The sequence below is a fragment of the Gracilinanus agilis genome, chromosome 1 (genome assembly GCF_016433145.1).
Source record: "Gracilinanus agilis isolate LMUSP501 chromosome 1, AgileGrace, whole genome shotgun sequence".
NCBI classification, from domain to species: domain Eukaryota; kingdom Metazoa; phylum Chordata; class Mammalia; order Didelphimorphia; family Didelphidae; genus Gracilinanus; species Gracilinanus agilis.
In genome coordinates, this window is record NC_058130.1 from 492,595,724 (window position 1) to 492,667,812 (window position 72,089).

The 72,089-nt window shown below is 36.0% G+C and overlaps 1 protein-coding gene across 2 annotated transcripts; it reads right to left on the minus strand.

The window, feature by feature from the left end:
• Positions 1-959: 959 nt before the first annotated feature.
• On the minus strand, positions 960-26,916 carry GDAP1 (ganglioside induced differentiation associated protein 1). 2 transcript variants are annotated; one of them, XM_044657949.1, is made up of 6 exons: positions 26,803-26,916; positions 25,759-25,951; positions 6,232-6,405; positions 4,327-4,421; positions 3,129-3,243; positions 960-1,342 (listed from the first exon to the last, which is right to left on the minus strand). In XM_044657949.1, the coding sequence occupies exons 1-6, from the start codon at positions 26,914-26,916 to the stop codon at positions 960-962; spliced, it is 1,074 nt and encodes a 357-aa protein (XP_044513884.1). The 2 variants fall into 2 exon arrangements, with proteins under 2 accessions (XP_044513884.1, XP_044513885.1); XM_044657950.1 differs by lacking the exon at positions 6,232-6,405.
• Between the last annotated feature and the right edge of the window lie 45,173 nt (positions 26,917-72,089).

Below are 72,089 nucleotides of genomic sequence, written 5' to 3' on the forward strand. Positions count from 1 at the left end.
GTCATTGACGTTATTAAAGATTCAAATGTCTTTTTTAGAAAACCAATCAGGTTTAAACGCAATCGTGTAGAGGTAAATTCTAGGCTCCTCTCCAAACCACTACCTTCAGAAATTCTTTCATCATTCCTATCATAAACCCCAGAACTCTAGTGAGACATCTGGGTAAATGTGTTATTTAGCAAGGAGACAAGCAACTTAGGGCCCTGGAGGGGAAAAAGGTAGAGTAAACTGCTGGTCCCATCACACCAAATAGTGGCATTTGCATGTTTTTCTTCTCTTTTTAATTTTTTCTCTTATTTCTTCCTCTTCCTTTTCCCTTCTTGTCCTATTTCTGCCTCAGAGCTACCAGTGACACAAAGGGATACAGATACAGGTATTCCTTGGCACCCCTTGATGGTTCTCCAAGATGAGGAGGTGGATGCCCACTGGTCTGATGTACTGGAAAGGATTTCTAACTTATATGAATAATGTCCATTGATGTAATGTCATATTGCAAAGACCATTGAGATTAGATTCAGAAAGCACGTTGAGATACCCAGATAAAGAAATGCATGCAAGCACAGGTTACTATTGGCTGCTTACAATAATAAACTCCATAAATAATTCAGCAACATGTCTTTTTATTTATGCAGCAAGGAGGAATCACAATCTTGAGACAATAGTCTAGCTCTATAAAACATCTTTTATATAAATAATTCACCTTGCCCATTTTTTTAAATGATGGATTAATTCAACCTTGCAAACAAGTACTCAAAATTTTCCAAAGCACAAAAAAAAAAAAAAAAAAAAAATACCAACCCTGTTGCTTACCCTCACCACATAAGTTAGCCAGAGAGTAAAGGAAATTAAATCAGCACGCTTTCCCACTCACTTGGGATAATTCTTTACCAGCCCTAGGAGAGCGGGCAAGTGTAGATTGGAAAGGCTGTATCAGTTGCCATGGCCAACCCAGCACAAGCCTAGAAATAATTTTGCCTTGCTCTCAGTGCTAAAAACACATTGCCAAATCTCTTTCTGAAAAGCACAAAAGCAAAATATCCCATTCCTGCAAGCAGACCAACCACAAAGGTGGTGCCAAGAACTTTTGGGGCCCTTTTCTTGGCCACCCGGAATGCTGTTGGCAGCACTGCCGAGATTAATATATTGTTGACATGTCCTAAAACCTTGTTAAATGTTTTTCTCTTCAAGACACGCTCGTAATAGGTTTCCAAGTTTGGTCGCTTTCCGTTTCCCCAGTTTCTCCTTGCAAACCCCAGGAACTTCAGTCGATGCAATGTGACAGCAAGCGATACATCTGCCAGCGTGAAAGATTCACCACAGAGCCAAGGCTGGCAGCCCTCCTCTAATCAGAGAAAAAGACACGGAGAATTAGGGGCAAACACTATACAGGGAGAACCCAAAGGAGATGTACTGCCTGACTACATTATTCCCTCATCTTTAAGAGTGGCTGCAAAGCTATCAACATTTGGAAGTCCTTCATTATTCCTAATGAAACACATTTGGCCAAGTTATTTGATGCTTTAAAAAAAAAAGGCAAAGGCAGATTCATTCTAAGTTAAAGTGACTTTTGTGGGACAGCTATTAGCTGCCTAGGTCTCTGGGCGAAAGCTGAAGTCTGCTGGTTCATAAGGAACCCCTAGTGGCTTAGGGCCTCCAAGAAGCTCCAGACGTTCCCTGCTTATTCCAGTAAACAACAGGTGTGCTCTGGGAAAAAAGGTCAGGCTCATCATGAAACTTTATTCAATGGCATTGCTATCCATTTTTTCTTTTAAAGCCGGGACACACTGTCATCTAGTGCAGGCAGGGTTTCTGGTGACAGGACTATCATCTAGAGACCCTAACGTGTTGCAAAGGTGGGATAACACAGATGGCCACATGGGAACTATTTCATTCATAAAGCTCAGCCCACACATATTCACAACTAGTCCACAATTTGGATTTCTCTATATTATACATCTGAGATGCAGCTTAAAATGTGGTCACTAGGAGAGCAACCTAAGCAGCAGTAAGACATGGGTGCAGGTGTTGCCTCTAAGACCCAGCAGCTCTATGCACAGAGCAGATAGGTAGCACAATGGACAGAATACCAGAGCTAGAGTCAGGAAGACCTGGGTTCAAATCTGGGCTGACCCTTCCTCACTGTAGTACCCTGGGCAAATCACTTAATCCCAATTGCCTCACCCTCACCACTCTTCTACCCTGGAATCCATTCCTAGTTTCAATTCTTACAGTTATTACAGAAGGTTGACAGAGGAAGAGAGCTCTACAAGCTAGATCCTGAGGGTCAAATCTGGTTCACTCCCTGATTTTGTACTGCCTAAACTAAGGAAAAATTTTTTTTTGCATTCTAAATTTATATACATAAATTTCAAATACAATAAAATTTCATTTAAAACATAAAAATGTGTTTAGCTAGTCACTCATACAAAACAGGTGGCATGCTCAATTTGCCTACTGACTCCTACCCTAAGACTTAAAGTTACAAAAAAGGTGCTAATCTGCATTGGTAAAAGGGATTTCCTCACTGGAGGTCTCCCACATTGATGAAATCACAGACTTAGTTGCCTTCCTTTGCCCCTAGCATTCTTCCTAATCCATGTGGTTTTCTTTCTTTTTAAATCCTTACATTGGTTTTATCTTGGAATCAATACTGTGTATTGGTACTACAGCTAAGAAGTGTATGAGGGCAAATTTGAACCCAGGACCTTCTATCTCTGGGCCTGATTCTCAATCCACTGAACCACCTACCTGTTCCTGCCACATGGTTTTCTGACCTGTACTTTGGTGGGACAGGAGTTATGCCTAGTCAGGCAAAATAAAAAACGACATTCAGGCAAAGATGCAGATTAATCCCTCAGAGTGAAAGAAAGCATTGCTTCTAACATGAGATCTGAACACATTCTCAGCAGCCATCACTTTCACTAAAAAACCGTTCCATTCTCCTATTTCTCTCAAATACCATGCACAGGACCATTAAGCAGCTTATTTTGCTGAGCTCATTCAAGTTACCACTATCACAATTAAAATATGAATAGGAAACACTGAGAAATTTTTTTAATGAAATCTATCAAGGTGGCCACAATACCATTGGCAGGAGGGGGCAGAGAGACACCAAAATCAGCACTTACCTGGCGTCTCTTCATTTCTCCTTTGCAATTCAGTTTCAACTTGATCCAGAACCTTCTCAAGTTCATCAAGTATTTTCTTCAAATATTTTACATTGTCATGGTCCAGTAGCTTTGACTAAGTAAACAAACAAAAAAGCACAATGAGTATCATTGATTTCTGTGAGAGGCTCAGTACAAAGCCTATATCTTATAAATCTATATGTGTTATTCTAGAGGGTAGCAGGATGAAATAGAATAACCTAAATAAAGTAAAAAAAAACACTGCTTAGAGAAAACTTCAGCTCAAAAAAAGGCATTGCCTTTTCTCAGGTGCAGTTCCAAGTAGGATTAAATGACTACAGCTAGGAAAGGATGAGAACGAGCCAACTAAACATTATAACCAATCTAAAGAACAATCTACATAGGAAACAAAACCTTTTTTAGGTTTTAGTCCTACATGGACTTGGAGGGAGGGAGGGAAGGTTCACAGATTCAATTTAACAAACATTTATTGAATACTTACTATTTATAAGGTATTTTACTAGGTTCTGTGGAGATACAAAAATTAACAATGACAGTCCCTATCCTCAAAGTTCTTATAAACTAATAGGGGAAAGAGGGCATGTACACAAAATTAGGATGTTACAAAATAATAGGTAAGAAAGGCAAAAGAGAAATTTCCTCCCAAAAAAATGCTCAGAAAAAAAATGTAAAGGGTAGATCACTTTCACCCGAGGGAAAGTAATGATTCTTGGTGGGGAAATGAGGGAAGAGGAAATAGGCAGAAGATAAATTATTTTGGAAAGTGATGGTGATATTTTTGTTTTCCCAATAAAGTGATATCAAAAAGGAGAAAGGAAAGGAAAAAGGATAGGAGTTAAGGCAATGTAGAAGGGAGAATTGTTGATCAATTCATCTGATAAGACTCTAGTGATGGAACTTTGTTGATGGAAATTTTTCTGCAGAGCTGGACCTGCATACTTGGCCCTTTGCTGAGGGAGAGTACCTTGCTGGGAGGAAGCAGTGAGTTCCTCTGGTCCTTAATGACTAGAACTCCTTCCTAATGATTAGTGACAGATTTTTGAGAGGTAAGAGATCCTTGATAGAAGATTCCAAAGGAAGGAAAGAGAGAGGGAGGGAATGAAAAAACGTAGGAGAAATTGTGTTTTAGTACCATGTAACACTAAATGACAGCTGGGAATAACCCCGCTATACTCACCTTAAGACGCTTCTGCTTTGCTATGTATGCATCCTGAAGGTCTGGATTTTCTTGGGCAAGTTTCTTCAGTTCAGACTCAGTATTACCTATCTGGCCTGATGTTGGGAACATTTTCCAAAAACAGAACAAAAACAAAGTTTTCTTTCAAAACACAGAACATGGCACAAGTGTACCTATAAAGGTTAATGAATGGTGATGTTACAAAAAGGAGTAAATTAGTTAAATCCAGAAAAACTGATAGTTTGCTTTTGAATCAGTTTCCCATTCAATGTTTTTACAAATAAATCGCTTAGAAATAATAAAAATGTGAACAAGAGTAGTAAAGGTTTCTTTTAAAGACCTTAGAGTCCACTGACAGGAATGATGAATAAGAGGAAGCTTTGGGAAAAGGCATCAGTACAGAGCAAAACAATTCCAACAATATTTCCCCTTCTTCCTAGGCCTTGCATCCAGGAAATTATTCCACCCTTAGAAAGAAATTCTTTCCTGACTTCACACCCCAATGAGAGACTGAGAAATAAAGAACACTGAAAATTACTGTAAAAAAGATTAGAACATAACTACTCTTGGCAGTAAGCCATTAAATTGGTATTTAATAGAAGTAGTAGAGTAACTCTGGAGATTATCATCATCATCATTATCATAATTGCCTATCTATAAATATGTAAGGCAAATAATATCAAACCTCTGATTACTCATAGACTTAACTAGGATGGGGTAGGCAGAAAGAGTTATAGTGGATAATATCATTATAGTGAATAATGTCAAGGAAATCTACCAATACTCTGCTAACTACATGGCCAAGAAGTATTTCCTTTATTGACAGCATGGGAGACATTACAGACTGTTTTGTCTGAACATCAATAATCTCTTGAGAAGGCTAAAGACTGAGCCTGTCATTTCACTGGTATTGAGCACTCCCAGATGAGGATATTCCCTTTACAGATACAGTTTTATAATTTTAGAGAGCTGCATGGGGCACTAAGAGATTAAATACCTGCCTGAGATCTCACAGTAATAGGTGTCAGGCAGGATTTAATCTTCCTGGCTTTAAGACTATCTCTCTTGCCATTACACCCCACTGTTTCTCAAAGCACTAGAAAACTTTTTATAATCTTATCATGCCCAAGAAAAGCAACATTTATTTTTAATCTTGGAGATATAGAAACAAAGGATGAGATGGAGTCAAATAAGAAGAGATATAGTATAGGGGAAAACAGAATAAGAAGTTAGGAAAATTAATGAATCTAGAAAACTATTCATGAAATTAATGAATATATTCAAAGAAGAACCAGTGAGGCTTAGCATTCTCCTCCACAGTATTTTGGAAAAGATAAATATCAAAATATAATTGATTACTATCAAATATTGCACCAATTAAAATGGCCTTTAATTTTCCTACCTAGAGGCAACAAGATTTCCATTAATTCCTTTAGGTTAATATTACCTAATACAACCATAAGCCTTTGTTGCAATGTCAAAGTCTATTGAAACATGACAGAATAAATCAAGCATCCATTCCTCATAGGTCACTACAGGAAATCAGTAACAGGCTGCAGAGTGTGCCTAATATCCCATAGCTAATCAGTGGAAAAGCCAGGACAAGAACCCAGGTCATCATACTACCAATCCAAATTCTTTTCTACTACATTAACCTACCTTTCCACAAAAGACTCCAATTTTGTGATGTATACAACCTCAGTATTTAAAAAAAAAGGAGATTGGGCTAATTAAAAAATAAAAATTTGCTTAACATAAGGCACAAATTAATAAACTCAAAACATCTATTTTCTTTATTGATCTTTGGAATGTGAACAATTTTAAAAGTCCTACCCATGACCATAAGAAATGGTAAAAATAAGACAAATCAGAATCAAATTCTAAGGCCAAAAATACTTTACATACTGCGAATCCTTGTTGTTGCATAAGCAGGGATCATGGAGTCCACTGTTAATTCTGGGTGTAAGATGCAACCATGTGTATAGGCATCCATGGGCAAGGAGTCAAGGAGTTCTCGGTAGTGCTGGACTCGTGGGTAATACATGCTTTCTTTTTCAGGTATTAACCTAGGTGTTTTTTCTAAGATATTTATGCATAAAGAAAACAAAGTTAAAAATTAGGTAGCATGACCAAAAAAAACCATTAAATATTAATATCAGCATTACCTTAGTAGAATTTGAATAATAATGAATATGTAGTAGGATTTTTATAGTAGGATATAATTACAATTATAATTGTAAATAATGAGTTCTTAACCAAGCAATTAAAACTGTGAAGTGACATTATATACTAGAGCAGCATTGGTGAAGGTTTTCAAGTTTGCGTGCCCAAACTAAAACTTCGAGCTATGTGAGCCCCCCATATTACCCCAGAAAGTGGAGGGAGGAAGTGCTCCCTTTGGGTGGCTGGACAGAGAGGCAAAAATGTCCTTGGGCACTGGAAAGAGGGGGAACAGAGCAACTCCCCCTGTACCAGCTGGGCACAGGTGCCAATACTTCACCAATGCTGCACTAGAGCATTGATATGGATACAATAAATCAAAAGGTATTTTCCCTTCACATTTTTAAATGAAAATTACTTAATGTTGTATTTTCAGAGAGCAAGAAAAACCCACAGATGGTTACTACTTGTAGCTACTCTTTCCAGGAACTGTCCAAAAATTCAAATATGAAAAAAGGATTAATCATAAATTCTCTTTTGTCTGTGGAGTGCTCCTTTGAATCTATCTGATCCTCCACCATGCTAGTACTCTTTATAGTGGACATTTGACTAAAGGTAGCAACAGAAATTAAGGAGATTCAACAGAAATGCAAAAAGGGATTCCATTAAAGTTTCATTTCAGAGTTATACCAGAATAAGGATGGTAACAATAGGCTGAAAAGGTCTGACATCTTTGCCAACCATAAGTCAGACAGTACTGAGAACATTACCCATTGTAGGAGCTTCTATATAATTCTAAATCCTCTACAGTCCACTTTTCATATGATGAGTCACAATCCAGAGTTCCTTGGAAGTTCTCTTTTCATATTAAAAGAACATCTCAGGTGGATGTGTGAGTTTAAGTTAACCATGTGCTCCTTCGCCCACTTGCAAGGGAATGGCCACCAGAAACCAAATACAAACTGTGCATGTCGTAGAACTCCAAAAATGTCAAAGCAGCTTCTGTGCTCTACAGGGGTTCCCAGAGTTTTAGAAAGTTGAGGGCTACAATTGCTTGGTAGATTTTTTTTAGTCTTATGTGTTGTGTGCTAATTATTATTTGTTTAGAGAGCCTATCCTGAGTAAAACCTACTATGTGCAGTATCCAAGCATGTTTGTCCATTTCCATAGAGAGTCAACACCATTATGCCAAAATCATGTGACTAGAACTCTTCAAAGAACAGTCTATTAAGTTCAAAAACGAGCTGAAGTTTCCTAATATGAAGGGTTTCAAGAAATAGTTTCTGATTAGGTAAATCTACAAATCAGGTTCTCTGATAGTAAATTGCTGCTGCCTCATAGAAAGGGATAAAACTAAAGAGCAAAAGACACCCAAATTTCTGAGAACCAGGAAGAATACTCCTGACTTGTCAGGCTAATCAGTCACTTACCAGAGTGAGTATCAGACTCACTAGAACTCAGAGCTTCAGAACTTAATAAGACAAATGTCTGGTCGTAAACATTTATGCAGTAGCTAACTAAATCTACTTAAGGTCTGTATTTTTTCAGCTAGAGATAATGCCTCAACTACGCATTAATCATTCATTCATTTAATTTGAGTGCTTAAGACATTAGGCATCACTGAATCTTATTGTTTCATTTTATAAAGAAACAGAACCTCAGAGTGGTCAAATGGTTCTCCCTAAGGCGACATAGCTAGTTAGTGACAGACACAGGACTTTTTTGATTCCTAGGTCAATATTCTTCCAACCACACAACAATATCCCTCTTGACGTGTTTTTTCAAAGGGCATAAACTCCAGAGATCATCCAAGGAGAAGGAAAGAGGAACCAAGTGGCTTCATGATTAGCAATGAGTTCCTAAAGGATTCCCAAAAGAGTAGAGAAAGAGTAAAGGCATGGATCTCAGTAAGCAAACTAATCTGCTTAATTATACATTCCTTTATCGTTTAATGAATGGCAATGTTCTTCATTCCAGCTCAGGCTGCAGTTCAGAAAGTCTAGATTCTCTTTACCAAGGCTCTAACAGAGTACTTCTCCCCTTTTCAGTTTCCTTTTATTAATCTTCCTCAGTTAGAATGTAAATTCTCTGAGGGCTGGAACTATTATTCTTTTGACTGGTATTTGCATTCCCAAAGCTTAGCAAAGTGCCTAGTACACTGTGAATGCTTAATAAATGCTCAGTGACTTGTTGATTTCACCACTCCTTTATGGATGAGCTAATGTCAATAACATTCAAAACCTCAATAAACATGTATTAAGCACTTATAATATATTACTTACTTAGTTGAGATTTTGAAAGCCTAACACTGGTTCAGGAAGTATTAAAATCCAATATTAGACAATTTCCACAGAGCAGACAGCCAAAGTCTCACTGTGCCAGGTCAATAAGCAAAATTTTCAGGGGGACAGCAGGCTGTTTTTATTCTTCCTTTCTGCTTCCACACCTACAAAAATGTAGGCTTCTCCACAAACACTAGAAAAATGCTTAATTCCCCCTCTAATACAATCCAAAACTGGCTGCCAGCATAATTTTATCAAGAAGGAAACTTCCAATGCACAATTCTCTCCAAAGAGCCTTAATATAAGATGCAGTAAGACACATTTCTTCATTCTTGATATTACTCTATGGGAAAAGGGTCAAGTGAAGGGTGAAGGGTCAAAGCACTCAACTTCCCGATGATTCATCTGCAAAAATTTATGGCCACATTTCAATATTTGACCTTCAATTTCTCCAAAAGTCAACCAGTGCTTCCAATATCCCTGACCACTTATTCAGGACAAAAGTTTCTTCTAGCTTTAATAATCCAAAATAGCACCAAGTGAAGAAATCTCTGCTTAACTTGTCTCTCTGCCTCTAATTTCTCCCCATTCCAATACATTCTCCACACAGCTGCCAAAGTGGCTTTACTAAAGAACAGATCTAATTACATCATCTCCCACTCCTCAATAAACTCAAGTGGCACCCTACTAACTCTAGATAGTAGGATTAAATACAAACTACTCTGTTGGCATTTGAAGCTCTTCAAAACCTGGCCCTTTCCCACCTTCCCAATGTTTTACCCATGAACCCTATTATCCAGTCATACTGACTTAGCTGCCTCTCAGGCCTTGCTCGATTCACACATAATAACCTACATCCTATCTCTGTGAACTTTGTACTAACTATTCCCATTCCTAGTGGTTTTTCCTCACCTCCTTCTCTTAAGAATCTTGGGCTTTTGTCAAGATTTGGTTCAAGAACTATCTTCTATAAGAGGCTTTTCTTTGTTCCCCATACCCAAGCTAAATGCCTTCTAAAACAAGCCATTCCACTACTGTTGGGAAACTTCTCATGACAAACCTAAATTATTGTGTCTACTCCTATTCCGTGATAAGAAAAACAAATCTAGCCTCTTTTCCATCCATATTACAACCTTTCATATTTTATTAAATTTTATCTTCTTAAATTAAGCCCAAAGTTCTAGCCTATAGAGAACTTTTTAAATCCTGATACTGTCACTCTTTGCCTTATATGTCCCTCCCAACTTTTTATCACCTAGAGAGTCAATAAGTATCCTATTTATACCATTATCCAAATCATTGACAAAAAATAATGTGCAAACACACACATATTCCCAAGTTCTAAACACAGATCCCTGGATGATTCCACTGGAATCTTCCTACCCAAGTGACATCAAATCTCTATTACTCTTTGTGTGACCACTCAAACAATTCTAAATACATTTAATTAGGCTGCAGTATAAATATCTCATCTTTACCACAAGAATGCCATGAGAGACTTTAACAAACACTGTCAAAATCTAAGTAAAGTATATCTATAGAAGTCTCCTGATCTAGTAATTTAGTATCCCTGTTAAAAAAAAGTATCTAATCTTAATCTGTATAAATTCTTCATTCTATGTTTAAACAATCACTAACTCCTTTCATTCTATTTCATTACTGATATTTTAAAATATTGTAATCTAGAATTTTGCTTTGAATGGAAATTGAGTTCAGTGGCCTATAGTTTAAATATCATTCTCTGCTTTTTTTCCCTAAAAATCAGGACAACAGAAGCTTAACTGGTTAGTTTTACAAAACTTTTGTATTATTTTGCCTCTTTCTTTTATGTTCTGTTGAAAGGGCTGCCTCACTGAACAGGAAAGGCAGGGAAAGATACATTTAGAAATGGAAATCATGTAAAAATTATATATTGATTTTTTAAATTAGAAAATTCAAATGTTATCTCTTTCTTACATTATGATATTCTCCCATCCTATGTAATCTTTCAGAGACTGCTGACAACAGATCTACCATCAAACCTCTCAGTTCTTTCAGAACCCAAGTTGGTGATCTGGCTTAAGTAACTTGAATTCATCAAGGAAAATTATTTGTTCTCTTATTGTCTCTGTTTTTATCTTGGGTATCAATTGCCAGCTAGTAATTTTTGTTCTGCTTCTAGACCAAAGGCCATTTTTTTGGTCATGGAAAGTTGAAACAAACAGCTTTGCCCTCTCTATATCATCAGTTATCACTGTGGCATGCACTATGAACAGCAGTCCAACCTTTACTTTGATCTTCTTTTCTTCAAAATAGTTAATGTTAGTAAATGGAGGCACCTTCCAACTCACAGATGGGTCCTCCAAACAAAATTCCTCCAAGATCAAGGCTCCCTATGTGTCTACATACAAAACAGAGGACACAAATAGAACAAATCGTAATCAATCAATCACTAAGCACTAAACGTTTGTGTATCAAACATAATCACAGGCGCTTAGTGAAAGAGTATGATGAGAAAAATACCAATAAGCCTTTCTCTGTCCATTAATCTGAAACATACTTTTCCAGAAATATCCAAATTATAAGTTAGGAGAATAGAATTCACAAGGAATATTGTGGAAAAGGACATAAATAGATAATACAGTTATATGTACAAGTTATATTGTGGAGGGGCAATTTCTGCCTGGAACAAATGTTCCACTGATATCTTCTGGTGATGTTATCATGCTATTGGGTCTTTTCCCTATTGGTTTCATACAATGTGCAATTTTTCCAAGCATGTTGTCTTTGCCAGAAATAGGATCTTTGTTGATAGTCTGGGTGGACATTGTAAATCATTTCTGCCAAACATGTTCTCATGGTCGTGTATGGTCATTGCTTGCCAGTAACGAATTAATCTCATGGATGCTGCCAGGCATGGTTCCACTTGACATGTTCTTGTGAAGCTCCACTGCTTCCTGCTTCTGGTTTCAGCTGAAATTCTCAAATGAATTATTACTTCATCATAAGAAATTTTATCATAGCCTTTTAAGGCTTAAAAACAGATCTTTAGATATAGCGCTTCATAAAGGCAAAGTCCTAACATACATCAAACTATATGAAAATCTTTAGAGATTTTTCTCCCAAAAAGATAGTCTATCAATTCTCAGAGTTTTGATTTGAATGGTAGGTGAGCGAGAGGTCCTTTCCAGAAAGTAGTTTCTTGAACCAAAAGTTAAGCTCTTTGAAACACAGAAAACCTAGTTAGAAAACTAATTAGTGTCTTTAGGTTTAAATTCATTCTTTTGACTTTTACTTTATGTTCACCAAGGGTAGACTCTCTATCAAAAGCTTCATTGGCTTAGATTTAGAAATTCCTTGTTATTCCTTGTTTAATTTCTAATCACTAAATTTCATCTAATCAGCAGCAGTGTACAATGATGACAAACCTTTTAGAACCTTTTAGACACCACTTGTTGTGCCCCACTCCATCCCAGACTGGATGCTGTGCCCTTCCCCACACACCCAGAGATTATGTTGCCCCATCCCCCACTCCTACTACCTTACTCCAGACAGGGGTGAGAGAAAGGGAGGGAGTGACCCAGGTGCTCCACTCAGGGGAGGGAGTAAGCTATTGAGCTGCTAGGCAGAGGGGCAGGGAGGCACAGTGGAAAGGCAGAAGGAAGCAGTTCCATCAGAGTCCCTCTGCCTTCTAGTAACTAACTCTGGTGGGTGATGGCATAGTATGTGTGCCCATAGAGAGATCTGTGTGCTGTCTTTGGCATGCATGCCATAGGTTCACCATTATAGGTGTAGAAGTTTGCAAAAAACTGCCATGGATTCTATGGGTTTGAGTTTTAAGGTGGTAAAGGGAAACAGTTTTTTAGCTGTAAGATTCTTCTGGTATCCTATCAAAATTAATAGAAGAGGGAAAAGCTTTAGAACAAAACTAAGTCCAAGAAGCAATTGTCTGCGGGGTTTAAATCCTATACCCTACACCAGCATTGGCAAAGACATGGCACATGTGCAGAACCAGCACTCAGGGAGCTGCTCCATTTCCCCTCCTCCCAGTACCTGAGGAAATTTTTTGCATGCCCCACCTGTCTGTCCAGCAACCCAAAGCAAGCACTTTCTCCCTCAACTCTCTCCAGTAATCCAGGGGCTCACAGACAGCTTGAATTTGCCTTCTAGGCACTCGAACTCAGAAAAAGTTTCACCAATGAGGCATACTATTCTTTTTTTTAAAGTTTTATTAATGTATTTATTTTTTATTTCACCATTGTTTCTCCCAATATCCTTTCCCACTCTCTCAGAGAGCCATTGCATATGGAAAATATTATTTTTCAAAGACAAAAAAGAAAAGGGGGAAATAACTGAACAATACATTTAGAAAGTCTGAAAGTATGCATAATGTACAGCAGTCAGGGGCTTCCCACTTTTGCAAAAGGGTGGAATAGGATATCTTTTCATATCTCTTCTTTAGAATGATATTTGTTCTTTATAATTTTGTAGCATTCAATTTTTATTTTTAATAGATTTTTTTCTATTCATATCGTAGTCAATGTGTTATTGTTTTCTTGGTTCTGATTACTTCGCTTTGCACCAGTTCAGGTACAACTTCCTATACTTCTCTATATTTGTCATATTCATAATTTCTTACAATAGTTATAATCCATTACATTCATGTACCAAAATTCGTTTAGCCATTCCCCAGCTGATAAGCATCTGTTTCCAATACTTTGGCAACACAAAAGTGCTGCTATAAAAACTTTTGGTATATAGGTGAAGCCTCAGCATTGCTGTTATTTGCATTTCTCTTATTATTAGTGATTTAAAGCACTCTTTCATATATTCATTAATAATTTGTAATTCTTTTGAGAACTGTTTGTTCACATCATTTAACCCATCTTTTGAGAATTGAATATATATATATATATAGGTGTATGTACGTTTATGAACTATTATTTGCATAATGGATACCAAACCCTTATCAGATGAATTTGATACATTTTTCCCATTTCACAACTTCTGTTCTTATCCTACATGAATAATTTTGTCTGTGCAAAAGCTTTGGAGTTATCGGCTATATATTTCACCACTGCCCCATCTCTTATTTAGTTAAGAATACTTTTGATAATTTAAGACCAAGCAAGAGATAGAGAACATTACAAAATTTTAAATGAATGATTTTGATTATATTAAATTAAAAAGGTTTTGTACAAACAAAATCAATGCAACCAAAATTAGAAGGAAAGCAACAAACTGAGGGAAATCAAATTTGCAAAAAAATCAAGCCATTCTCCACTCCACAAATGGTAAAGGGACATAAACTAGCAGTTTTCAAATGAAGAAATCAAACTATCAATAATCACATGAAAAAGTACTCTAAATTCCTCTTGATTAGAGAAATGCAAATAAAAACAACTCAGGTACCACTTCACACCTAGCAGATTGGCAAAAAAGGAAAATAATAAATGTTAGAGGACTTGTGGCAAAATTGGTACACTAATGTATTGCAGCTGGGCGGCTCAGTGGATTGAGAGCCAGGCCTAGAGACTGGAGGTCCTAGGTTCAAGTCCGGCCTCGGACACTTCCAGCTGTGTGACCTTGGGCAAGTCACTTGACCCCTATCGCCCACCCTTACCACTCCTGGACTAAGGACGATCCCTAGCCCGGATGAAAAAGGAGGAGGGTTGGGCGTGGGGCTAGCAACCCCACCCTGTAAAAACTACATCTGCTAAAGAAACTGCATCCTAAAGTAGGGGCAGCTGGGCTAGCTCAGTGGATTGAGAGCCAGGCCTAGAGACGAAAGGTCCTAGGTTCAAATCCGGGCTCAGACACTTCCCAGCTGGGTGACCCTGAGTGACCCATTGCCTACTGGTTGTGGCCCTATGCTCCTAGAATGGAGTCCCAGGATAAAAAAAAAAAAAAAACCAAAAACGTATTGCTGGTGGAGTTGTGAATTGATCCAACCATTCTGGAAGGCAATTTGGAATGATACCCAAAGAGCTTTAAAAGATTGCCTGTTCTTTGATCCAGCCATACCACTTCTGGGTTTGTACCCCCAAAGAGATAATAAGAAAAAAATGCTTGTACAAAAACACTTATAGCCATGCTTTTTATACTAGCAAAAAAATGGAAAATGAGGGGGTGTCCATTGATTGGGAATTGGCTGAACAAATTGAGGTATATGATGGTGATGGAATGCTATTGTGCTAAAAGGAATAATGAACTGGAGGAATTCCATGTGAACTGGAACAACCTCCAGGAATTGATACAAAGCAAAAGGAGCAGAACCAGAAGAACATTTTCACAGAAAATGATACATTGTGACACAATCAAATGTAACTGACTTTTCACTAAAAGCAATACAATTCTGAGCAAGTTATGAGAAAGAACGCTATCCACATCCAGTGAAAGAACTGTGGGAACAGAAACACAGAAGAAAAACTTATGATTGATCATGTGGTTCACTGAGGATATGATTGGGGTTTTGGCATTAAAAGATCACTCTACTGCAAATATGAATAACATGGAAATTGGTTTTGAACAATGATGAATGTAAAACCCAGTGGAACTGCTTGTCATCTCCACAAGGTGGGAGGAAAGAGTGGGAGAAAGGAGGAGGAATCATGAATCATGGAATCATGGGAAAATATTCTAAATTAATTAGATAATTATTTTTAAAAGAATATCTTTCCTACCCCTAGCAGAGAGATATATGATCTGCTCCTATTCTAATTTTTATAGCGTGATATTGAATATTAAAGCTACATATCCACTTTTGCAGAATATGGTATATAGTGTGGCTTTAAGTCTAATTTTGACTAGACTGCCAATTTTATCAGCAGTTTTTTAAATCAAATGAAGAGTTCTTTATCATATAAGTTATGTTTACTACTTTATCAACATTGAGCTATGAGTTCCATTGTTTCTGCTTCTTTCTTGTCAAGTCTATTGATTTACCTCTCTTATTTTTTACCAATAACAGACGGTCTTGATGACTGCTTCTGATCTGAGGCATAGCTCTTTTCATCTTTTCCTTGATATTCTAAATATTCTGTTATTCCAAGGGAATTTCAATGTTTTATCAAATTCTGTAAGTATCCATTTGATAGCATAGTATTAAAAGTATAAATTAATTTTGTAGTATTGTCATTTTTTTCACTTTCATTATACTGACATGGCTAAACTGTGAGTACTAAATAATCCTCCAGATCCTTAAATTGTTCTTAATTTGAGTATTTCTTTTTTTGTGAGTTTTGGTAGATAGATCCCCAAATATTTTATGCACTTTGTAATTTAGAATGAGATTGCCTTTTCTGTTGTTACTTCTTAGATTTTTTATCTCAAAATGCTATTGATTTTTGAGGGTTTGTTTTATACCTATCACTGCTGAAGCTATTGTCTCAACTAGTATCTTTGCCAATTTCCTAGAATTTTCTAAGTGATATCATCTCAGATCATTATAGATTTATCTCCTTTTTACCTGTCTTTATTCCTTAAATTTCCTTCTCTTGCCTTGCTATTACTAGCACTTGCAAAACTATATAAAATGATAGTGGATAAAATAAGAACCTTGCTTTACACCCATATTTATTGGGAAAGGTACTAGAGTATCTGCATTGCATATAATGTTTGCTTTGATTTTCAATAAATATTTTTATAATATTAAAAATGTTTCTCCATGCCTACGTTTTGTAAGGATTTTAGCATAAATAAATATGGTGCTTTGTCAAGAGTTTTCCCTGAAATTTCTAAAAATAATCATGAGTTGGGTGCTTTTGTTTTTAATATGATTAATTATGTTTTCCTAATGCTGAACTATCCTTGGTTCTCTGAGTTAAATTCAATATAGTTATGATGAGGGATTGCTTGGATGAATGTCTGTAGACTAACACTATTTTATTTGACATTCTGAATTGATATTAAAAATGATATTTATCTATAATTCTCTTTTTGTGCTTCATCCTTGCCTGGTATAGGTATTCTTTGTCTAATAAATTGATTCTAGTGGGGTATGTTCTTTCTCGATTTTAAAAAATAATTTGTATAGGGAGCAACTAGGTGATTCAGTGGATCAAGAGTTAGGCCTGGGAATCCTGGGTTCAAATCTAGCCTTGGATACTTCCTAGCTGTGTGACTCTGGGCAAGTCACTTAACCTCTATTGCCTAACCCTTACTGTTTTTCTGCCTCGGAACCAATACATGGGATTGATTCTAAGACAGAAAGCAAAGGTTTAAGAAGAAAAAAAAAAGAAATGGATTTTACTTTATTTGCCATTTCAATAGTCTTTTTGGCTTCAAGTTTATTTCTCTTCCAATTTTAAATATTCTTTCATACTCATTTTTTGTTTATTTGCTGACTTTATTATTGTTCATGTATAGTCAGTTCATTAATCCTCTCTTTTTCTAATTTATTAATATATTTATATAGGGATGAGATTTTTCCCCTGAGGACTACTTTAGCTAGTTCAGAAATGTCAGTATGTTATTTCATCAGTATTATTTTATTTCATGTAATCATTAATTATTTCTATTATTTATTCTTTGACTCATTCATTATTTAGAATTTCATTGCTAAGACTTCATTTAGATCTGGTCCTTGAATTGATTACTATTTTTATTGCATTGTGACCTATAAAGGCTGTATTTATTTTGTCTTTTTACATTTGTTGTCAATCTCTCTTTGCTCTAATGCATCATTATTTTTTTAGAAGTTCCATATGGTTCTAAGAAATACATATGTATGTATTTAGCAATCTCATTTAAAATATGTATTTTAGCTGGAATCTAAACAATTGAACAATTGGTTCAGTTCAATTTTTTTCATTTTATTTATCTTTCTGTCTTAATCTGTACTTATTTCAAAGGTATCAATTTTGAGTTCCTTCTTCTAAACAATTTCTATGATATTGTTTTGTGGATTTTGCTCCTTGGCCCTCTTTTTCTTTCTTGCCTTATTCTTATAAATACTAGCTTTTTCAAATGACAGAAGTTATTACTCCAAAGTGTCCCTGATTATGTTCTTCATAATGACATTTGTTGTCTTTTGAATTTTCTGGTGTCGGTTGCCCCCAGGAATTCTGATTATTCTTCTCCTGAAGCAAGATGAGTGGTCTCTCTAAGTACCAAATCCCTGTAGGTTATACCCATTATAAAATCCTGTATTTCCTTATAAAATATATATCTACTCATAAGTTTCCTTTCTTTCCTTCTTTCTTAATGGTTTCATTTTTATTTTTTATAAGTAATTTTTTTAAACCCTTGTACTTCGGTGTATTGTCTCATAGGTGAAAGAGTGGTAAGGGTGAGCAATGGGGGTCAAGTGACTTGCCCAGGGTCACACAGCTGGGAAGTGGCTGAGGCCGGGTTTGAACCTAGGACCTCCTGTCTCTAGGCCTGACTCTCACTCCACTGAGCTACCAAGCTGCCCTTCATTTTTATTTTATTGTTCTTTTATTCTGTATTTCTTTACCTTTCTCACATTTCTGTTGTCTGGGTGTTTCAGAAGCAAATAATTACTTCAGGTCTGTTTTTCTTTACACAAATTTTTTAATTCTTCTTTTATACCAAATATCTATCTGTTCCAATAATGGTTAGATTCAGATTTGCAGGGCAAATCATTTTAGGTTGCACCTTGAGTTCCTTTGCTCTTTCAGAACACACTCCATTTCCTCCTGAGGTTTCTGGGGGATGCAGAATAGTCATATTATTTGATTTTCCTTTCCTTTATATTTGAAGTTCTCTCTCCTGGAAACTGGAAGAATTTGTTATTTATCAACAGAATTGCTAGATTTAACCACTATTTGTCTTGGAGTTTGCAACAGACGATGTTTCCTGGAGGCAATCTGGAGATACTTTAGATTACCACTGTTTTCTGTGTTCAGAAGATGTAGGCAATTTTTTGGTATTATTTCTTACATTATGATGTTCAGGTTTTTTGACATGTTTTGGGTGGGTTGCTGTCATCCTTATTTTGTCTCTCAGCATCAATATATTTTATTTGACTAGAGAGTACATTGTATTTTAATGTAATTGTTTTTCTTTCCCTCCATATAAAATTTCATTTCTATATTTGCATTCCAAATTATTCTCTCATTTGTTTCTTTGGTGAGATTTGTCACCATGGGTTCAAGTTTTTTTTCCTATTCTGTCAATTATTTCTGCTTTGTAGGACACAAATTCTGCATACACAATTCTTGTTTTTCTTAAGAGCATCCTGCTGTGATTCCATACTCTCTTCAAAATACAAAGGATCCTTGGCTTCATCGAGTATGATTCTTTCCTTTGTCTTCAATAGCATTTTATCAATGCCTGAATAATATTCTCTGATCTGGTAGCCATTTTCCCTTCTCTTAGTAATATCTTGTCTGTTGGTTTATCTGTTTATGTTCAAAGTCTTTAAGTGAGTATTCCTCTCAAATTCCTTCTGTGATCTTTGATGATTTCAGTCTTTTTTTTTCTTTATTTTCTCCTACTGTTCACTTTGTGACACCTTCCTCTTTGATGTCAGTTTCTCCTTCCATACTAGGGTTCATAAATCCTTCCATACTTACGGTTCATAAATCCACAATAATTCTCTGCCCAAGTAACTTCTGGGAAGACAAAAGTGTTCCCAGATAGATGCTTAGTTCTTTCCCTCCAGCCTGGTGGAGTTCCACATCCACACCTATATATATATATATATATATATATATATATATATATATATATACTTATTTGCCTCACTTCCTTCTATTCCTCAGTTCTATGGCCAAGCATTTTTATGGCACAGAACAATACTACTCTCTGCTGCTTTTATATTTCACTCTTATTGTGACCTGAACAAATTTCTACTATTTGAATCTCTGTAGCACTTGAGAAATATACAGAAGGGGTTACAGAGTTTGAGTTCTGATGCAAATATAAGTCAGCGTGTGTGGTCTGCTGCTAGAAAAGTGGTGGGCAATGCTGAACGGGGTGCTGAAAGAGTATGATAGAGATTTAGGAATTAGCCTTTTATGCTATTCCTTAAATTTTTACACTAAGTTCTTTGTATCCTAAACTGTGTAGATAACTGAAATTTATTTTTCTTTGGTGCATAATTTCAATTGTAGAAAAGATTAAGAGGATATGAGGATTGGAAAAAATATCTAGTCTTTCAGCTTGGTCATCTGGTTAGGCATTGAAACCAGAAGTTACCCTTCACTATTGCTATACTATTCTTAGAAGACTCTGTCATGCTTTCACATACCTCTTTCATACCATTGTTTCTATATTTTATACATTTCTTTTTCTTTATAATTCTATAGGGGCTAGTGATTTCTCTGTGCATTCACATCAGTATCATTAGACAATTGCCCTTAATTTTGTTTTTCTTGGGGTCTCCAGAAGTTCATTCTTGAGACCTTCTGATTCTTTCTGAACAAACTTCCCTCGTAAAATTTTAGTATATGAGATCCTATCTAACATTTCTCTGAATTCTTTGAAATTGCCTTTACTAAAACATAAATATCATGTTAGGATATTCATGACTTTCCTGTAATATATTCCAAATTCAAAAATAGATGTCATTTCTCCCAAAGGTTCAAATAATTTTCACATAACCAACTAAAACTTCAATGTAAAATGAAATCCAAAATCAAATGTTTCCTGTTTAATTGCTTCCCTTCCCCATTTGAAACATGAAATTATCATTACGACAAGTCCAGCTTTCATTAGCCTTTCAAAGGAAAGTAACTCTAGACTTCATTGAGATAAATGAAGTGTTTCATCTTATTATCTCATATCTCTGTTCAAGCTGGTCATCTGTTTTGTAAACTCTGTATGTAGTTTCTATTTTTATACATATATTCTAAAGTATAATACCATTATAATATTGCTTCTATTTCTGTTTCCATTGATTCCACCCAAATGTTCTCCATAATTCTTTCTAGCTCTTGTTTCTGAATTTCTTCATATAAGCATCTCTTCTTACTATATATAATACCATGCCACTGTAGCCAAACCTCCTTTTTTACCTATACTATATCTTCTGTGATATTTGCTTTCAGAACCATAATCTAATCATAGTTCTGATTCCACCATATCTGAGTAACATATGAGCTCAATTTGCCTTCTCAAATTAGGATATCTAGTTCAACTTGCTTGTTACACATACTTTATAAATTTGTATATAGGTATCTGAGACCATGTCTTTTTCATTATTGTCTTCTTTCTTGTATTTTATCTTCTTTAAAGTTCTGAATATATTATTACTGTTATTTCTACACCATAGCTCTTCTCTAAGGTATTTAACTTAGTGTATGCACATAGTGTTCTCTTCCTTATCTCTCTTTTCAATTTAAAACTCTTGATTAGATTTGTAAGATTCATAGAAAATATTTTCTTGCTAGTCCTTGTTAGATCCACGTTATCACTGGTCAGGAACCAGGCATTCTTATATTTAAGTCATGATACATAACTATAAATTCTATTCTCAGTCCTCTTCTTAAATAGCTGATTAGTTGCACAGTTAAGGTCTTTAGTTTTTTGCCCAATGTTTCAAAATCTTTCTAGATAATCTTGATTGATGATGAATGATTTCTAAATCAGTCTAGCTTTTTTCCAATCTTACTGTGCCTATGTGAATCACCAAAAGTGTGGAGTAATCATAATGAAGTTATTGAACTAAATAATGGTTACAAAGACAGCTTCAGAGGAATAACTCTTACCCATTAAAGAACTAGAGGTGCAAGGCAACCCCATTATCATAGTAATTAGGATATCGGGAAAGGAATAAATGAAGGGACTTAGAAACAATCAGTTATTGGAAGTAAGGTATAAAGTCAGAACAGAATCTTATGTATTCAAAGCTGATGATACTTAGCCAATAAACTGCAGACATAGGCTTCTTTATATCCATCCCATGTATAATTATTCCCAAAATTTGGTGTGAAGCTAAACCTCCAGGTAGAAGGTAAGTGGTCCCAGCTTCGAAATTTAGATGGATAAAAAGACAAGGATTGAAGCAAAGCATTGTAACATTTTAATTCAGAAGTATGATTATATCAACAATCTATAACATTACTATGAACTCATAAATAAATGAGAAAATATAGTTTCATTCTGAAGAAAGTAACTACCACAAAGGCCACAAACTTGACAGCAGTAGCTATATGGTACAATAGAGTGCTGGAACTGATTTTAAATTCAGCTTCAACACTTACTATCTATATGACCTTGGGCAAGTCTCTTAACCTCCCTCTGCTTCAGTTTCCTCATGTGCAAAATGGAGATAGTAACAGCACCTACATCACAGGGGTTATTATAAGGATCAAGTAAGATATTTGTAAAGTGCTTAGCAAAATGCCTGGCACGTAGCAGATACTATATAAATGATAATTATTATTCTCATTAGAGAAAGCCACCCTCAGTTTATCACCCAGACACCTGTATAAAATAAGGCAGAAAATTAAGTATTGGAAAGATACATTGAAAAGAGGAAGAAGTGATATGACAACAAAAGCTAGAAAAACTACAAAAAGAAAGCAGTAGAACTTTCTTATACAAATAAAAAACACTATACACATTATCATTACTCCTATTTTGTCTACTTTGTCCAAGTAAAAAGTTTAATCTCTATTTCATGTGATCTTTTAAGCACTCTGGTATCCATCATATCTTACCTTAATTTTCTCTTCCTCAAGCTAACTATCACCAGTTCATTCAGCTAATCCTCACATAGTATTAATTGGAGGCCCTTTCCCATCCATATTGCTCTCCTTTGTTCACTCTCTCTTTTATCAGTGTTCTCACTAAAATGTAGTACCTAGACAGGAACACAAAGCTAGAGGTAAGTCTGACCTATGCAATGGAACTATATTGCTTAACATTACATTAGTCTTCTTGGCTTTTATGTCACTCTGTTGAATCATTAAGTTTGTGATCCACGAAAATCCCTAGATCTTTTTTTTTTTTAATACAAATTGCTATCTAGCTATATGTTACCTCTTATACATGTGAAGTTTGTTTTTTAAAATCCATATGAATGACTTTAGTTCCTATTAAATTTCATCTCATTAGATCTGATCCAATAATTTAGTCCAATAATCCTTTTAAGATATTTTTGTAATAGTATTGCTCTGCTATACAAAATGTTAGTTTCATCTCTTACCTCTGTATCATTTGAAATTGTGACAAGCATATACTATACTTTTATTCAAGTAATTGATAAAAATTTAAAACAGTCCAGAACCAAAAACAGATACCTGGAACACTTCAACAGAGATTTAAATTATGTTAACCCATTAATGACTATTCTTTGGATCAATTCACTCAGTAAATCCTGAATCCATATAACTGTTGTCTAGGTAACATCTACCTCAAAAAATTCAAATTGATCAATATGATTAGCTTTATTCAGCAACAAGCACCATAGGGGTGAATATATTTTAGTGGAATTTTTCTGAATCAAAGAAAAATTAGGAAATTCTTTTCAGATCATATTATATCAGTAAGAATACTAGAAATCATTTCTAGTCCAGATTTCTGGCCTTTCTATTTTTAATGAATGATTAATTAACTCAAATATATTAGTTCACCACTGTTCTAAACTGAGTTTGACTCAAGTCAGTGCCCTAATAATTTAAGTTTAACATTGAAACAAAATAAGATACTAGAAAACCATTCAACAGTTACCAAAAAAAGATTTGCTTGGCCGTGGCAGGAGAATAGTCTACAAGGAAGGTATCAATAACATCTTTGATTAATTGAGAGAAGCTCCCTTGTCTGAGTTGACTATAGTTTTCAACCATCAAAGTATCAGAGAACTTCATAAATGTTCTTATTCTTCATTCATATGAATTCTTCATAAATGCCTTATGCTCAGGTGACATGGAAATTATTTTAATATTCTGAGATTTTAGTCCCCTATGTCAATCAAGTCTCAAGTATAGTTTTGATACCTTACAAGGAAAATTTATCTTACCTTGTATCATGTGTTTAGGATAGTGCCTCTATCATAATCCCATTCCCTTTTTCAAATCATTAGGGAAAAGGTTAATTTTAAAAGTAGCCTTCCATTAGAGCAATGGGAATTGATGGTATTAAAACAGTTAGAGTAAAGGTATAATGCTGGTCCATTTCTTATATACCTCTCTGACTTTATACACATTCAGCTCCCATAAAGGCACCTTCTTTCTACCATTTAAGATGTTTACCTGATCTAATGATATTTTTTATCATTTAGGTGCTTTTACTAATTTTTTACACGTCTCTGGCTTCCTTTTGACTACAGTGGCATATACTCTTGGAAACAGCTAAAGAACAATGATACATTTGGGAAACAGAATTAGAAAATTGTCTAAGATAGCAAAGTATGAAAATAATTAATGTTGAAGGTACCATTGCTAATGCAGGGGCATTAGTATACTATTGATAGAGATTCAACCATTCTGATAAGCAGTTTGGAATTATGATTTTTAGAAGTCAATAAGATGTTCATATCCTTTGATCATCAGAACGCATTGTTAGACATATACCCAAAGCAAATAAAACACAGAAATAAAGGTCTCTTATACACCAAAATAGTCATAAAAGTGGCTTCTGTGGTAGCAAAAAGAAAACAATTGAAAAACGTTGAAACAAATTGTGGTACTTGTATGTAATGAAATATTATTGCACCGTGAGAAATGACTTATAAATAAAGGATGTGGAAAAGCAGAGGAAGATAAAAGCTGATGCATTATAAAGCAAGAAGACCTAGGGGAAATATATACATAACCATGTTAAAGAACAAAAGAGACAAAATGAAATTGAATGCCATATAATTACAAGGTTGGTTCCAGAAAAGAGTAGAGAAAATTTACAAAAATGGAAGGAATATATGGCTATAGAATTTAACATACCATTATACACAATCAATGTGTTCTTTAGTTTTGCTGAATTTTTTTCTCTTTCTTTTTCATCTTTTTTGCAAAGGATGAATTTCAGGGACAGCTAGATGACTCAATGGTTTGGGAGCCAGGCCTAGAGATGGGAGGTTCTGGGTTCAAATATGAACTTGCATACTTCCTAGCTGTGTGACCCTGGGCAAGTCACTTAACTCCCATTGTCTAGTCCTTACCACTCTTCTGCCTTGGAATCAATATATAGTATTGATTCTAAGATGGTAGGGAGATAAGAGTTTTAAAAAATAAACAAAGAATACATTTCTGGGCAAGCGAAGGGAATTATATTTGGAAATGAATAAGATGTAGAAGTAAAATCATCAAATAAAATAAGAAATTTTAAATGGGATTTTTAAAGAAAAATAGTAGTCTTGAAGTACTCTAGACAATTCTCTTACAAAATTGTGGGGACAACATATGGTGATGTCTGTCACCTCAAAGTATTCTTAACTTCATAAAAAGATGGCAATCTGTTATCATCTGAAAAGAAAGGGATAAATTCCATTCTTTACAAAATTAACAATATCCCCAAATTTAAAATTTAAATATCTTTCTCATTACCTTAAAATTTGGGCGCTCTCTCTCTCTCTCTCTCTCTCTCTCTCTCTCTCTCTCTCTCTCTCTCTCTCTCTCTCTCCCTCTTCTGCCTTTCCCTTCTCCTATGACACACCTTTTTGGGACACACTGATTGGGGGGGGGGGGGGGGAAATCATCACTTCACCAGAAATTAAGAGATTGATTCTTTTCTCAGCATATATTGTATTAGAAGTAAAAGTGTGAATTTTAATTTAATCATGATATTATATTAGCAAACAGTGCAAAGTTAAAAATTTTGATTCCCTCACAAGTATTTATACTTGAAGTCTTTGTCAAAATGGATGTAAATAAAAAGCACATTCAATTAAAACTCCCTCATATATAGCAAATGCTTAATAAATGTTTGTTGAATGACTGATGTTCAAAGGTTTTTAAGGACTTAATTTTCATGGATAAAACAAAATGGTTGAAATAAAGCTTATGGTATTTGTTACTGAATCTATTGCATATGCTTATGGAAATGGAAAATATGTTGCTTCTATTAAAATCAATACTAAAGAAATCATAAGTAGCTTTAACATTACCATCCACGAAAGTCTGTTCAAGATAATCAATTATCTGAGTTGCCTCACAAAGAATGTTTTCCCCATGGATGAGGACAGGTACTTCTCCAGAAGAGTTCAAACGCATAAACCATGGTTCGTTGTGTTCACTCAGGGGGAGACTTACATCATGTTCCTCACACTTCAGTTTCTTTTCAGCAATTACTAAGCGTACCTGAAAGAGTTCACATTGGTTACAAAAACATATTCTAGATTAAATTATTTCTTTTGATTCTACTAAAAACTTCTGAATCCCTTGGCAATTCATGTCCTTTTAAATGCTGCCTATAGTTCCAAAGACAACGGGGAAGTACTAACAAAGTCTACATTTCTTGTTGGTATAGGCTATTGAGGCTGGTTTTCATATAATTTGTCTTCTTATTCTAAAGTCCTATTTTATACTATAATTCATAATGTAACAAGCTATTATCAAACACCTTTTCTGTACAAATCATTGAACTGAGCTCTCAGAATTCAAAACAAAAATGAAAACCAGTTGCTATCCTTAGGGATCTTACACAATCCCACCCCCTGCCACAAACCACCTGATTCCATTTAGATAGGCCTAACATATTGCCCAAAACCCAAGACTATAATGTTGTATGGGGAGGGGGGTAAGGAGGAAGACGATAAGAAGAAGCAGCAGAGTGGGGGGGGAGGTGGCATTTAGTGGTGTGCGAGCAAGACTATAATTAGTTTAATTAGAGAAGTGAATGGCTTCTTTGAACCTCTTCTCCCATCTTATGGTTGCTGCTTCTGCAAAGACTAGGCTTTCAGGGCCTATAAAATTGTACTGCCTCTGTCGCGTCCAGGTTATAGCTAAACGGGGCACACCTACTTCATTCCTTAGGCAGATTTGTCTCCTCTTCTGTCTGAGGGACCAATAAAATGCCAAGTTGGGGTGGCAGAGGTGAGTAATGGCTGCCTCTTCCAGCCTAAGTGGACTAGCATAGACGAAAGACCCAAGGGAGCTGTCCCGGTGCTGAATCCCAATATTCCGTGTCGCGGCCTCCCCGGAACATTTACCTTTTGGGAACTAAAGGAATGAGTCCAGTGGTAGAGAATGAGCTTAACCTCTGAGTCGGACTCCCCTTTAGTCGGCAACACATCCCCTTCTTGCTCATCTTTCTTCTGAGCCATTTCTGAGTGTGTATCTCTCTCCTCTTCCACCCACACTGCTCCGCGGTTTGTCCTTTTTTTTTTTTTTTTTTTTTTTTTTTAAATTGATTCCTCCCAGGGCACAGAAAACAGAGTTCTTGCTTTCGAACAGACTACTGGGAGCTGTAGTTTTTGCCTGTGCAAAGGCTACTTGTTCCTGTAAACCTAGAGAAGCTTGATACTTACTACCTAGGCGGCTTAGGAGCTGACAATTCTACTACCAAATGTTTTGCCAAGTTTAGTTGAATCCGCAGTTTTCCAAATATGTATGAAGACCAAAAGGCAGAACTAATAACATAATAACTAATAACATTAATTGCACATTTCTCCATCAGTTGAGAAAATATTGCTTATGGAAAAGCTCTTGACTTAGGACTCATTTTAGAAAGCAATCTGGAATTATGCCCAAAGAGTTATAAAACTGTATACTCTTTCACTCAGCAATACCATTATTAGGTTTATTTCCTAAGGTGATCAGGAGAAAGGGAAAATAACATTTATATTACAAAATATTTATAACTTCTCATTGTAGTGGCAAAGAAGTGGAAATTGAAGGGATGTTCATCAATTGGGGACAACTAAACAAATTGTGGCATTTTAATGTAACAAACAAATAAATAAATTTTAATTAAGAAAATATGTTATTAGAGCAATGGGAAAGTATCATTTTGCCTGAAATACCACTTTGTTGTTTTAGGATTTTTTTTTACAACTGATGTTTCATAGTTTTCACAAACATCTTGCAGATTATGTTTCTTTAGTCCTTACAAATGAACATAACATTTTTTATAGAAATATTTTACAGTATTGGTATTTTACTTAAGAGAAATACAAACACTATTTGGTATCTGGTTTGTATGTACACCAACCAAAAATCTGTTATATATCTGTTATATATCAAAAATTAAATTGACTTTGTTATATTTATAATTGTAATATTTCTTTTTCACCTACTCCATCCATAATATGACCATTAAAACATAGATATCAATAGCTCCATGATAACAAATTGCCAACAAACTTCAATTTCTACTCTCTAAATTTTTCCTATCACCTTCTTTAGAAAGTCCACCAATATTGTATTAAATTTTTGTGTTATGGTTTTCTTATGAAATGAAAGGTATAAAAGAGAACATAGTCTAATCAACAAAAAGCCAACTTCAGGGTTAGGAAAACATGAGTTCAAGTCCTGCCCCTGAAACTTACTGGCTTTGTTACTCTGGGCAAATCACATAATAACTTCTTACTGTCCCAAATTAACACCTATTCTTTTGTGTTAGACAGGGAGTTTCCTCACTGGAAATTCCCTATGCCAGTGAATAATGATAACCAGCACTTATATATCACTTTAAGGTTTGAAAAGCATTTTATATAAATTATCTCAATCAATTCTCACAACTTTGTGAGATAGATGCTATTATTCCCATTAAAAATAAGAAAACTGAGGCTGAGTGATTCACTTAAAGTCACAAGCCAGTAAGTGACAAAGGCAAAACTTGAACTCCAGTCTTCCTGACTACAAGTCCAATACTCCAGCCACAATGGAATCTTAGCTTTGAAACAACAAATCTGATACAAAAAGAAAAATCATTTTTAGCATGTTGTTTAATGGCTTCATCATTTCATTTGCTATTGCCAATATCTCTTATTTTACCATTAGTTTCCTTTTTTAGAATTGTTTAATAGTTCACACATTCAACAAATATTTATTAAATAATAGAAGGTGTCATGAGTTTGGACATCCATTTATCAGATCACTTCCAATTCTAAGTTTCTAAGAATATATTAAATACTAAAACAGTAATTAGAGGAAAGTGTATGCCTCTAAATGCTTTTATCTCTTAAGAGAAAAAAACAGATCAATAAATTGGGAATTCAATTTTTTTAAACTAGGAAAAGAACAAATTGTAAATGCTCAATTAAATACCAAATTGGAAATCCTAAAAATTAAAGATGAGACTAATAAAATTGAGCCATAAGACAATGAATTAATCAATAAAACTAGAAGTTGGTTTTGTGGGGGAGAAATAAACCACTGGTTAATATGATTTTTGAAAAAGAGAATAAAATCAAATTATTAGCATCAAAAATGAATTCAAAGCAATTATTAGGCATTATTTTGCCCAATTATATGACAATAAATTTAACAATTTAAGTGAAGTGAAAGAATACTTATAAAAATATAAAATGCCTAGATTAAAAGAAAAAATAAATATTTAAATTAATCTATTTTAGAAAGTGAAATTGGACAAGCCATAAATAAGCTTCCTAAGAAAAAAGCTTCAGGACTAAATAGATATACAAGTGTATACTACCAAACATTTAACGATAACTAATTCTAATATTAAATAAGTTATATGGAATAATGAAATTCTAACCTCTTTTTATGAAACAAATGTGGTATTGATACCTAAATCAGGAAAAACAAAAACAGAGAAAGGAAATTATAGATCAAGTTTCACTAATAAATATGTATTTTAAAATCCTAAATTAAATAGTATCTAGGAGACCACAACAATATATCACAAAAATTGTGCATTGTGACCAAATGAGATTTATATCAGGAATGCAGAGATGGTTTAATATAAGGGAAATTATTAACATAATTAATTATATCTATAACCAAAACAATAAAAACATTTATCGACAGATTCAGAAATAGCTTCAACAAAATACAACAATCATCCCTCCCTAAAATATGTGAAACTATAGTTTTAAATGGATTTTTCCTTAAAATAAGAAGTATCTACCCCAAACCATCAACAAGCATTATTTATAAGAAGTTAAACAAGGATGCCCATTATCACCAATATTGTTCATTATTGTATTAGAAATGCTAGCAGTAATAATAAGAAAAGACAAAGAAATTGAAGGAATCAGAATGGGCAACGAGGTAATAAAACTATCTCTTTAGTATACTTGGAAAATAATATTCAACTAAAAAGTCAGTTGAAACAATCATTTTTGAAAAGAAGCAGAATCAACATAAATCATCAACATTGTATCACCAACAAAAGCCCTGTAAGAAGAGATAGTAAGATATATCCCATTTAAAATAACTATTGACAACTCAAAATACCAGGGAGTATACCTACCTAGACAAACCAAGGAATAAGATGAACATATTTATAAAACTTTTAAAAGAAATAAATTCAGATTTTTTTAAATAGACAAATATTCATTGTTCATATGTGGGCAAAGCCAATATTAAAAAATTAACAATTCTACCTAAATGAACACACTTATTCTATGTCATCCCAATTAAATTGCCCCCCAAAAAAAACTATTTTGTTGGGCTAAAAAAATATTAGCAAAATTCATTTGGAAGAACAAAGGGTCAATGATAACAAAGGAATTAATTTTTTAAAGGTAAAATGAAGAGGTCTAAAAGTACCAGATCTTGAACTGTATTATAAATGTGGTAATTATCAAAAAATACTTGGTACTGGCTAAGAAATAGAAAGGTGAATCAGTGGACAGAGTGAATATATAACACACAATAGTAAATGCTTATAGTAAGCTTGATAAAAGTATATTTACCATATATTAGCATATATATAGTAACCTTTGATAAATGTAAAGATTCAAGCTTTAGGAATAAGAATTCACTACTTGGTAAAAATAGTTGGAAAAACTGGAAAGCAGTCGGGCAGAAACTAGGTATAGACCAATATATTACACTATTTACTGAGATAGGGTCAAAATGGATACTTGTCCTAGACATAAAGAGAAATATCATAAGCAAATTAGAAGAACATGGAACATATTACCCATTAGATTCATGAATAAATGAAAAATTCATTAATAAATAAGGGAGAGCATTGTGAGATATAAAATAGGTCATTTCAATTACATTAAATTTTTTTTAAAGTTTGTACAAACAAAACCACTTTAGTCAAGATTAGAAGAAAAGTAGAAAATTGGGAAGAGGAGAATTTCATAGACAATTTCTCAGATAAAGGACTTATTTCTAAAATATATAAAGAACTTCATCAAATTTATAAGAATATGAGTCATTCCCCAATTGATGAAGAAATGCTCTAAATCACTGGTGATTAGAGAAATGAAAAATTAAAACCACTCTGAGATATTATCTCATGTTCATCAAACTGGTTTAAATGATAGAAGGAAAAATCCCAAATGTTGGAAGGGATGTGGGAAAATTGGGGCACTAATATACTATTGATGGAACTGTGACCTAATCCAACCATTTTGGAGAGCAATCTGGAATTATTCCCAAGGACCCAGCAATATCACTATTAGATCTGTTTCCCAACATGATCAGGAAAAACAGGTGGGAGTAGGGTGGACTATATATTCAAAAATATTGATAGAAGTTCTCTTTCTAGTGGCAAAAAACTGGAAATTGAAGGAATATCCATCAATTGGGAAATGGCTAAATAAGTTTTGGCATGACTGTGATGGAATGCTAATATGCTATAATAAAATGAGCAGGTTGACATTAGAAAAATATGGAAGGACTTGTATGAAATGATAAAGAATGAAATGAGCAGTACCAAGAGAACATTAGATACAGTAAAAGCATTATTGTTCAGAGAATACCTGTGAATGACCAAGTTATTCTGAGTAATATGAATATGTAAATCAACTACAAAGGACCTATGAAGGAAATGCTACCTACCTCCAGAGAAAGAAGTGATAAGTAGAAGTATGCATTGTATGGTTTTTACACACATGCAGGCATGCACACATGCACACATATAAAATCACTGTGGAATGGTGGCCTTTTCAGTAGGAAGGAGAGAGAGGGGGAGGGAAGGAGTCCATTGTCACTTAAAATGTAACAAAATAAATGTAACAAAAATAAAATGTAGAAGGAACATAATTTTTAAAAACACTAGAAAGGCAGTATTTAACTAATTCACATTAAGATAGGTATGCTAGGGGGGCAGCTGGATAGCTCAGTGGATTGAGAACCAGGCCTAGAGATGGGAGGTCCCAGGTTCAAGTCTGACCTCAGACACTTCCCAGCTGTGTGACCTTGGGCAAGTCACTTGACCTCCATTGCCTACCCTTTCCACTCTTCTGCCTTGGAGCTAATACTATGTATTGGCTCCAAGACAGAAGGTAAAGGTTTAAAAAACAAAACAAAACATAGGTATGCTACCCTCCCTTTGGAGCAAATTACAGTGGAGGGAAGGCACAGAATAAAAACACCAAGCATTAGAAAGGAACTGGAAACTGGGAAAGGAGCTCAGAAATAAACTTTCCCTACCACTCAAATGTACTTTTACTGATTCTGGGTATGATTAGTCTCCTGATAAGCATAATAACAGTGTAAAATTGTAAAGTTCTTAAAATACAACAAGAATAACTATAGTAATTAGAGGTCCTTTAATCCAAAAGATGAGAAATATAAGAGACTAAGAGGTAAAGTGCTTTACCTAAATTCATACAGGTAGTCACGAAGACTGAAACAAGATTGTTCTGACTCAAGACTTAGTGTTTTTTCTACTATATTATAGTAGATGAAGGTAAATTGCACCATTTCCACTAAATGAAAATTGAAAAACTAAAAACAATATTTTGTTTCACTCTTCATTTTTCAAAAATAGCTAGGATAATAGTTTTTATTTTTTCTATAGAATTAACTACTTAGTCTGGAATTGTATACTCCAGTGGGGTCAAATTCAAATAGAAATGAATCCCTATGAGTCATATATCTACTTAGAAAACCACAAATTAAATTTAAATTAAGATATTATTAACAAATTCAGGAATGTTTGATATGCATATCAAACTACTAAGGAGGTAACTATCACTTTCTTCCATAGAAGATGATGATAAACATTTACCTCTGAATTTTAAAATTTGAAAGGCACATTACATATATTGTCTTATTCAAGTCACACACACCAGTCCTATGAGGTACATGCTACAGATGTAAGAGTACCTATCAGAAACAGACTATTAAATTTAAAGAATGATTGGTTCGACCCAATATAAAAATGCTTATGTTCCCAAAAAATTCAAAAACAGATACCAACCTCTTCTGATGGAAATGCCCTCCACTTAGAGCTCACATTCTCAAAACACCTAAAGAACTATGTACATACAATACACAGATCGAGTGGATAGAAGATAATGCCAGAGGGAAGGAACTAGTGCCAGAGTTGGGCACTCACACCTGGAAAGATTTGTAGAAAATGGGATTTGAGGATTTTTTACTTAAGGTCAACAAAGGAAGTACTGACTCTCTGGCACTTATTCTCAGATAATGGAGTTCATCTCCTACTTCCATGTAGTGAATTCATTCAATAGCTATTCATTGCAGTGAAGCTCATATAAAAATGACAGGGTGTGTCCTCTTGACTGAAACAAACTATATGCAACCCAGACCACTGAATGGAAAAAGGTCAGGTGTTGGTTTGAGTGACTAATGCTTACAAAAATAGGTTTTGGTTTTAGATGAAGTAAGGACATCAGGAATGGTAATATGTCTTATAGATGAAGAAAAGCAAGGTATCTTGAATCATCCTAACATTGTTTCTTAAGAATATCATTACTTTTAAGACAAGTAAAATTTTATTAAAATTCTTTAAGAAAAAAAGATAGCGTTTCTGTGCCATGACACAGAGACATATTCCTAAAGAGAATGAGTCCTGAAAACTATCTTTAAAAATGGTTGCATTGTTTCAGAGATCCACAGTGTACTCTTGTGAATGACCACAAGAGGTCCCTATTTTCCAAAAAATAAAACAAAGTTATTTGCCTGAATGTGATGCAGCAAATAGAAGCCATTCTTTAAGTTATACATTTAAATAGCCTTAAAGTTGGACACAATAATGATCATTATGATCTTAACTAGTCTGGTGATTTTCAAGGCCAGATTTTCCAAACTAGAAGAAAATAATCTTGCGTGCTCATAGGAGATATAGTATCCTTTCATCTCTCTGAGTTTCCATTTTTCTCATCTATAAAGTGAAATAATATCTGTAGTATTTACCTCTTGGGATTGTTGTGAGGCTTGAATAAGATTACATGTGTAATGTGCCTTTCAAACTTTTAAATTTAAAGATAAATGTTTATTATCATCATTATTATCACCATCATCCGTCCTCAAACAGATTGCCAATATCTTGATGAACCTCATTAGCCTGCTCTCTGCATTAGGTGAGATTTAAGATGGATCTCTACAAAAAAAAAATAAACTTTTTTCATATAAATTAAACTTGAAACTATCTTGGATCTAAATAATTTCTTTCATCCAGCCATCACAAGCACAAAGTTCTCCATGAATATTCATCCATTGAACCTAGAAGGCTCCAGGGCACCAAAGACCTAGATTTAGTAGCCTTCTTTTGATTGAGAGACAAAAAAAAACAAAAACAAAAACTACCTAAGATTTCCATATATTAGGATCTTCTTTTGATTTGCCTCTATGTCGTTTTAATTCCATGACTTCCGTTTCTTTACCTATGAAATGTACTCATTATGCAGATATATAATGGACTATTTTATGAACTTGAAAAGTTGGGGCTAGGAGAAGAAGTTAACAATCTCTGAACAAATTACACAGCCTCTACAAAGGGGACTCAATAAATCCCCACAATGCTAGGTTACTAAGCAGAGTTTCCAGGTGAGGCAGACCACTACTCCACCTTACTGCCCTAGGAAAAGTATCGATTATTCCAGAGGCAAACTTATCCTCTAGCTGTCTTTTTCATATATAATTACAAATGCTTTTGATAAGGAAAGAGAAAATCAAGAAACTATAGTATAAACATCAAGAGAATTGATCAGTTGTCCAACTAATCAAGGAAGGGGCAGTGAGACAGCCCCAAGTATAAAACATGTGTTCGATTGTAGTCATGGCTCTGGTGATTAGAATGTAGACATCTAACCCATTATAACAAAAACATTTGTGTAGTGATAGATTTACTTTCTGTATTGACGAATATCACAAATCTAAGAAATTCTACTAAATAAGAAAACAAAGAGAAACTAATAATTGGAAATCATCAATAAATATTAATTGACTTCGTACTTTGTATAAGTTTTTCCCTTTTGGTAAATGGAAATTCTCCTGCTAATGATAAGTGTTCTCTTTGTCCTTACCATCACTAAATAAGATTAAAATCAACCACATGCTATGGAACTAGAAATGCTGCCTTTGCCCTCCAACCAAATGTTTTTTAAAAGGGGAACATTAGCCTAGCAAGTGTATGACAGAAAAAAAAAAAACCCTTATTATGTATTGTCCTTCCTCTAATCCTAAATCCTAATCATGTATTTTTTACATGTACAATCATGTAAAATATTTTTCCACATTAATACTTTTGAGGAAGGAAACTCAAATAGAAAAACAAATTAAGAAAGTAAAAAAAGTTAGTAATAGATTTTTCAATCATCTATTTTTGTTCTAATCTCTATGTGACCAACAATATTAATAATATCTTACATTAAGATACTACTGTAGAGAAACAATACAATGGCACAGTGGATAAAGAGTTGGCCTCAAAGCCAAGAGTAATTCAATCATTGAACATTTACTAAGTGCCAACTATGTGCCAGACTCTGCACTAAACACTGAAGATGCAAATAAAGGTAGAAGGCTTCCCAGCTTTCAAGGAATTCACAATCTAATGGGGGAGACAACATGAAAGCAACTACTTTGATATGGTTCGTTCTCCCTATGATACTGTGCCTATATAAACCCCAAGTGGGTCATTTAATCTCTTAGATCTCTAGGCAACCCTCTAAGACATTTAAGTTGTAGAAAAGATGCCAACCCAAACTGGCAAAGGGAGTTTTCTATAATGATAAAATCATAGGTTCTGGGTCTATAATTTTCCCTGTCATTAAGTCCTCCTAAAGACTCTATGAATTGTGTAAATTACATAAGGTTGGTTTATCAGGGAAGTCCCTGATCAATTGTGCGAATTTCTGAACCAATATGACAAAATTACAAAGCATAAACCTTTTACTAAACAGTAACTTATGTACCCTATTGGCTGGTTGAAAGGAAGGAGAAAATTCTTCTGAGCTCTATAAATGAGGCTGCAACCAAGAAAATTGTCAACTGAGAGTCAAAGGGGATGAACTCTTATAGGAAGAGTTGCCTTTTCTTCTAGCCCCTAAAATCATCCTGTGAAAAGGCTTACCCTTTCTTTTCTGTGCCAAAGTGGGGGAAAGGAGTGGGATGGATAAACATTTGGATGTTGCCAATTTTACTTTTGCTATGAGTTGTTCAAAGGGTACAAATTTTTAACCAATCAGAAGTATTTGTATAAAGTTCTGCATAATGGTTTTACCTTACAGAGGAGTGGAATTAGTTAACTGTGGGCTTTACATTTTCATATTATTAAGGGTTCCTATAGCACCTTTAAATATATTTTCTGTGATGGAAGAGCGATTCAATTTCAAAACCCATGTTGTACATTTAGGTCCTGTGTCCAAGCAGGGGGTCCCATTATACATATTAGATGAGACCTAGAATCAATACTCACCTTTATCTGGGAGATTTGACCTAGAGTGAAACTCCATTGTAGGCAAAAACCAGAGATAATCTGTACTTCTTTTATCAGATCCCCAGGAACAAACACAATCTATATGAGCACGGAGACTATTGGGGACATTGAGCCATGGAGTATCTCTAAAATAAATATTAAAATATTTGTAATACCTACTTCAGGCAGCAAGTTGGCATAATGGATAGAGTGGTGGGGCTGGAGTCATGAAGATTCATCTTCCTCAGTTCAAATTCAACCTCAGACACTTACTAGATGTGTGACTCTAAGCAAGTCATTTAACCCAGTTTGCCTCAATTATTCATCTGTAAAATGAGCTGGAGAAGGAAATGGCAAACCACCACATTTTCTCTGCCAAGAAAATCCCAAATGGGGTCATAAAGAGCCAGTCACAAGAAAAATGACCAAACAAAACAAATCTATGCCCCATCTTCTGTATCAACAATACCTACTTTACAAGGTTGTTGAAAAGAGATGAGATAATTACATGAAGTGCTCAGAAAAATTTTAAGTGCTATGCAAATGTCATTTAACATGATGCCAGTGGTGGTGGTGATGAGAAATTTGCCCATAAGCATAAAAAGTTCAATAAATCTGAACTAACATAAAATTTATAATAAAAAGAGGCACATTCATTATTAGGAAGTAGAATTAAGATTGAAGCCACAAATGATTCTTTTTGTAGATTGAACAATTTATGCTAGTTATTCAGTTCAGGGAAAGTTTCATGGAGGAAATTATGAAATAAAGTGGAGGATATCTTCCACCATCTAAATCAAGGGAAAATGGCAACTAGTGTAGTATTGCCTTGTCCATACTTCCCAATTATCCATCAAGCAAGTAAGGATACTAGAGATGAATGACTTCAGGGTTTAGAAAGAAATTCTCAGCCTTACACCTCTTTTATCCTCTATCCACAGATTTGCATTTACACTGAAATTGGAGGAAGGCCTTACTTTGACTCACAAGTTCATCCTCTCCCATCTTTAGACTTAGAGAAAGAAGAAGATCTGAAGCCTTGGAAGGCAGAAAGGCAGAAGTTGCTGCCCCACAGGAAGTGAAGGCAGGCACTCCAGAGCCAAGGAGTTGTGGATAAATTTCTTTGGACAAATGAGTCAGCAATAGTGGCTGGGCAGCTAACTGGCTGAGCTAAGCAGGGAGGCAGGCATCTGTCCTGACATTCCTTGTGCATGATTCATCTACACCATCTTGGCTCTGGAGCTTCTGCGTCCAGTCCTCATGGCAACATCCCCCTCTACATATTCAGCCTCTCTGGCTCCTAAGGCTTCTTCTCTTCTTCCCACAAGTCCAAATGTGGGAAGGGTGAATGTGTGAGTCAAAGTGTCTTTATCATCTCCAAGGTCAGGGGAAACTCCCTTGTCAGGGGCAAGAAGGAGAAAAAGGAAGATGATATTGGAAAATTTCTGCCCAAATCATCAGTCATACATCTTTAGCATCTTAACCCCCTTAAAGAAGCCTACATGGTCAGGATAGTCATCCAATCTATTGACTATCTGTTCTAGATTTATATCACCTGCACATTTTATAAGCAAGTCGGCTGTGCCTTTATCCAAGTCATCAATAATAAGTACCTTAACCATTGCAGGCCAAGGAGATGTCATTGAAGTCCTCCAGAAACACTGATAGCTGTTTTTTTATATCTGGACATTCATCCAGTTCTGACTCCACTTAAGTTATCATTTAGTCTATGTCTCACCTTCTTGTCCTCAAGACTACAACATGAAACTTTGTCCAAAGGCTTTAAAATTTGCTCTCCAAAAATGTCAATCAATAAATCAACAAGAATTTGCTAAACACCTACTGTGCTCCAGGTATTATGCTAGGTGCTAGATAAACAAGAAAAAAAGCCAAGGAGCACTATGCCAAGGAGTTTATACTTTAACAGGGAATATAACAAACACATATATAAGGATATACAAAATACAAAACAAGTAAATACAAGGTTACTTTAAGGGAGAAAACATTAGTAATGGAAGAAAAAAGACATGGTCTCATCAAGATGGTGGTGCTTGAAAAACATTTTGAATAGCTCCAGAGACTCCAAGAGGCAGAGATAAAGGAAGAACATTCCAAGAGGAAGAATATTCCAGGCAATGGGAAGAACCAGCAGAAAGACAAATGTACAGGAGATGGAGCATCTTGTATGAGGAAGAGCAAAAAGACTTTAGAGTAACAATATCATAGTTTATGGAAGGAAATAATATGTAATAAGGCTGAAGACATTATGAAGAGGTTCAAATGTCAATGAGAAGATATTATATTGGTCCTAAAGTTATAAGGGAGCACAGAGGGTTATTAATAAGGCCAGAGGTGAGGGCAGTGAGAACAGTGACATGCTCATATCTAAACTTTAGGAAAATCACTTTGATGGCCAGGTGGCATATGAATTGGAAGGGGAAGAGACATATTCAGGAATACTGATAGGTAAAAGTAAGGAACCAAAGAAAACACTAAGGTTTTGAACCTACATGACTAAGAAGATGGTAGTGCCCTCTACATAAATAGGGAAGTTCAAAATAGTAGTGAAATTTGAGAGGTAGATAATGAGCCTTGTTTTGGACATATTGAGTTTGACAACCAATTTGAAATATCCAATATACAGAGTTTAAAGAGAAAGTACTTTGCTAAGGTACTATGCTAAGTGCTTCACTAATATTACCTCATTTGGTCCTCACAACTCTGTAAGACATGCTATTATTATCCCCATTTTACCACTGAGGAAACAAGCAAACATAGGTTAAGTTTCTTGCTCAAAGTCACACAGCTAGTGTTTGAGGCTGTTTTTGAACCCAGATCTTCTCCATGTATTATTCATAGCACCACTTAATAGCTTCTAGAGAAAAAGGACCAAGATAGATCCTTGGGGTATACACACTGTTTGGAGGCATGATAATAGACAATGATTCAAAAAGAATAACACTGTATCACCACATGGGTGGCCATTCCAAGTCCCATTACCTGACCACCTATCTCTTTGAAGGGTCTATGGAAATCTCTGAGGGGTTGCAATGTCAAGTCAACAAACAGTTATTAAGCACTCAGTCTTTGCCTATCACTGAACTATGCTAAGGACATGTCTTTCTTTTTATTTTTTATTTTTTTAACCCTTAACTTCTGTGCATTGGCTCCTAGGTGGAAGAGTGGTAAGGGTGGGCAATGGGGGTCAAGTGACTTGCCCAGTGTCACACAGCTGGGAAGTGGCTGAGGCCAGGTTTGAACCTAGGACCTCCTGTCTCTAGGCCTGACTCTCAATCCACTGAGCTACCCAGCTGCCCCCCTGGACGTGTCTTTCTAATAATACAGCTCAAGAGCACATGGTGCTATGCCTCCTCCCATGATTATCAGTTAATATCTATCAACTGCTACTTAATTAGCTTTTTTTCAAAGGTATTTTGCTTGGGTACTATAGTAAAAATTATATCAATCCGAACAAACTTCCTGTGCAACAGCACTCCAGGTAATTTATTGGCTTTCAGAGATATTTAAAGTGATCCAGGACTTTTTGCACTTCAAATATACCCTGTGTCTGAATGACTAATTCAGTGGAGATATAATGGCTTTGTTCCCACTTAGTAAATAATGAAGTTATGATGTTCTCACTTGGTTTAAAGTTTCAGAGCATAGCATCTTGTCATTTACTTAAGAAGGGTGTGGTAACTATCTAGGATGACCCTGCTCATTACATAGATTTAGAACAGGAAAGAATCTTAGGATTCCTCTCTCATTCTATAAGTGAGGAAAATGAGTCCAGGATTATAGAGCCAATGCCCGAGATGGGATTCAAATATGTCTTCCTGATGCCAAGTCCAACATTTTATCTCTACTAGACTCACTGCTGAAAGAGCTGAGGAGGAGTGGTCAGATAGATAGAGAAAGAACCAAGAGCAGCATTATGAAAACACAGACAAGACAATGTCCAGGAAGAAAGGATAATTCATAGTGTCAAATGCTATAGTGAGGATAAGAAGGATGAGGACTCCGAAAAGCTCACTAGATTTGGAATGAGTCCTTAACTAAAAAGGTTTGGAAAGATAAGATGGGAGCCCCAACTTCTTGGAATTGTCTCTACTTACCCTAACCACAGGGATCTTTCTTTCCTTCAAACTCTTGCCTTCTTGTGTTACTTTGTAGAAGGGGATCAAAGGGAAGTGGGGACGAAGGAGATCTCGGAATGTCATAAGACTAGGGAAGGGCAGATGAAAATGCTACAGAGGGTATACATACTTTAACAACCGGGTAGGCACTGACCTGGGATCCAGGAGAATTAAACTCTGGTCTCTGCACTGGCACTGACTCTGAGTCTCTGAGTCTCTTTCATTGCCTATAAAATGCGGAGGTTGGACTAGTTACTTTCTAAAGTCCTTCCAACACCAAAAGCAGGGGTCGGCAAGGTATGGCTCTCGAGCCATATCTGGCTCTTTTGAGGGCCAGATATGGCTCTTTCTGCAGGAGCCATAAAGTCAATTTTTTTTTCAGGTGCTGTTACAGGAGCCCGCACTGTGAGCACTGTGCGGCTCTCAAGAAATTACATTTTAAAAAAATGTGGCGTTTATGGCTCTCACGGCCAAAAAGGTTGCTGACCCCTGACCAAGAGTCTCTGAAATTGGAATTTCATTTGACTCCACTTCTATTCAGTCTCTATTTCAATGCCACTTCTTCTTCCTAGTTCCTCAGTTTCCTCCTCTATGAAATCAAGGAGTTAGGTTAGTTAATCCCTAGGGTCTGCTCCAGTTCTTACAAAATAGTTTCTCAGGGTTTGGTAGGAGTTGGCTTCAAACTCTCTTTCAACCTCCTCCTCAAAGATCATCTAACCATTTTCTGTAAAGGTTACCACTCAATCCCCAGTCCTCAGGCATCAGGCTTCTGGAATGCCCAGAGTGATGAAATAATTACTTTTTTTTTTTTTAATTCTTACCTTCTGTCTTAGAATCAATAATAAGTATTGGTTCCAAGGCAGAAGAGCAGTAAGGGCTATCAACTGGGGTTGTGACTTGCCCAGGGTCACACAACTAAGAAATGTCTGAGGCCAGATCTGAACCCAGGACTTCCAGTTTCTAGGCATATCAACTGAACAATCTAGCTGCCCCTAACAATTAATTATCCTTCATAACTAGGTGCTAAGCTTGCTTTAAATAGGGAAGTTACTTAAAGATCCTCCCCTGCAAGGAGTTACATTATACAGTCTTCTCTACAGGGTGATATTTGCCCTCCCTGCACTAACTTTTGCATTGTTAACCTTGACCATGGATTGTAGTACTTGTCCCAAATGCAAAAATTTCTAGTTACAGCTATGCATAATGCCTAACATAGACTAAGCACTTAGTAAATGATTGTTGATGGGGGGCAGCTAGGTGGCTCAGTGGATTGAGAGCCAGGCCTAGAGACAGGAGGTCCTGGGTTCAAAACTGGCCTCAGATCCTTCCTAGCTGTGTGACCCTGGGCAAGTCACTTAGACCGCCCCTCCTCCATTGCTAGCCATTACTGCTTTTCTTCCTCAGAGCCAATATACAGTATTGATTCCAAGATGAAAGATAAAAGTTTAAAAATAAATAAATGATTGCTGATTTTCTTAACTTTTATAGCTCTCCTTTCTGCTATTCTATTTCTCTTTGCCTACCTCAGTGATTCCCAAAGTGGGAGCCACCACCCCCTGGTGGGTGCTGCAGCGATCCAGGGAGGTGGTGATGGCCACAGGTACATTTATCATTCCTATTAATTGCTATTAAAATTTTTTTAAAATTGATTTCCAGGGGCACTAAATAATATTTTTTCTGGAAAGGGGATGGTAGGCCAAAAAAGTTTGGGAACCACTGGCCTACCTATTCACTTCAAATTGATTCCTAAGGGTCCCATTTCCACAAAATCTCTATAAAATCTTGAGATCAAATGTATTCCTTGCCTTTAGGATATTTAGTTCATCCTATTTTTCATTTATATTTTATGCACTTATATGTAGGTATCTGAGATCATGGGTACTGTTTCTTATGAATTTCTTTTTTTAATTTTTATTATATTTTGCTTTTTTTAGATTACATGTAAATATAATCTTTAATAACCATTTTCTGACATTCTGCAATCCATGTCCCCAAGATGGCAGGTAATATGATACATATTATACATTTGCTATCATGCAATACATATTTCCATGTTTGTCATGTTGTGAAAAAAAAAGCATATCATCTATATAAGAAAAAACTCAAAAAGGAAATAAATTGAAAAATTATCTGCTTCAATCTTCATTCAGGCTCCATCAGCTTCTTCTATGGTGGGGGATAGTCTTTTTCATCATGAGCCTCTTGGTATTGTCTTGCATCACTGATAATAGTCAACTTATGTATTATTGTAGTTATTGTGTACTCCTGTTTCTGCCTCCTATTAATTTCTGAGTGTTTTGACTCGTATTCTTCTTCCTATATTATTTTTAACTACTCTGCATGGCAAAGGATCTCAAAGTATGCTCTCTTAGGGATCACTGGGTCAATTCAAGGGGTCAATAAATTAACAATTCTTTTCATAATAATACTAAGATGTTATTTTATTATTAAAAGACTCCTCCCTTTTCCAGCTATGAACCTGTATGAGCCCAGATTTTCTTCATATACTTCAACCAAAATAGTGTATCATAATAGACTGAATGCATAATAGACTGAAAATCCAGTTGTCTTCTGTTAAACCAAAATTTGAAAAAAAAATACTTAAAATAATTTCAATCTTCTCATTAATTTTAAAACAATTATTTTGGGGGGCAGCTGGGTAGCTCAGTGGATTGAGAGCTAAGCCTAGAGATGGGAGGTCCTAGTTTCAAATCTGGCCTCAGACACTTCCCAGCTATGTGACCCTGAGCAAGTCACTTGACCCCCATTGCCTACCCTTACCACTCTTCTGCCTTGGAGCCAGTGCTTAATATTAACTCCAAGATGAGGGATTAAAAGGGATTTAAAAAACACACAATTATTTTTATTAAAATATATGCAACATTTGTTATTGCTATTTTAAATGAATTAATAAATATTTTAAAATATATATCCATTTTAATTTCTAGTATGAAAAATTTGATAGGTACTACCCATATAGATAAAAGCTCTTTGGAATCCTCAATAATTTTTAAGAGTGAAAAGAGATCCTAAGATCAAAAATTTTATTTACCTTAGAATTTTTTTCTAGGGTTGGTGGACATACATAACAATTTGTACTTTTTCCCCTTTCTTTTCAGTGCAAATCCCTTTTGATAATGTTTAAAAAACATCAGCAGAAAAAAAATTACCAGCTTTTCTTAGATCTTCTCTGTTGGGGTGTCAAAGAGTTATCCAGGGGGAAATATACAACAGGCATTTAGAAATTTCCAACTGAAACTCAGAGGCATGATATCAGGAATCATCTTTATAGAGATTATATTTGAAGCCATGGATATTGGGAAAAGATTGCAGAAAGAGAAAAGGACCAAGGATAGAGTCTCTAGGGACAACTACATTTGGTTAATTGGAGGAGGAGAATGAATAAACTAAGAAGAAAAGAGTATAGTCAAGGAGCAGCTAGGTAGCACAGTAGTGAATAGAGCTCTAGGCCTGGAGTCAGGAGTTCCTGGGTTCAAATCTGGCCTCAGATACTTTCTAGCTGGGTGACCCTGGGCAAATCACTTAACCTCAATTGCCTAGCCTTTGCAGCTCTTCTGTCTTAGAACTGATAATAAAACAGAAGGTAAGGATTTTTTTTTTAAGTATAGTCAGAGAAAGTAGAAGACAGGTTCATGGGTTCAAAGGGCCTCAAAACTATGCCTACCCTTTGATCCAGCAATGCCATTAATGGGTCTGCCCTCCAAAGAGATCAGAGATAAGGGAAAAGGATATTCCTACATCAAAATATTTTAGAAGCAATTTTTATAGTGGCAAAGAATTGAGAACTAAAGGGTTGCCCATCATTTGGGAAATGGATGAACAAATTGTGGTATATGCTTATAATGGAATATTATTGTGCCCTAAGGAATGATGAACAAGATGCATTCAGAAAAATCCTGAAAAGACCTATAGGAACTGATATAAACTGAAATGAGCAGAACCAGGAGAACAATGTATACAGTAACAGAAATATTATATGATGATCATCTGTGAAGAACTAATCCTTTTTCAGCAAAACAAGTGGTTATCCAAGATTACCACAAAGGACTCATGATGAAAATGCTATCCATAACCAAAGAAGGAACTATTGGAATCTGAGTGCAGCTCATAGCACGCCATCTTCTATGATATTACTTTCATGAGATTTCTATTGTATATGTGATATATGTATTTGATTATAATATGAACAATATGTAAATATGTATTACATGAAAGAATGGGTATAACCTAGATCAGACTATTCACTGTCCCAGGGAGAAGGGTATAGAGAGGGAGAAAATCTGAATTTTTTTTAAAGCCTTACCTTCTGTCTTGGAATTCAATACTGTGTACAGAATGGTAAGGTCTAGGCAATGGGGGTCAAGGGAGTTGCCCAGGGTCACATAGCTGGGAAGTGTCTGAGGCCAGGTTTGAACCTAGGACCTCCCGTCTCTAGACCTGGCTCTCAATCCACTGAGCTACCCAGCTACCCCCAAAATCTGAATTTTAAAATGTCAAAAAACAATTGTTGAAAAGTGTTTCAACATGTAACTGAAAAAATGAAAGAAAATTTAAAGAAAGAAAAACAGGTTTGAGCCATGTCTCTAAAGCCATAGAAGAAGAGCATATTCAAAAAGAAAAAAAAGAAAAAGAGGGATATTGGTCAATGTCAGAAACTACAAAAAGGTCAAAGGATATAAAGCCTGAAAAAAATAGTTTAATGAATAGGAATTTATTTGGTGACCTTCGAGAAAGCAAATTGAGTAAATATATCAAAAATCACTTCAAAAACTAGATTGCAGAAGATTGAAGGAGGGGAAGCAGAATGAGGACATAAAACTGACTGGGAAGATTCTATCTCCTCACCTCCCACCTAAGCCCTGAAATACCTCCTATATTCAGTTTGGAAACCAAACCAGTTTGGTGGAATGATTCTTAGAATTGTTTCACCCTGGGCCTTCCAAGGCCCAGTCCTGCTCTGGGGACAAGGCAGCTTGAATTGCCAATGACTCAGGATCCCAGCAGGTGGGAGAGGAGGAGGAGGAGGAGATAGTGCAGCCAGCTGGTGCTAAAAACCAAGAGATCGAGTATTCATATACCACACAATCAGTGCAGACTCTAACTGACTTCAGAGCAGCAGCACCCTCCTCCTTACTTACACACATACAGTCTGGGACTGTGCACCCCTCTTTTTTATTTATTTCTCCTTTTTTTCCTTTCAAGGGCGCCATTCTTTATACTAATCAAATTTTGCTTTTAGAAAAGCAGTGACTCTTGATCATGGAGATTCTCCTTTTCCTCAATGTTTAATTACAAAACAGAGCTCTACTAAGAAGCTACCTAGCTTGTGGACATATATTAATTCATACTAAACTATTAATAATAAATAGTGCTTCATCTTTTCCCAGTCAACACATTTACATTTCAATGGTGGCTTTCAGAAAATAATCCCTTACCCATAGGATTCAAAACATGATGGAAAATTTCGATTCTGAAACTGGTTAATAAAGATATTTTGATGTAAATTTCTAAACCCCAGGCATTTCTTATATTATGCCCCATATGTATTCATCCTATATATAATGCCAGCAACAAAGCCCTCTTCTTGTTGACTACAAACAAATCTGTCTCTTATCTTCATTTCCCAGAATCATGTAATGATTTGAGACTCAGTTTCCTATTATGTAAAATGTGGGAGTCAGACGAGATGACCAGTAGGGCTCCTGCATTTTCTAGTCTAATTCTTGTATGTTTCTACTGTGTATCCTTAAAGCTATTCACTCTTCCAAAAAGTTTGTCATTCCTTTTTACCCTACCACATGGGATAGGGTATATTGGTATTCTGATGACATCTTCTTCCCCAATAGAATGAGAGGCTTATTGCATTATATAAGTTCATTATTTATGAATTTGCTATTTAAAATGAACCACAATATGGGATTTAGCTACTAAGTCAATATTGTATAGTAGAATTAGCAATGGATCTGTCAGAAGTACTAGGCTCAAATCTTAACCACTGAAACTTAAGAAAAAATCCTTTAATCTCTTTGGGTTTCAGTGAATCTATGAAACAAGGGTTTTGGAAAGAGGTCAACATTTAGAGGAAAGGATATATAATACATATATATGCCTAAATATTTTAATAGTATTTTTTCTTGAATTAAGGAAGAAGAAACAAAGTAGGTGTTAGGGAATGATTGAACAAAATATGGTATATAAATATAATGGAATACTATTGTATAACAAGAAAAGGATGAATGACAAAACATTTATGAAATACTGTATCCAGAGCTCTGTGCTAAGTACTTGCTATATAGCACATATAGGTTTGAAACAATCTGGGAAGTATCATGGCAGCCTGGTCCAGGCAAGATAATATGAAAGTTCACCCATCAGTGCCTAGAACCCTAAGGGCAAAAGTTCAAGTTCCAGTGGAAAAAGGAGGATGGCCAAAGTGGTAGCAATGTGGATATGGATTCAGAGAAACCTAGGAAGATTTACAGGAACTGATGCAGAGTAAAGTGAGGAAAATAAGGATAACAATTTATATGATAAAGACAATAATGTAAGGGAAAATAATTTTGAAGATTTAAGAACTATAATCCATGCAATAATCAATTAAGACATCAGAACACTGATGATGAAGCATCTTTTCACCTTTTGGTAAAGAGGTAAAACACCTGAGTTTTCATTCATTTTCATAAGCAGCCATTGTCCAGAACTGTTTTGTTTATATGTTCTAAAGGAGGATTTCAATTTCAAATAGAAGGTAAAGTTCATGGGCAGTTTGAGGAGGAGAAGATTATGATAATGAAAGATGAGGAGGATGAGAAGAAGAAAATATCAGTAAAGATTTTAAATACACAGAAAAAAAGCAGAAAGTTCAAAAGGATACAAACAAGCAAGTTGATTTTATTATCATGCTATATTATACACTTTTAAAAACTAAGAGTTGACAATTTCATATTCAGTATTCTTTTTTAGTTCTTTATATATTGGAAATGTTCATGTGTGATAATGTTTAAATTCATAATAAAAATGAAACTTTAAAAACAAGGCTAAACTAACTCAACTCTTAGGTACTTTTGAGTTCTAAAACTGATCCTGTGATCATAGGTCAACTATTAGTAAGAGTCAGATTCCCCAAATCAAAGAAATCACAGATCATTCCTAAATTTACATAATAAAAACATTTCATGAAAATTTTAAACATATACATTAATCATTCTAATATCTCATATATGTCTTGATTTGGTGATGTGCCTCCTTAGAATGGATTATTAAGAAAGATACTTAAAGATTTTGCCAATGTCATTCAAATAACATAAAGGTATAGAGGCAGGAGAAGTTAAGGACAAAAAAATTAACTGCTTTTCTAAAGACCATAACGTCATCTGAAAGAAATTAATATACTAACTAATCTAATCCATTAATATTTCACCACAACAATAAAAAGATTTTTTAAAATTCATTTGACAATTTTTGTGCACCCTCACTCCTTGATATTTTCTCTTGACATTTGGCTTCTGTGACTGCTTGGTTCTTTTTCTACTTAACTAAAGATTTCTCAGTCAGTTTTATCCATTCATTTTTTTCTCTCCCATGTATTGTGATTGTTCTCCAATTCTATGTCCTCAGCTTATTTTCCCCACAATTACTTCCCCCCCCCCTTAGCTTCAATTGTCATCTTTATTCAGATGACTTCAAAGTCTACATATGCAACTCTGACTTCTCTGTGTTCCACTTCCACATGTATTTGACATCTCTACCTTGATGTTCCACAAGCACTTCAAACTCAATATTTCTAAAACTAAATTTATTAATTTTTGCCTAAATGTTTTACATCCTTTAAACACACCTATTTATGTTAATAATACCACAATCTTGCCATTTGTCTAGGTTTAAAACCTCAGAGTCAGTTTGACTCTTCCCATTCATTCTCAACATCTAGTAATTCAAGAAGAAAGTCCAAAAGGACTCTTTGGCAATTTCTCACACTTCTGCCCACCCTCCTTTTCACTTACATTATTACCTCCTGATCACATCTTGGCTGAACTAGATTGTAATTGGTCTTCCTTTTTTCATTCTCATTAATAATTTATCCCTTATACCACTGCCAAAATAATCTTAATCAACAGCTCTATATATGCTCTTTTCTTGCTCAAAAACTCTCAGTGAGTTCCTTATTACTTATTTTATATATATTGGCTGTGCAACCAAGAAGATTCAGAGAAAAACTACATAAGTATTTCTTAAAGGTGATAAGTCAAGCCCTCCTCTTCAGATTGCACAGACTTAAAGAGGATCCAAGAGCACATACATATGAGAAGAAAGGAAATAAATGACATAGGCATTTTTAAATGTGAAGCACTTTGCTAAAAGCAAAGAGAAAAACATCTACCCTCAAAATATCTGCACTCAAAGAATTTATATTCTAATGAGGAAATATAATCAACCAAAGATGGCTGAAAATGGGGCAGAAGGAGGGGGAGTGTTAGGGATCTTCAGAGTACCCAGCACAATTTTGAAGTATAGAAGCCAGGAATAAAAACAAAAGAAGAATCAAGGCCAGCTTGGCACCTGCCACAAGACAGAGGTCCCAGGAGAAACTCTTGAATACAAGAAAGGGGGTGGACCCCACTGAAGGATTTTCCAGGTTGAAAAGGATATATGAATGGTTCCAGGGTAAGGAGGTCCTAGGGCTGAGGGAAGTTTCAGGATGATTCAACAGCAAAGAGATCATTAAAATTTAATAAATAAATAATGAAGTATTATCTATCATTAAATAAAAATTTTTAAAAGCACAGTATGGAGGAGATACTTCATTTTTTCACTATAGTCAACAAGTCACCATTTATTAAGTACTTTAATATGCCACACATCATGCTAAGTGCCAGGTGTATAAATACAAGTAGAAAGAAAGACAGTCATTAAAGAGCTTACATTCTAATAGAAGACCACACCTAAAATGAAACTGAAAGGTGGGAGGAAATGAAAGTGGCCATAATAGGGCATTGTTGAGAAAGACCAGAGAACTTGGAATGGAGGCTGGAAAAGAATGAAAGAATGAGCATGGCTGACCTGGGCATTTTCCATAAAATGGAGGTTCTAAGAGTAACTGACTAATCAGAGGAAGGAGTCACAGGAGTGACTTCCAGGGTGAGAAGGATCCATGGATGGAATGAAGTGTCAGGGTGAAAAGGCCACACAAGTAGAGTATTACAGTATTCAGTAATTTTGCTTTCTCTACCCAAATTCAGACTAAACTAATTTTTAAATATGCTAATATAGGTTGAAAGGGCTTTAGAAACACTACATAATATGTTTTCACTGTCATTTGGGGGAGGAGGGGAGGATCCCAGACCTATTGTTTTATCGGGACATTTCTTACACCAAAGTAAATCCTAAACCATTCTGTGATTTATAGTCTTAGTGAGTTGCCCAGAGCACTAAGAGTTTAAGTGATTTGCCAATGGTCATGAAATCAGAAACAAAATTTGAACCCAAGTCTTCCTGACTCCAAGACTTTGTTATAGCCATTCTCTCAGTGGAAGACTACTCACTTCAGAGTTTAAGACAGCTGGTTTTATTCTGCCTTGGAAATCTGAGAGATTTAAGATTCAGAATTGTATTCATCTTTGTCATTTAGATTAGAACATATTTAATATTGCAATGGTGTTTCCTTTTCAGATTTCCTTGTCTTTGTGATCAGCTTATTGATTCCCTGAGTAATGATGTGAAAGTTAATTTGCATTAGTATCCTCTGTTGCCCACTTGAGGAAAAATGCAGAACTTAACAGCATGAATTTTAAGGAAAGAAAATGTTAATGTTGCAAGTACAGCTCTAAAAAGGAATTTGGTTTGTGAATGTATAAATAGGACAAGATAAGGTTCTGGGCAACAGCAGCAGCAGATACTGGGCACTGAATCACTGTCTATGTTCCCTTGGCACTGATTTTGAAACACTGATGTGACTTTTTCTTAACTACCCAACGTCACTGAGGCGGAATAGGGAACAGCAAAGTTAGTAGCATGAAAACATGCTTCCTTTATCATGTTGTTCTTAAATAAGATTCCCAAGAAGAAAAACACAGGAATGACAAGGGAACAAATGGCTGGATTTTTTGTTCGGGAAGACAAAAATATGTGAAGAAATCAGCTTAATTTTTTTCAAAGACATCATCTGGAAGCAGAATTGGGATCGACAGAGAGGTTGAATTTAAATCCTGTGCATGTAACTGATACAAATGAAAGCATGAAGTTGACTCTGTGCCCTGTTAAAGATTGCATGGGAGAAACGAGTGACGTGGGTGATGGTATGTGTCTGAAATAACAAACCCCCTTTCCAGAGCAACTCTTTGAGTGGCATGAAGTCTAGGCAAGAGAAGTGAGAAAACCACACACAAAGAAAGAGTTCAGTTCAGCTCAGTAAGACAAGAACATAAACTTAGAGAAGAGGAAAAAGAACTAAAAAAGAAAAAAGAAATACGATGGCATTTATGACACATGGAGACTAGGGATAGATTTGACATAATGATTAAGTTTATTACAAAATGATAGGAGGAGGGAAGAGTTCACTCTGGCTTCTATTAGATCTGGAGAAATCACCTCCAAATATTATAGGAATATAGGATTTCTACAGAAAACAGGCTGGCAGCATTACTAGGAGTGTACTAAGAGCTACATGGCACTCAAAGGGAAGTGCCATAAAGGAATTATCTGTCTAACAGAGGAACAGATATTAGGCACATACAAGACATATGTGACAGATTTATACATTATATAACTACAACTGAACAGAAATTTAGACATATATGTGAAGAATTCGGAGAAATGAGAAAAGTGTAAAGGATGAAGCAGGATAAGACTTGTTGGAACAACAGATCTAGGAAGATTTTTGTCTGGTAAAATCAAATAGTTCTTGAAGTGGTTAGAAAATTGGGAGAAAGAAGTCCTTTCCTTCAAGAGTTCCCTCTGGAAAATGTGCTGATTGGGCAGAATGAAGTGGCCAAAATCTGATGGGACCTCTTTAAATAACCAGAGATGGAGAGAGCCCTCTTTTACACTTTTATCTTTACGCTTGTGCCCTGAGGACTGTGTCAGCTGCAGATAAGAGCAAGTTCCCAGGCAGACGTGCTGGGAAGTTCTCAGCTCAGTTCTCAAGAGCCCTGAGCCAGCTGTCTCAGAAGCTGATTTAGAACCTGGTCCCCTGCTACCGTAAGGGTGCAGAGCCCCCTCTGGCCTTGTGATTGTGTGTCTTCCACTTTTCTGCTCTGTCAAAGCAGTATGTTTTGGAATCAAGTCTCTCCAAAATACAGCAACATTTGTCCAGGTTTGCTCCAAGTCCCCAGGCACCTGGTAGCCAATGGAACTGTTAGGTTCTGTAAATGTGATCTGTGTCTGTCATCCATGTCTCAGCAGAAGAGAAACATGACCATATTTACTGCTGTTGCTATTCTGGGGTCCATGTGACGTTCTTCTCCCCTTGTGGCAGAGCACTGCCTGTTCATCTTTCACCACTCGCTCCAAGGATAAACTCAGTTAAACTCAGGAGGAAATCTAACATAAGGAATACTGAGAAACTTTCAAGTTTATTCTGCCATGTGCCCTTAAACACTGAAATCTGTTAGGTCCATATTGTATATATGAATTCAGCAATGAAATGGAAGCCAAAACTACCATAGCTGTAATCCTGGTGAAGAAAGAATGTACAGAAACAACAAACTCTGCTGTCCCCAACTCAATGTTAGACATGTCCAAAAGTTGTTCAGATGATTTTTAGGTTGCTCGCTGCCCTCTATGCTGATCTGCCAACTTCTGCCCTAGGAGTTGTAGAGGAACAACCATGGTAAGCAACAACTGGAAACAAAATAAAAGCCTATCAATTGAGAAATGGCAAAGCAAATTGTGGCACACAGATTTAATAGAATATTACTGCACCATAAGTAATGATACATATGTGAAGAATTCAGAGAAGAATAGGAAGACATGAACTGAAGCAGAATGAAATTAAGCAGCGTCAAGGGGAACAAATGTACTCTACACAGCTGCCAACATGATTTTCCTAAAGCATAGGTCAGATCATGCTATCTTCTCTCTCAATAAGCTGCAGTAGCTCTCTGTTACAGGATCAAATATAAAGACCTTTGGCATTTAAAACTCCTCATAACCTGGACCTTCCTATCTATTCAGTCTTCTAAGACATTAGTTTCCTCCCTATACTCTACAATCCAGCTATACTTACCTACTTGCTTCTCCCCATACATAATCTTTTATCTCCTGTCTTCATAGCTTTACCCTAGCTATCTCTCCATGTTTGGAAAGCTATCTAGCCTTATCTCAACCTCTTACAACCCCTCATTTCCTTGAAGATTCAGCTCAAAGGCCACCTTATGCAGCACAATGTAGTCATCCTAAGTACTAGATAAAGTTACTTTCCACCAAGTCTGAACGTATGGCAAACCTGTAGCACCTAAAAGCTCTGGTGATCCTTATCCCAGCTCCCACTCTCACAGATAAGTTAGGTCTCCAAGTAAGGTCCCATATCCCAGTCAGAATTCTATGTGTGCCCCAGACAGGTAGGTATCTTTCTCAGGCCCTCATTCTGATGCATCTTCTCAATATCAATGGCCAGTATGTTTTAATCAATTAACATCAATTAACCTTTCAAAAAAAATAAGCCTTTTTGAGAAGACTTAGCAAAAACAGAAGAATAAATATTTCTCTCAAAAGTCTAGGGGCAGAGTGTCCTCACTATCACCCTTTTCCCTATGGGAACAGACGCAAATTTAAAACAATTTCTACAATGCATTTATCACCACCTCTTGGCTGCCTTTGATCTACTTCTATGCTGGGTCAAAAAGATCATTCACTGTGATTTTTTGTTCACTCCTCATTGGACCGAGTTGTCCACTAAATGTAGCAGAACTCCATTTTCTGGGCCTCTGCTAGCTCACTTTCCCAACTTTTTAAAGTTTATAAGGTGACAGCATGGTCCAAAACTTCTTCACCTCAGAGCAAGAAAGATCAAGTGCCAAGAGGAAAAGAACAGAAGCCTACATTCATGACCATAAGAGGGCCCAAGAGAAGGGAGAAATCTAGTAGGCTTTTCTCCTATGCATGCACTGAGGATCACATAGAGATTGGATGGGTAGAACATGTTGCAAAAAAAATCAAACAAACATACTCAAGGACTGGGTTCATTGGCTAATGCCCCATTGCACATGTACCTTTTTATTATGCATTGTCTAACACAATAAAATAAGTCCCTTGAGGTCAAGGACAGTTTTTCTCCTTACTTTTTACCTCCAGTGCTGACCTCTGGGCCTGATACATCCGAAGTACTTAATAAATGGATATTTATTGATTTATTGCTTGACTAACAGAACAAACAAAAAAAAATAATCTGAATGGAGTATAATTATAATGACTAAGCTTGGCGCTGGAGAAGAGATGAGAAGATACACCACCACCCCCCTTTGTAGAGGTGGGGGGTTATGGCTATGGAAAATTGTATCAACTCTCCAACTTTCTTGATGTGTCTTGCTTAAGCACTTTTTTCCTCCTCTTTCTTTTTCAGTCTTTTTCTGAATGGGATGGCTTGATAGGGAAGGAAGGGAGAAAGGATAGAACTGGAAATAAAAGTAATCGAAAAACAAATGTTATCAAGAAAAAAATTATTTTAAAGAATAGAGTGCTATTGTTAACTGCTTGAAAGAAACAGTCATAAATGCAGCCAACATACAGCAATCAATCCAAGATTGGATTGTCTATTTCAAGCAGATATCCTGGCCCTTGAGAATGGAGGGAATTGCACAAACAGAAAAGATAATTACAAATTTATTTTCAGATACCATACTGCAAAAATAAACAAATATCATCTTCATTATAGACATGTGTATGTATATATACATATATTTTAACCAACTATATGTAATAACAAATTTCTATAAAAGTTTCCCTGTTATATGATAGAACTTACCTCTCTCCCTCCCTTCCCTTCCTCTTCCCAATTCTGGCAGGCAATTCAATCTAGGTTATACATGTATTATCAGGTAACACATAGTTCTATATTGTTCATTTTTGTGAACAATCTTACAAACCAAAAACCCAAATAAGCTAAAGTGAAAAATCATATGTTTTCATCTGCATTCTTACTCCAACAGTTTTTTGTGGTTTGTTTTTTTTTTTTTCTGGAGGTAGATAGCATTCTTTATCATAAGTCTCTCGGAATTGTCCTGTATCATTATATTGCTGATAATGGTCAAATCTATCCAGATGATCATTCCACAATATTGCTATTACTGTGTACAATATTTTCGTAGTTCTGCTTATCTCACTCTGCATCAGTCCATATCATCTTTGCTCTTAAAGGCCTTAAGACCAGTCTAATTTAGAAAAACTAAGATCACATTTTCCACCCTTACCACTCCTGGGCTAAGGACGGTCCCTAGCCCAGATGAAAAAGGAGGAGGGTTGGGCGTGGGGCTAGCAACCCCACCCTGTAAAAACTACATCTGCTAAAGAAACTGCAACCTTAAGTAGGAAAGGTCCTAGGTTCAAGTCCGGGCTCAGACACTTCCCAGCTGGGTGACCCTGAGCGACCCATTGCCTACTGGTTGTGGCCCTATGCTCCTAGAATGGAGTCCCAGGATAAAAAAAAAAAAAATGATTGTTGATGGGGGGCAGCTGGGTGGCTCAGTGGATTGAGAGCCAGGCTTAGAGACAGGAGGTCATGGGTTCAAAACTGGCCTCAGATCCTTCCTAGCTGTGTGACCCTGGGCAAGTCACTTAGACCGAGTCAGAAAAACTCTTAATTACCAGCTATTTGACTGATCAGATATTTAACCTCTTTGAACCTCTGTTTCCTCATCTCTAAAATGGAGGCAAATGAAATAATTGGAAAGTGTTTTCCAATTTTTATCACTACTATGTAAATGTCAGTTATTGTTTTCTATAAATACATAAGATTAAAATAGTGTCAACATAGGATTTAGAAACCCCAAACTTGTAGCCTAGTAAGATCTGATGAATCCCAAGTTTTTTAACTAACTTGTAAGTTGGAGATCCCAAAGCTTGTACTTGTTCCCAGTTCCAGTGAGAATCCACCCTGAAGGGAATCTCTGGCTAGCAGTTTCAGACTGAATAATGGACCCTAAGGTAAATTAAAATCCCTGTCAGGTGGGGCCAAGCCCAAGTCAATTGACTTCTTGTCTCCAGAAGCCTCTCCCACAGTATCACACCCTCCTTTCAAGGATTGAACTCCAGACCTTCAGTTTACAAGACTGCTAAAGACTCACTTGTCTTGGGCTTGGCCCCAACCTACGTGGGGTCCATTATTCAGTCTGAGACTGCTAGCCTGAGATTCCCTTCAGGGTGGATTCTCATGGGAACAGGGAACAAGTACAAGCTTTGGGGTCTCCAACTTACAAGCTAGTCCTACAACTTGGGATTCATCAGATCTTACTAGGCTACAAGTTTGGGGTTTCTAGATTACATGTTGACAATAGTCATTTGTTCATTAATAAGAAAGCCTGATGTTCCTCACTGATTACTGAAACCTTCTATTTATGATTTAGAATACAAACATACATATTCATTTCTTGGATACTTAACTTCAATCATAGCCTGACTGTCATAAAACTCACCCATATGTGGTTCAGCCCAGAAGGCCTTCTTCATGTTGGCAAAGCTTCCATCTCTACAAATCCTCCTCAGGTAAATTCAACCAGGAGCTCCATTTAAGGAAGCACCAATATCAACCAGTTCTCTTTTGTGTGTTTGCTTTCCTCATTAGAATATAAACTCCACGAGGGTAAGATTTTTTGCAAGCCATTCTTTTTCACTTGTATTTGTATAGTGAATAGAACAGTGCCTGGCACATAGAAAGCACTTAAGAAAGCCTTTTTCTCTCTATATAGTCTATAATACATAGTTACTGGGAGGGTAAGAAGAAGGTAGAGAGTTAGTCCCTGAGTAAATAACAATTCACTTCATAATGATTATTCACATAATAAGTTAGCTGAGCACTTGCAAAATCCAACCTAGCTGCCACAATGGCTGTATGGCTCAAGGCTGTGGGAATTTTGCTCTAGGGATCATGGTTATAGTTCCAAACCAGCTGGAAGCTTCAGCAGCTAGGGAGCTGAGGTTCCTTGCTAAGTGGGTGGTGGATGAACAGCAAAAAGCTTCCCAGACTAGCCCCCCCACCCAGCTGTTCAGTATAGCTGGATGAAAGATGCTAACTATAACCACCATTCCCAGAACATCACAGGCAGCAGTTCCCATAGTGGGATGCCAACAGCAACTTTAAAGGCACCAGACATGAGGACTTATGAAATCTCATTAATTCATGCTCCATTGTGGTCCAAAGTAATCAGTTTTTTTTTAATGCATGAGTTTCATTCTTGTCTCATGAAAATATCACCATTGTTGTATACTTATCAAATGCTTTGTCATTCGTTTCATTGCTAGTTTTAATGTGTGTGCTATTTCTATAAAGGATTTGAAGTGGCAATGAACAATTAAACATAAAAACAAAATTAAAAAGAAATAGGAGTTGAAAAATACTACTAGGCACTAGGAGCTCCTTAAATAGATATTAGGCTCAGGATATTATTGAATTACATTTTTTTACATCATTATCATAATATTTACATGTATATAATGCATTTCTGTTTCCAAAGAGCCATGGAGAACTCATAAAGGGTGAGGCTAAATATAATATGTTGCATTAATCTGTGCAACTTAGAGACTCTACGGTGGCACCTCTAAGCATTTTCTAAAGAAGCCTTCTGGAGGGATTTGATTTCCAGAATAGAGATAACTAAGTCAGTCTCAGAACATGCAAAGGAATGGGGCTATAGATGCCTCTATATAGCAACACCAAAAAACTCAATCCATCTCATACCCCAGACGCTGTCGTCACAGCACAAGCTGGCAAAGCTGTTATTTTCACCATGTTTTAGTTTGGCCAGAGATTTTACTCCTATTCAGTTCTGCACACATTTATACTTTATTTTTTCAATTAGAAAATATATACATTTTCCCTCCCTCCTATATCCTCCCACACAATGGGGAAAAAAAAAAAGAAAACAGAACTCTTGTAGTAGATATGTGTAGTCAAGCAAAAATTTCCACATTGGTCAAGGCCAAAAACGTATGTCTCATCTTTGGAGATTCTCAACTTTCTGTCAGGATGTGGTTAGGATGTATCATTATAAAAAGTATCTATAGCTTATTCTATTAACACATGAACAGAAAGCCTTTCACAAAATTATCTGTGTTGTTGAGACAGAGGCAAATTTTTCGGGGGGGGGGGGGAGGGTATGAATGATTCAATTTCTTGATAGTCCCGAATTCGCCAGACAATAGCTGGTCTTACTTCAGTTAAACTGTAGGGGCTCTAAGTTAGCACCTCTAAGCATTTTCTAAAGAAGCCCCCTAGATGGATTTGATTTCCAGAATAGAGATAACTAAGTCAGCCTTGAAACATGCAAAGGAATAGGGCTATTCCGTAGGCTTAAACTATCGACTTAATATCATTCTATTGCTAGGTTCCAATTAATAAAAAAAAAATGAACCCTATGAAGTGGTCACATATAGTCTAATTTTCACTATTTGAAATTAAGCCCATGTAAAACTAGATCATTGGTTCTAGCAAAATGGAAATATGCAGTACAAATTCAAATAATGTGACTGCTTCAGAAGATTCATTATGCCCATTAATAGGAACCTAGAAGACACATGTATGAAGAGAGACAAAATGACATAGTGGATAGGATCTTGACTTGAAATCAGGAAGACTTGAGTTTGGATTCTATTTCAAAGACTTGCCAGCTAAGTGACAAGCTAATTTACACAATCTCCCTAAGCCAATTTCCTCATCTGTAAAATTGGATTAAGGTAGTTTGGTGGCTCAGTGGATAAAGTACCAGGCCTGGAATAAGGAAGACTCATCTTGCCAAGTTCAAATCTGGCCTCAAACACTAGCTGTGTGACCCAAGACAAGTCACTTAACCCTGTTTGCCTTAGTTTCCTCACCTTTAAAATGAGCTAGAGAAGGAAATGACAAACCACTCCAGTGTCTCTGCCAAGACCCCAAATGGGGTTACAAAGAGTTGGACATGAATGAAAAATGACTTAAAAACAACAAAATGGAATTAATAATAGCACCTAGCTCACAGAGTTGTTTTGAGAATTAATTTTTGCAGACCTTAAATTGTTATGTAAACATGAGCTTTTGTTATTATTGTTCAGAAACCAGTTTATAAATTGGAAGCTCTTGGTTTCTACCATGAGTATAGGATATAGCTATATGTCTATTACAGGATATATTTATATCTATAGCTAAGCTCAGGAAGTGAGGAAATTAAAAGATGATATGACTATAGGAGATAGAAGCAAAATGGAGATGGTGACAGAAAAAAAATACAGAGTGGTAAAGTGTCCGGGTCCAGCCGGACACAACCGAGGGGTCCGGGGAAACGGCAACCTAAATACCCATAGGGGAATAAGAGGGGAGACCTTGCATGCAAGACAGAGTCGTTTTGATGGGTACAAGGCTCGTTTATTGCAGATCTATGACAAGGATATATAGGCAGAGGGCAGAAGGGGGTGGGCAGATACTAAGGGGGAAAGGAACGCGGAAAGGGAGCATAGAAAATCTCTGGTGGCGTCTTACTGTCTCCAAGCATGGCTGGGCCTATGATCAATATCTTATCTTAGAAGAGTGAATGATATCTATTCTTAGAAGAGTGACTATCTTTTCTTAAAGTCTTGGTCCCTAACAAATCCCCCTTTCTTTTTTAAATAGAAAGGCATAAGGGATAAGTTTATTAACCTTTGGTCGTTGTTCAATCCAAGTCTGTCTTAACACCAGAAGTTTTTCCTAAGACACCTTGTGTTCCCTGGTCAATCCATAAGTGAGATTGGCAGCGACGGCCCCTGTCTTAGGCTACACAGGGGGAGTTACTCAACCATCAAGGGTTGAGGTCCTGTGCTACTCCCGTCATTGGGTTACCGCCCTGCTGGAAAACTGCAAACGAGTGTCACAAGGTTGTTCTGTGTCCATCATCTCAATATGATGGTATTGAACCATAGGGAACTTATCAAGGGCTGAGTTAACATTAGTTTTGATGAATTTCNAATGATATCTATTCTTAGAAGAGTGACTATCTTTTCTTAAAGTCTTGGTCCCTAACAGTAAAGAGTCTTGAAAGAAAGAAGTCTTGATATGGAAGACAATGAGAATCTGAAAGATGCCAGGATGGATTTTTAAATATTGTGGAAACAGACAAGATAAGAAGATATGAAAGGATTGCAAATGACACCAGTGTTAGGCATACCCAGTGTAATGCAGGGGCTAACTGCAATACAAGGGATTGGAGTGTAGATGGTATTAGGCTAGCCTGAGGGGCCTTCAGGCAGATGTTGAAATTGGTCTGTGAAACAGGGGATCTGCACCTAAGCTGAATGAGAGGCAGATGGACTCTCTCTCACTAGCAAAAGCCAAGACCCTTTTAAGATCAAGATTCTCTGCCTCTGCCCCTGGGAGTTGGAATCAATTCTATTGGACAGTTGGTGTAGTCTCCAGGAAGGAGGCTGGCACTTCCTGAAATCCTGTTTAATAAAAGTTTACCAACTAGAGCTAATAATCTGATCTGACTGCTAGTGATACTTGGCCTTTGATAAAGGTAAAGGCAATGACTTCAAAGATCTTTAAGCTTGAGGTTAAATAGGTTTATTGGTAATTCAATTGAGTCAGGTAAAAGGGAGTTGGAAAGTGGGTGAGGTAAGCTAAGATCTTGACTAAATAATATCACTAAACTATTTTAGGTAATATTGAAAGGTCTTCCCTAGGTGCAGCAATATGAGAGAGCCTTAAGGGCAATCTCAACTCTGATACTCTTGGTTGCTGACCCAGGGCTGCTAAAGCTTGGGTCAGATAGTGATGTCTTGAAGGTAGAAATTATCTCTTACTTATAAGGAGGGTTGTTGGGTATGCCAATGAGCTGTTGAAACTGGCTATCAGTGGGGGGGGGGGGGCAAAGGGGAGTAAGGGGAAAGTAAAAACAAGAATCATGTAACCATGGAAAAGGTTTCTAAAAAAATAAAATATTAAAAAAAAGAAAAGAAATTTTAAAAAAGAAACTGGCTAGCAATGGTAGTTGTTCCTACCTACCTAAAGAATCTACCCAAAAACCACCCTGACCACCCTTTTCCTTCCTAACCCTGAAGATCAGAGCCAGACGTGAAGTCAGGGGTCTGGGGACCCCCTTTTATACCCTCACTTCAACTGTGACCCTGGCACCAAGCCTGGGTCCTCTGCCAGGTTCTGTGTTCTTAATTGGCAACTGCCAGCTTGCAACCCATGAAAACATGGTTGCAGGATTTTATACATAACATCAGATAAATGAACTCACAGATCTATTTATTAATGAATAAATCCTGTAGTAAGATCTGTTATATAGATTATAATATCTAGGAATAAAATTGAATTTGGGCTTTGTTTTGGGATGTGTGATGTTTGTATGTTGTCACTAATTTCAACATGACCCACATTCCATCAAATATAGATGTTTAAGCTATACAGTTCTCCCTATTCTTGTGAAGCTGTATAAGTCAGTTGTCCCAATATAACCTATATTGGAAGGAAGGAGAATACTTAAGAAGTCCAATCAATAAGCATTTATTAAGCACTTAATATGTTTCAGGTATTATAATAAGCACCAAGAATATAAATTCAAGCAAAACAAAATTCCTTACCCTCAAAGAACTTACAATATCTGTGGGGGGTGGTAGGCATAGGAAAGGTAGAGAAAAAAGACCAGAGAGGCATAAGTTGAGCCCAGGGAATAATAAAGAAAAGATCATAGTTGTCCTGAACCCTTTCTAAAAATGGAAGTTCCAAAAGGAAGTTAATAACTAAGAAAAATTTAAACATATTGTTTTAAATGCTATATATTAGAAACATGACTAAAATTCTATCAATGTTATATCACAAAAACTATATAGTACATACATCTATGAAGGATATACATTTATCTTAGTTATAGTCTCCCTTGTACTATAATTTTCCCTATTAGCTATCATTCAACCTTTAATTAGTACCTCACTTATTTTTCCTGAGTATCTTTCAGAACAATGGCATTTTCCTCCTAAAATTTTGCCTCTTTATCAGTAGATGATCTCATCCATTTTTCTGATTTTCAGTAGGATCTCAATACACGTCTTCTACAATCTTTTTTTGTACCACTCACTATCCCCAGTCTCTGCTATTTCAATTATTCTACTACCTTTTAACTCTCTCTTCCAGGATATAACATTGTGATTTTAAATGTAACATGAGAGAAAACTAGCTCATTATATTACCTCCTCAAATTTCAAAGTGACCTCTTTTTTAGCATCTCTTTACTGTCTTCTTTTTTTAAACTCAAATTCAAAAAGTGTTTCTTTATTTTTCTTTTTCTTCCTCCTTTCAGGATTTTCCTCACTTCAAGAAATATTTTCCTCTATAAATTCTACAAAATTGGTTCCTTCCCTTTTCCCTCTCAGTTAAAATCTTTGTTTAAGACTAATAATTCCTGGGGTAGTTAGGTAGCACAGTGGATACAGTTGAAAAACCTGGATCTGAGAGGACCTGGTTTCAAATCTGAGCTCAGACACTTCCTAGCTTTATGACCCTAGGCAAGTCACTTAAACCCTATTGTGTAGCCTTTGCCACAGTTCTGTCTTAGAATTAAGGTAAGGGTTTTTTTTTTAAAAAAAAAAAAAAAAAGAAAAGAAAAAGATTAGAGGTAGGTTGGAAGGCTCAGTGGATTGAGAGCCAGGCCTAGAGATGGGAGGTCCTAGGTTCAAATCTGACCTCAGACACTGCCCAGCTGTGCGACCCTGGGCAAGTCACTTGACCCCCATTGCCTAGCCCTTACCACTCTTCTGCCTTGGAACCAATACACAGTATTGATTCTAAAACAGAAGGTAAGGATTCAAAAAAAAAAAAAGAGATTAATGATTCCTAACTCTAGTTTTTCAATATATCAAAGTAATTAAATATTTGAAAGGGTAATGGGAAATATCTAAAATTTTTAAATGTAGCTAAGTCCTAAGTGTAGAAAGATCTACTTCTGGTGAGGGCTCAAAATGACACAGAATACATATCTCAAGTCTCTTCTTTTCCATGCTCCCCCTTTTTTTCAAAAGGAAACTCATTCCTACCAGAAGGGGAAACAGGAGGTTTCTGCCAGATGCTTAGCTACTCTGCTCTCTTAAATATTGGCTAACTTCTGATTGATTGTCATTATTATTGGAAAGAAATGAAGCCCTCTTCTCCACCAAATACCAGTTCCACAATGAGCACACATTAAATAGCAAAGAAAACTTATTTATCCAATTCAATAGCAAAATAGGAATCAGAGAGGAAATATGATAAATTATATGGGATATCTTTCTATGGCTAGGGGATATATATCAGGTCATATGGAGTAAAGGAGCTCTTTCACTAGGTGAAAGATAACTCAGCACAACCAAGAGAGGGAGAGAGAGAATTCTCTCATTTAATTGTCTCATTTAAAGGGTAACTTCCCAAAGTCTCTAAGGCAGCTAGCTAGGAATAGCAACATGATGGAAACTGCTAGCTCCTTTCATGTCAGCTTCTTCTGAGTCTTTTCTTTCAGCAATCTGAAGTGGGATTAGCCTCTGTCATCTTCTAGAAGCACCTGAAGAGGCTCAAAGCTTGAAGAATTTCTAAGAATTGTAGAAGGCTGGACCTCTTCAGTTCTTAACAATGTTGCTTCACCCTTCACACAAGGTAGGACATTCATCTCCACCAATGAAGAAAGTTCCATACACATGGGTTTGGGGACAAAGGTTATATTCCTCTCCTGCAACAAAATTCTTTGTAGTCCCTGGCAAAGATCAGATGAGGAAAATCCAAAACCTGTAAATATATAGTATAAACACAAATATCAGCATTTTAAAACAATAAGGATGATTTTCCAGGTATCTCTGATAACCAACTTTCAGTACCATGGAAAATAAAATAGAACAAATGTGCAGCAGATATGGCACTATCACCTGTAGGGATACTGTAGTGACAACATGTTTCACTATATATAGGATATAATGAACTCATATTTCAAAAAACATACATATATCTCTAATATCAAGAAATCAAACAAAAAGTATAAGCATGGTTAACAAAGCAAAGCTAGCTATAACAATAACACTATCAATAAGCTTATATACAAAATATAATCAACTATAAGCAGTTGTTATTTTCTTTTTTTTTTTCACTACAACTCTTATCTTTTGTCTTAGTATCCATTTTTAAGAGAGAAGAGTAGCAAGGGCTAGGCAATTGGGGTTGAGTGATTTGCCAAGGGTCACACAACTAGGAGATGTCTAAGGTCAGATTTGAACCCAGATCCTTCCAACTTCAGGCTACCTAGCTGCTCCTCAATTTTTGTCTTCAAAAAGGACTAATGACATCACAAGTTGATTTGAATTTAAGTGAGGCAGAGATGCACAAAATCATTAGCCTCACTCTCTCTTCCAGAGTCATTGAAGTCTGGCAATTGTCAGGATGATTGGGAATGGTCAGGATACAGACCTTGGCATCTTCAATGTCTGACCAAGCTCAAAACATATGCCTCAGCTGTCTTCAGGGCTATTGGAACAAAATTTTCTGATCTGACCATTCTACCAGGGGAAGTCTTCACATGCTTAGAGTAGATATTGTGCCTAATTAACTGACAAGTTTGAGGCCCATCAGTTACACTTTACCTGGTTTAGACTGTCTACCATAACAGTTACACCAGAGTGTAGCTGCAGCTCATGATATAGCTTCTTAGAGCTACAGGTAAGAGTTAGGTGACAGACGGACACTAAAGTTGGATGAACAGCCTTGGAAAGAGTTCAGCACATACTCCCACTAAAGGTACTAGTCCCTTGCTGAACACCCAGTATACCTCATATGCATACTCTACACATCAGCAAACAGACATTCCTATAGCATAGATATAATACAAAACACAGGCAAAAGAACAAAACAGAAGGGGAAAAAATCAAACCCAAACATGCAGTAATTTACATGCATAGCAGTAAGCCTATATCATTATATGAGCAAGGCAATTTTCATTTGAGCAATTTCCAGTATTGTCACCTAAGGACATGTGTGTACCTATAAAATCATAAGTTAGTCAAGTAACTGATCTAACAGACCTCGTTCTCCTGTCACTGCCTGATCTCTCTGCTACTATACCAGAGCTAGTAGTTAGCATTGGTTGGCCACTTCAGAATATTATAGATTTGTGTGTCTACAACTGGTTCAACAACGATTCCAAATTGACTACCAGTATTTTTTAACTCTGAGGGTTGAACTGTGGTTGTCATATATCATATGAGTCTCTGCAGCAATTTTGGGCAGGAAAGGAGTTGTCTTTGAGTTCACTTCTTCTACCTGTAATAACATGCACAATTTTTCTTCAATAGGTACACTTTATACAGCTGTCAGTCTCTATTCCTATGTGAGTGTCCATCAATTCTCTCCACTTGCTCATTAGAAAATGCAACTAATTCTCTATGGGCAATAGGTGGTTGCAGTGAATAGTCCTGACAAAGCCCCCTCTATTCTCTGGAGCTATTTTGTAAAAAGGCAAGTTGCCAAGTCTCTTGATTACCTTGTATGGGTTAGCTTTCCAGCAACCAGTCAATTAATAAGTCCCTGGATAGATGAAAGCAGTCTTTTCTTTGTCTTCTCAGACAGAGGAATCTGGTAGTATCCACGACACATGTCTAAGTCTGAAAACTGACTGCCTAACAAATTATCCAGGGCTGTGGTACAGTGGACTTTAATCCTTTTATACAAAGTTCAAGAATCAATAAAAATGCATATATTTCCATTTTTTCTTAGGCATCATTAATATGACTAAGGCACAGGTTTTTGAAATTCTACATGAGAGGTAAAGGAATCCTAGATTTTTCTGTGAATGGTTGGAAATCAGTGAGCTGAAATCTGTGGGGTGCACTCTGAGCAAAATCTTTGGTATCTATTTGAGGTGTTATAAAATGGTCCTGGTGATATGAGGAGCTGAAGCTGAGTGTGTGTGAGTGATACCTAAGTGTATCACTTAAGTTGAGATAGTGAAACACAAAGGACCCCACAGAATTAGTTGTAGTGAATCTGCTAAACTCAACTTCAGAATAACAGTGTCCCAGAATAGTCAGCCAAGTGAAGAATCTGTGATTGGGATTACACAGCTACTTCTAACTGTCTATTTTGGCTTAGTAGGATAATGACAATTGACTGCTAGTTATACTTCACTTTAATTGAAATAAGTCTCCTCTTCCCTCAAATTCGCAAATATATAATCACTAAGCCCCAAGGTAAAGATGACATCCATTTTAGGTACGTTTGAAGATTTAATATTAACAGGCTTAGGGAGGGAAGCAGGGAAATGGCAGGGAAGAGGGCAGGAGATTCTTAATCTAAACCAGTGATTCCCAAACTTTTTTGTCCTATGGCCCCCTTTCCAGAAAAAATATTACTTAGAGCCCCTTGTTGCATACTATCACTGCCCCCTTACAGTTATTCACCGCCCCCAAATGCACCTGTGACCATCACTGCCTCCCTGCATCTCTGCAGCACTAGAGGGCAGTGGCACCCACTTTGGGAATCACTGACCTAAACTAATGATGGAAGATGGTACTTGAAGTGGAGGTAATCAGGCTTGTCAATTATCAATTGCTGATAGCCCCCTGCCAGCCTGGCAGGGCCAGACAGAGTTCAACCAAAATCAGATTGTTTTGCTGAGAGATGTTGTTGCTTGCTCTTGGGGTATGAATCAGGTGGTATAAAGGTATTTTTGCATCTGAGACTATAAATTGGTTAGTGCAGGTTGCTGGTAATTCAAGTTGACCTATGGCCTACCCAAACCAAACCAAAACCTCCCACTCCCAAAACCCAATCTCCAGATTGAGATGAGATTTCAGTTAAAATCCTTCCTTATATACCTGAGCTTCTAACTGTCTTGGCACATGGCACCTCCTGCCAGTATCAGCTCATTCCGTGTTCTAAACAGACAACTGTCCATCATATTGCTCTCCATATTGATTGCAAAATATTACAGATGCCAATGATGCATATGAAGTAATGCAAAATATATTTCTATATTAGCCATGTTTCCAAAAAATCACATTTCAATCATGAGATAAAAAAAAATACCTGTCCTTTTCCAGCCTCGACTCATGCTTTTACTTTTATAGCACAGTAGAGTCTCCAAAGTGAAATATCTCAGGATCCAGCATAGCAGATGAACTGTTAAGGCTTTAGTGGTGTTCACTAGAACTTCTTATCTCTATCCTCTTATAAGCCACTGCAGAGACTGCATGGATGGTCAAAGTGTATAAGTACTGAGTTTCAGCTTTTCACTTGTAGTATGCTATTAGAATTTTGAAAAGACTAGAATTGGTTCCAAATAGTGCTAAGACTCAAGTGAATATTGGAAGAACTAGACACACTAGAGCCAGTGTCCATTTTTCCGGCTTTCTCGGAAAATGTCAAGCTCACCTGAATGTATCCTAGGTATGGCTAGTCTTTATCACTCAAAAAATCTGTCATAAACTTAAAGGAATTTTATCCAAATAGCTATCATAAAAAGGACCTAGGAAATGATGATCCATGACAGCATTGCAGGCCACGATCTCAATTTTTACCATAATTTCAGCACAAGGTCCTATGAACCCAAGAGTAATAGACCCATAGGGAATTTTTTAAAATTATTTTTTATTAAATATCTCTCAAATACATGGAAATTTTTAGCTCTCATGGGCATTTTTTAGATTTTGAGTTCCAAATTCTTTTCCTCCTCCCCACTCTTTGAGAAGGTGAACTATTTGGTATTAATATGACATGTGAAGTCATGTAAAATGTTTATTTCCAAATTAGCCTTGTAGCAAAAGAAAACACAAAGTTTAACAATAAAAATAAAGAAAGTGAAAAAGCATGCTTCACTCTGCATTCACAGTTTATTAGTTCTCTGGAAGTAGATAGCACTTATTATCATGGGTCCTTTGGAATTAATCATGGATCATTGTCTTGGTCAGAGTCTTTCATGTTTGATCATTCTTACAATATTGCTGTTACTGTGTACAATGTTGCCCTGACTTTGTTCTCTTCGGTTTGCATAAATTCATGCCTTTTCAGGTTTTTCTGAAATCATTATCCTACTCATTATTTCTTATAGTATAATAGTATTTCATTGCAACTTGTTTAGCCATTCCCCAACTGATAGACATTTCCTTGATTTCTAATTCTTTGCCACCACAAAAAGAGCTGCTATAAATATTTTTTATATTTATATAGGTCCTTTTCCTTTTTCTTTTATCTCTTTGGAATACAAAACTAGCACTGATATTGCTAAGCCAAAAGATATGTAGAGTTTATATAGCCCATTGGACATAGTTCCAAATTGCTTTTTAGAATGGTTAGTCTAGTTCACAACTCTACCAACAGTGAATTAGTGTCCCAATTTTCCTTTTGTGTCATATTAGTCAGTCTGATGGGTGTGAGGTGCTACCACAGACTTGTTTTAATTTACATTTCTTTAATCAGTTATAATTTAGAGTATTTTCCATGTTACTATTGTTAGGTTTGATATCTTCTTCTGAAGGCTGCCTGTTTATATTCTTTTGACCATTTATTAACAAGGAAATGGCTCTTATTTTTACAAATGTGGATACATTGCCTATATATTTGAGAAATGAGGCCTTTATCAGAGAAATTTGTTGAAATTTTCCCCCAATTTCCTGCTTTCCTGCCTATTTGGACTGCATTAATTTTGTTTGTATAAAAGTTTTTTAATTTCATGTAATTAAAATTATCTATTTTACTTCATGTAATCTATTCTTTTTCTCATTTGGTTATAAACTCTGCCTTTATCAATAGAATTGATGTTTTTCCCCTAACTTACTTATATCACTATTTATGATTAAATCATTCATCCACTTTGACCTTATCTTGTTAGACAGTGTGAGATATTGGTCTTTGCTTACTTTGTGCCATACTGCTCTCCAGGTTTCTCAGCAGTTTTTGTCAAATGGTAAGTTCTTACTCTAAAAGTTTTCATGTTGGGGTTTATCAAAAAACTAGAATACTATGGGCATTTACTACTGTGTATTGTATATCTAAACAATTCCATTGATCCAACACCATTTCTTGGTTACCATATTCTTTTGATGATTATTGCCTTGTAATATATAGTTTGAAATCTGGAACTGTTAGGCTACCATCCTTATCTTTTTTTTTAATTGATTCTCTCTTAATAGTCTTGACCTTTTCAAATAAATTTTTTTGCAATTTTTTTAACTCTATAAAATAATTCTTTGGTACTTTGATTAGTATGACACTGAACAAATAAATTAACTTACATAGCATGTTCTTTTTATCATGTTGGCTCAATCTACCCATGAGCAATTAATATTTTTCCAATTATTTAGATCTATATTTGTATGGAAAGTATTTTGTGGTTGTGTTCATGTAATTTCTGAGTTTTTCTTGGCAGATACACTCTCAAATATTTTATATTATCTTCAGTTAAGTTGAATTTCTTTTTCTATCTCTTGCTTCTCTTTTTTGTTGTTGTTACTATATAGAAATACTGATGCTTTATGTGGATTTATTTTATCTCCTGAAATTTGGCTGAAATTAATAGTTTCAACCAGTTTTTTAGTTGATTTCTAGGGTTCTATACGTTTAATATCATATATATCATCTGCAAGGAGTGATAGTTTTGTTTATTCATTGCCTAGTTTTATTCCTTTAATTTTTTTTCTTGTCATTGATATAGCTAACAATTCTAGTATAATATTGAATGATAGTGATGATGATGGGCATTCTTGTTTCACTCCTGATTTTATTGGACTCATAGTGATGACAACCTCCCTGGCTTTATTTCTCTTGCTGATAAAATGAAGGGACTGAGTTTCTCCTTCTGAGTGTCCTTAAACAAAAACTGGATAATCAATTATTGTGTATATAGCATTACGAGTCCTCTTTGCATGGAGATTGGACAAAAAAGTTCTCTGAATAGCCTTCCAACTCTCAAATTATATGATCTATGAGATTTTATAGTCTCTGAGGTTCTTTCAGCTACATATCTCTGATCCAATGTATTTGTCCATCATTTCCTACAGTTTCTAACAATACAGTACCCCCCCTATCCTATTGTCAAAGCTAAGCCATACATTTATATACTAAATCCAATCTTTTTCTCTACTGGGAATGTTCCATGTATCATTCTCCTCTTACTGTCTTATCTTCAACTTCTCCCTTCCTGTTGCCTTTCTGCCAGTTTAAAAATATATTTGTCTCTAGCTCAGTGAATTGAGAGCCAGGCCTAGAGATGGGATGTCCTAGGTTCAAATCCGGCCTCAGACACTTCCCAGCTGTGTGACCCTGGGCAAGTCACTTGACCCCCATTGCCTACCCTTACCACTCTTCCACCTATAAGTCAATACACAGAAGTTAAGGGTTTAAAATATATATATATATTTGTCTCTCCTTTGCTAAAGACAAACAGAAAAGGGGGAAAAAATCCTTTCCTTGATTCTGCTACTCCCTTAAACTATCCACCTCATTCCACTGTCATATCCACCACTAAGTCTAGAAATAGTAATATGTTTTTGCAACTTCCAGTACTTCATTATTAACTACTAACTCCTCAGTTCCTTATACTCTGACCCATATCCCCAATACTCTGCTGAAACTGATCTCTCCAAGTGCAATGTTGGCCTCAGTTGCTGAATCTAATTCAGGTTTCTTCATTCTTATCCTTCTTAAACTTTTGGACAATGTTGATATATTAATAATAATATTTAGCATTTTGTAGCATTTGGAGTTTTGTAAGTTATTCTGTAGATAGGTATGTTGTATCTTCACAACCCTGGAAGGCAGATGATATTATTTTAACCATTTGGTAATGAGGAAATCAAGGCAGTTTGTTAAGTGACTTGCCCATGGACACACAGCTAGTAAGCATTTAGGGGTAGATTTGAACTTAGGTCTTCCTGACTGCAAGACCAGTTCTCTATCCACTCTATAACCTAGCTTCCTTTACATTCTTTACATTCTATTTGCCTAGCCCTTGACCTTCTGTCTTGGAGTTGTTACTGAGACATACATAATCTTAAAACAATCTCAAGAAATTACCTAGACCACTAAAGGATTAAATGATTTGCCCAAGATAACAAAGAAGATATATGTGAGAGTCAAGACTTTAATCAGTTTTTCCTGGTATTGTATGCTTGTGAAGAGTGAGCACTGGGTTGGGGTAGCTCAGTGGATTGAAAAAAGGGCCTAGAGATGGGAGGTCCTAGATTCAAATCTGGCCTCAGACACTTTTAGCTATGTGACCCTGGGCAAGTCACTTTACCCCCATTGCCTAGCCCTTACCACTCTTCTCCTTAGAGCCAATACACAGTATTGACTCCAAGACGAAAGGTAAAAGTTTAAAAAATAAAAAAAGAGTGAGCACTGGGTTGTCTATCAACTTTGTATTCCCAGTCATTTATTGATATTAATATTTATTGAATTTAATGGAAAATGTAAGTATATTCAAAGTATTTAAAGCTTTAAAAGGCCATAAAATGTTACATATGCATCATTTGAGATTAGGCAAAGAAAAAGACTAAAACTAATTATACTATTAGAAATTTTAAAGAATTGACCATGTTTTCCTTTGATTCCTAGAATCTCTTCTCCAGCTTCTAGACATATAAGTCCTTAACCAGAGGTCCATACACTTGTGGGGTTTTAAAATATATTTTCATAACCAAATTTCAGTATAACTGGCTTCCTTCAAAATACTATGTATTTAATTATTCTTAACAAGACCTAAAAAGTTGGCCAAAAAGTATTACTTTAAGTTTCACAAATTTGCAGGGCACAATTAGTGCCATAAAAAATAATTCTTTTTTTATTTTTTTAATATTTTTCCATGTTTTCATGATTCATTTTCTTTCCCTCCCCTCCTATCTCATCCCTCCCAGAGCTAACAAGCAATTCCACTGGGTTATACAAATGTTATCACTTGATACCCATTTCTACATTATTTGTTTTTGCAATAGAACAATCTTTTAAAACCAAAACCCCAAATCATATAATCATATAAACAAGTGATGAGTCATATGTTTTTCTTCTGTGTTTCTACTCCCACAGTTCCTTCTCTTGATGTGGATAGCATTCTTTCTCATAAGTCCCTTGGGACTGTCCTGGATCATTATATTGCTACTAGTAGTAGAGTCCATTACATAGATTGTTTCACTTTCTGTGTACAATGTTCTCTTGGTTCTACTCATTGCACTCTGCTGCATCAGTTCATGGAAGTTCTTCCAGTTCATATAGAAATCCTCCAGTTCATCATTCCTTACAGCACAATAGTATTCCATCACCATCATATATCACAATTTGTTCAGTCATTCCCCAATCAAGGAACAACCCCTCATATTCCAATTTTTTGCCACCACAAAGACTGTGGCTATGAATGTTTTTGTA

What these genes read in the sequence shown, in the direction of transcription:
- GDAP1 (XM_044657949.1), bottom strand. Translation starts at nt 26,916, where the DNA reads ATGGCTCAGAAGAAAGATGAGCAAGAAGGGGATGTGTTGCCGACTAAA. An exon ending in TGAACAGACTTTCGTGGATG is followed by an intron (nt 6,406 to 25,758) that starts GTAATGTTAAAG and finishes TAAATATCTTAG; the next exon opens with AAAAAACACCTAGGTTAATA. An exon ending in TGCAACAACAAGGATTCGCA is followed by an intron (nt 4,422 to 6,231) that starts GTATGTAAAGTA and finishes TCCCAACATCAG; the next exon opens with GCCAGATAGGTAATACTGAG.